This window comes from Phaenicophaeus curvirostris, unplaced genomic scaffold, assembly GCF_032191515.1.
Source record: "Phaenicophaeus curvirostris isolate KB17595 unplaced genomic scaffold, BPBGC_Pcur_1.0 scaffold_48, whole genome shotgun sequence".
Lineage (NCBI taxonomy): Eukaryota > Metazoa > Chordata > Aves > Cuculiformes > Cuculidae > Phaenicophaeus > Phaenicophaeus curvirostris.
In genome coordinates this window covers 1,215,391-1,287,479 of record NW_027206671.1, presented here as the reverse complement: position 1 = coordinate 1,287,479, position 72,089 = coordinate 1,215,391, and the positions used below count along the sequence as shown (strand labels likewise).

The following is a 72,089-nucleotide window of genomic DNA, read 5'->3' as shown; positions in this document are numbered from 1 at the left end:
ACCATTATTTACAAAGCCTGTGGCTATTGTGACATCATCGTCATTTACAATGCCTGTGCCTATCGCGACATCATCATCATTTACAATGAATGTGTTTTTTGTGCTTATTGTGACACTGTCAGTTACAATGCACGTGCCTGTTGTGACATCATCGTCATTTAAAATGCCTGTGCCTACTGTGACATCATCGTCTTTTACAATGTCTGTGGCTATTGTGACAACACCTTCATTTAACGTGCCTACGCCTTTTGTGACATCATCGTCATTTAAAAAGACTTTGTATATTGCGTAATCATCGTTATTTAGAATGTCTGTGCCAATTGTGACATCAACGTCATTTATAATGCCTGTCCCTATTGCGACATCGTTGACAATTACAATGAATTTATCGTCTCTTCCTATTGTGACATCTTCGTCTGTTACAATGCCTGTGTCTTCTGTGCCTGTTTTGACATCATAGTAAGTTACAATGCCTGTGCCTATTTTGACACCATCGTCATTTACAATGTCTGTGCCTACTATAACATCACCGTCATTTACAATGCCTTTACCTATTGTGACATCATTGTCATTTACAATGCCTGTGCCTATTGTGACATCAGCGTCATTTATAATGCCTGTCCCTATTGCGACATCGTCGACAATTACAATGAATTTATCGTCTCTGCTTATTGTGACATCATCGTCATTTATAATGCCTGTTCCTATAGTGACATCGTCGTCATTTACAATGCCTGTGCCTATTGTGACATCAACGTCATTTAAAATGCCTGTGCCTCCTTAGACATCATCATCATTTACAATACCGGTGCCTATTGTGACATCATCGTCATTTACAATGCTTTTGCTTTTTATGACATCTTCGTTATTTACGATGCCTGTGCTTATTGTGATATCATATTCATTTAAAAAGCCTGTGCCTATTATGACATCATATTCATTTACAATGCCTGTGCCTATTGTGAAATCATCGTCAGTTACAATGCCTGTGCCTATTAAGACACCATCCTCAGTTGCAATGACTGTGCCTATTGTGACATCATTGTCATTTAGAATATCTTTGCCTATTGTTACATCATCGTCATATACAATTCCTGTGCCTATTGTGACATCATCATTATTTACAACGCATGTGCATGTTGTGACATCATCGTCATTAACAATGCCTGTGCCTATTGTGACCTCAACATTATGCCTGTGCCCATAGTGACATCATCGTCTTTTAAATTGCCTCTGCCTGTTTTGACATCATAGTCAGTTATAGTGCCTGTGCCTATTGCGACATCATCGTCACGTACAATGCCTGTGCCTATTGTGACATCATCGTTATTTACATTTTCTCTGCCTATTGTGACATCCTCATCTTTTGTAATGTCTGTGTCTTCTGTGCCTATTGTGACATCATCGTCATTTGCAAAGCCTTTGTCGTCTGTGCCTATTTTGACATCATCGTCATTTACAATGCTAGTGCCTATTGTGACATCATTGTCATTTACAATTACTGTGCCACCTGTGCCTATTTTTACATCATCGTCATTTACAATGCCTTTGTTGTCTGTGCCTTTTGCGACATCATCGTAATTTGCATTGCGTGTGTCGTCTGCGCCTATTGTGACATCATCCTAATTTACTATGCTTTTGCGTATTGTGACATCATCGTCATTTAGAATGCCTGTCTTCTGTGCCTATTTTTGCATCATCGTCATTTACAATGCCTTTGTTTTCTGTGCCTTTTGCGACATCATTGTAATTTGCATTGCCTATGCCTATTGTGACATCATCGTCATTTACAATGCCTGTGCCTATTGTGACATCATTCTCATATACAATGCCTGTGTCTATATTGACATCATCTTCATTTACAAAGGCTACGCCTATTATGACATCATCGTAATTTAAAGTTCCTGTGCCGTGTGTGCCTATTGTGAAATCATCGTCTTTTACAATGCCTGTGCCTATTGTGACACAATCGTCACTTACAGTGCCTGTGTCGCCTGTGCATATTTTGACATCATCATCAATTACAATGCCAGTGTGTCCTTTCCCTACTGTGACTACATCGTCACATACAATGCCTTCTTCATCTGTGCCTATTGTGACATCATCATCATTTACAATGCCTGCGCCTAATGTGACATCATCGTCATTTACAATACCTGTGCTTATTGTGACATAATCTTCATTTCTAATTACTGTGTCGTCTGTGCGTATTTTGACATCATGGTCTTTTATAATGCCTTTGGGTATTTTGACATCATCGTCATTTAAAATGACTGTGTCGCCTGTCCCTATTGTGACATCATAGTCATATACAATGCCTGTGTCATGTGTGCCTCTTGTGACATCATCTTCATATACAAATCCTCTTTTGTCTGTGCCTATAGTGATATCATCGTTATTTAAAATGCCTGTGTCGTCTGTGCCTATTGTTACTTCATCGTCATTTACAATGCCTGTGTCATCTGTGCCAATTGTGACTTCATCGTCATTTACAATGCCTTGGCTCTTGTGACATCATCGTAATTTACAATGCCTGCGTCGTCTGTGCCTATTGTGACTTCATTGTCATTTACAATGCCTGTTTTTCATGTGCCTATTGTGACTTCATCGTCATTTAAAAAGCCTGTGGCTCTTGTGACATCATCGCCATTTACAATACCTCTGTCGCCTGTGCCTGTTTTGACTTCATCGTCATGTTCAATGCCTGTGTTGCCCGACACTTTTGTCACATAAACATCATTTACAATGACTGTGTAACCTGTCCCTATTGTGACATCATAGTCATATACAATGCCTGTGTCGTCTGTTCCTATTGTGACATCATCTTCATGTACAAAACCTCTTTTGTCTGTGCCTATTGTGATATCATTGTCATTTACAATGCCTGTGTCTCCTGTCCCTACTGTGACATCATCATCATGTACAATACCTGTATTTTCTACGCCTGTTGTGACATCATCATCATTTAAAATTCCTGTGTTATCTACGTCTATTGTGACATCATCATCATTTACAATGCCTGTGTAGTCTGTGCCTATTTTGACATCACCGTCATCTACAATGCCTGTGCCTATTGTGACATCATCATCATTTACAATGCCTGTTCCTATTGGGATGTCCTCGTCATTTACAATGCCTGTGCCTATTGTGGTATCATCGTCATTTACAATGCCTGTGCCTATTGAGACATCATAGTCACTTACAATGCCTGTTGCTATCATGACATCACCGTCATTTACAATGCCTGTGCCATCTGTGCCTAATGTGACCTCATCCTCCTTTACAATGCCTGTTCCCGTAGTAACATCATCATTATTTACAATGCCTGTCTCTACTGTGACTTCATCGTTATTTACAATTACTTTGACGTCTATGCCTATTGTGACACAATCGTCAATCAAAATGATTGTTTTCTGTGCTTATTGTGACATCATCCTCTTTTACGAAGTCTGTGCCTATTCTGACATCATCATCATTTACAATGCCTATGCCTATTTTCACATCAAAGTCATTTAAAATGCATGTCCTCTGTGCCTATTTTGACATCACTGTTATTTACAATGCCTGAGTCATCTTTGCCTGTTTTGACATCATCGTCATTTACAATGCCTTTTTCCTCTGTGCCTTTTGTGACACCATCGTCTTTTACAATGCCTGTGTCTTCTGGGCTTATAGTGACATCATCGTCATTTATAATGCCTGTCTTCTGTGCCTATTGTGACACCATCGTCATTTACTATTCCTATGCCTATAGTGGCATCAGTGTCATTTACAATGCCATTGTTGTCTGTTCCTTTTGTGACAACATCGTCATTTACAATGCCTGTGCCTATTGTGTCATCATCGTCATTTACAATGGTTATGCATATTTTGACATCATTGTCTTCTATAATGCCTGTGGCTATTCTGACATCATCGTCATTTACAATGCCTGTTCTTATTTTGACATCATCATCATTTGCAATCCCTGAGCCTATTTTAACATCATCATCATTTACAATGCCTGTGTCAACTGTACTAAACGTGACATCATCGTCATTTGCAATGCCTTTGTCTTCTGTGCCTATTTTGACATCATCATCATTTACAATGCCTGTGCCTATTTTGACTTCATCGTTATTTACAATACCTTTGTCATCTGTGCCTATTGTGACATCATCGTCAATTAAAATGACTGTGTTGTTTATGCCTATTTTGACTTCATCTTCATTTACAATGCCTTTGTCGCCTGTGCCCAATGTGAATTCATTGTCTTTTACAATGCCTGTGCCTATTAAATTCATTGTAATTTACAATGCCTGTACCGTCTGTGCCCCTTATGACATCATCCTTTTATACAATGCCTGTGTTGCCTGTGCCTCTTGTAACATCATCATTTACAATGCCTCTGTCCCCTGTCCCTATTGCGACATCATCATCATTTACTATGCCTCTGTTTTCTGTCCCTATAGTCACATCACTAGTATTTATAATACCTGTGTCGTCTGAGCCTACTGTGACATCATCATCTTTTACAATGCCTTTGTCGCCTGTGCCTATTGTGACATCATCGTAATTTAGAATGCCTGTGCCTATTGTTACATCATCATCATTTACAATTCCTGTCTTGTCTGTACCTACTGTGATATCATCGTCTTTTACAATGCATTTGCTCTCTGTTCCTGTTCTGAAATCATCGTTATTTACAATGCCTGTGCCTTTTGGGACATCATCGTCATTTGCCAAGCCTGTCGCTATTGTGACATCATCTTCATTTAGACTGCCTGTGCCTGTTGCGACATCATCGTCATTAAAAATCCCTGTGCCTATTGCGAAATCATCGAATTTACATTGCCTTTCTCTATTGTGACATCATCTGCATTTACAATGCCTGTACCTATTGTGACATCAGCGTCATTTACATTGCCTGTACCTATTGTGACATCAGCGTCATTTACATTGCCTGTGTCTATTGTGACATCATTGTCATTTACAATGCCTGTGCCTATTCTGATATCATGGTCATTTACAATGCCTGTGCCTATTGGGTCATCATCTACATTTACAATGACTGTGCCTATTGTGACATCATCGTCATTTACAATGCCTGTGCCTTTTGTGATATCATCTTCATTGACAAGGCCTGTGCCTATTGTGACACCATAGTTGTTTACATTGCCTGTGCCTATTGTGACATCATCATCATTTACAATGCCTGTGCCTATTCTGATATCATGGTTATTTACAATGCCTGTGCCTATTTTGTCATCATCTAGATTTACAATGCCTGTGCCTATTGTGACACCATCGTCATTTACATCACCTTTTTCTATTGTGACATCATCTACATTTACAATGCCTGTACCTATTGTGACATCAGCGTCATTTACATTGCCTGTGCCTATTGTGACATCATCGTCGTTTACAATTCCTTGCGTATTCTGATATCATGGTCATTTACAATAACTGTGCCTATTGTGACATCATCGTCAATTACAATTCTGGTGCTTATTGTGATATCATCGTCATTTAGGATGCCTGTGTCATCAGTGCCTTTTCTACGTCATCGTCATTTACAATGCCTGTGTCGTCTGTGCCTATTTTCACATCATCGTCATTTACAATCCCTGTTCATCTGTACCCATTGTGACATCATCGTCACGTACAATGCCTGTGTCGTCTTTGCCCTCTGTGATGTCATCATCATGTACAATGCCTGTGTCACCTCTGCCCATTTTGTCAGTATTGTCATTTACAATGATGCCTGTGCCGATTGTGACAATATCGTCATTTACAATGCCTGTGTCGTACATGCTTATTTTGACATTATCTTCATTTACAATACCTGTTTTGTTTGTGCCTCATGTGAAATCATCATCATTTACAATGCCTGTGCCAATTGTGACATCATCGTCAGTCACAATGCCTGTCTGTGCCTCTTGTGACATCATCATTTACAATGCCTGTTCCTATTCTGACATCAATGTCATTTACAATGCCTGTGCCTATTGTGACATCATCATCATTTACAATGCCTGTGCTTTTTGTGTCATCACCGTCATTTACAATACCTGTGCCTATTGTTTCATCATGTACATTTACAATTCCTGTGCCTATTATGTCATCATTTACATATACAATGCCAGTGCCTGTTATGACATCATTGTCATATACAATGCCTGTGCCTACTGTGACATCAACGCATTTAAAATGCCTGCCCCTATTGTGACATCATCGTCATTTACAATGCCTGTGCCTATTGTGACAACATTGTCATTTACAATGTCATTGCCTATTATTACATCATCGTCATACACAATGCCTGTGCCTATTGTGACATCCTCTTGATATACAATGCCTGTGCCTTATGGGTCATCACCTACATTTACAATACCTATGTCTATTGTGTCATCATCTACATTTATAATGCTTGTGCCCATTGTGACATCATCGGCATTTACAATGCATGTGCCTATTGTTAAAACATCGTCATTTGCAATGCCTTTGCCTATTGTGACATCATCATCATTTGCAATAACTGTTTAGTCTGTGCCCATTTTGACATCATCTTGATTTACAATGCCTGTGCCTATTGTGACATCATCGTCATATACAATGCCTGTTCCTATTGTGACATCATCGTCATTTACAATGCCTGTGCCTATTGTGACCTCATCGTCATTTACAATTCCTGTGCCTATTGTGACATCATCGTCATATACAATGCCTGTGTCTATTGTGACATCATCGTCATATACAATGCCTGGCCTATTGTGTAATCGACTACATTTATAATGCCTGTGCCTATTCTGACATCATCTACATATACAATGCCTGTGCCTATTGCTACATCATCTTCATTTACAATGCATTTGCCTATTGTGACATCATCGTCATTTGCAATGCAGTGCCTATAGCTACATCATCTTCATTTACAATGCCTGTGCCTATTGTGTCATCATAGTAATTTACAATGCCTGTACCTATTTTGACTTTATCATCATTTACAATGTCTGTGTCTATTATGACATCATCGTCATTTACAATGACTCTGTCATCTGTGCCTATTGTGACCTCATCATCATTTAAAATGTCTCTGCCCTCTGTGCCTATTGCAGCATCATCTTCATTTACAATGCCTGAACCTATTGTGACCTCATCGTCATTTACAGTGCCTGTGCCTATTCTGACATCATCTTCATTTACAATGCCTGTGTAGTCTGTGCCAATTCTGCCATTGTAGTCATTTACAATGCCTGTGTTTTCTTTGCCTATTTTGATGTCATCGTGATTTACAATGCAGGTGCCTATTGTGACATCATAGACATTTACAATGCCTGTGCCTATTGTGATATCATCGTCATTTACACTACCTGTGCCTGTTGTGACACGTCATAATGTAAATGCCTGTGCCTACTGTGACATCATATTCATTTACAATGCCTGTGCCTATTGTGCCATCAACTTCATTTACAATGTCTGCGCCTATTGTGACATTATCGTCAATTACAATGCCTGTGCCTATTGTGACATCATCATCCTTTAAAATGCCTTTGTCGTCTTTTCCTATTGTGACATCATCGTCATTTATAATACCTGTGCTGTCTGTGCTTATTGTGACATCATTGTCATATAAAATGCCTGTACCTACTCTGACTTCATCATCATTAAAAATGCCTGTGCCTATTGTGACATCATGGTTATATATATTCCTGTGACTTCTGTACCTATTGTGACAACATCGTTATTTACAATGCCTTTGTACTCTCTTTCTATTGTGACATCATCATCATATACAATGCATGTGCCTAATGTGACTTCATGGTCATTTACAATGCCTGTGCCTATTGTGACAACATCGTCATTTTCAATGACTCTGCCTATGTGACATCATCGTAATGGAGAATGCCTGTGTCGTCTGTGCCTATTTTGACATCATCGTCTTTTTCAATTCCTATTTCGTCTGTGCCTATTTTGACTTCATTTTGATATACAAAACCTCTTCTGTCTGTGTCTATTGTGATAACATCGTCATTTAAAATGCCTGTGTCATCTGTGCCTAATTTGACATCATCGTCATTTACAATACCTGTGCCTACTGTGACATCTTCGTTATTTACAATGTCTGTGCCTTCTGCCCCTATTATAACATCATCGTCGTTTAAAATCCCTGTGTATTCAGTGCCTTTTGTGACAACATCGTCATTTACAATGCCTGTGCCTAATGTGACATCATCGTCATTTACAATGCCTATGTCGCCTGTGTTATTTTGTCGTCATCATCATTTAAAATGCTTGTCTTTTTTGTCTATTGTGACATCATCTTCATCTACAATGCCTGTGCGTATTGTGACATCATCGTAATTTTGAATGCCTTTGTCGTCTGTTCCTATTGTGACATCATCGTCATTTACAATGCCTGTGCCCATTGTGAAATCATCGTCATTGACAATGCCTGTCGTCTGTGCCTATACTGACATCATCGTATTTTACAACGGCTATGCATATTTTGACATCATCGCCTTTTATAATGCCTTTGGCTATTTTGACATCATCATCATTTCCAATGCCTGTGTTGTCTGTCCCTTTTTTCACAACATCTTCATTTACAATGACTGTGCCTATTGTGACACCATTGTCATTAACAATGCCTGGGTTGTCTGTGCCTATTGTGAAATCTTCCTCTTTTACAATGCCTGTGTCCTCTATGCCTGTTATGACATCATCTTCATATATAAATCATGAATCGTCTGTGTATATTGTGATATCATCATCATTTAATATGCCTTTGTCTTTTGTGCCTATTTTGACATCATCGTCTTTTACAATACCTGTGCCTACTGTGACATATCCGTCTCTTACACTGCCTGTGTCGTCTGTCCGTATTGTAACATCATCGTCATTTACAATGTCTGTGTCGTCTGTGCCTATTGTAACTTCAACATCATTTACTATGCCTGTACCTATTGTGAAAACATCGTCACTTACAGTTCCTGTTTCTATTGTGACATCATCGTCATTTACAATGCCTGTCCCTATTGTAACATCATCATCATATACAATGCCTGTGCCTATTGTGACATGTTCGTCATTCATAATGCCTGTGCCAATTGTGACATCATCGTCATTTACAAAGCCTGTGCCTATTGTGAAATAATCTTCATTGAAAATGCCTGTGCCCATTATGGCATCATCGTCATTTACAATGCATGTCCCTATTGTAACATTATAATCATATACAATGCCTGTGCCTATTGTGACATCATCGTCATTTTTAATGCCTGTGCCTACTGTGTCATCATCTACATTTACAATGCCTGTGCCTATTGTGACATCATCGTCATTTACAACGCCTTTTCCAATTGTGTCAACACCTACATCTACAATGCCTGTGCCTATTGTGACATCATCGTCATTTTCAATTCCTGTGTTATCTGTTTCTATTGTGACATCATCCATATTTACCATGCCTGCGTCGTCTTTGCCTATTGTTATATCATCCTCATTTAAAATGCCTGTGTCCTCTGTGCGTATTTTTACATCATCGTCATTTACAATACCTGTGCCTACTGTGACATCGTCGTCATTTACAATGCCATTGTCGTCTGTCCCTATTGTAACATCATCGGCATTTACAATGCCTGTGTCTTCTGTGCCTATTGTGACATCATCGTCATTTACAATGCCTGTGCCGTCTGTGCTTTTGTGACATCATCGTCATTTACAATGCCCGTGCCTATCGTGACACATTTGTCACTTACAATGCCTGTCTCTCCTGTGCCATTTGTGACATCATCATCAATTACAATGCCAGTGTCTCCTGTCCCTACTGTGACTTCATCATCATGTACAATGCCTGCTTCTTCTGTGATTAATGTGACATCATCTTCAGTTACACTGCCTGTACTTGTTGTGACATCATCGTCATTTACAATGCTTGTGCCTATTGTGACATCATCGCCTTTTACAAAGCCTGGGCCTATTTTGACATCATCGTCATTTACAATGCCTGTGTAATCTGTTTCTATTTTGACATCATCGTAATTTAAAGTGCCTGTGCTGTCTGTGCCCATTGTGAAACCATCATCATTTACAATGCCTGTGCTGTCTGTGCCTTTTGTGACATCATCATCTATTACAACGCCAGTGCCTCTTTTTAATACTGTGACTTCATCGTCTTGTACAATGCCTGCGTCTTCTGTGATTAATGTGACATCATCGTCATTTACAGTACCTGTTCCTATTGTGACATCATCGTCATTTCCAATGCCTGTCTCGTCTGTGCCTAATGTGACATCATCGTCTTTTACAATGCCTGTGACTACCGTGACATCATCGTCATTTACTATTCCTGTGCCGTCTGTGCCTAATGTGACATCATCGTCATTTCCAATGCCTGTCTCGTCTGTGCCTAATGTGACATCATCGTCTTTTACAATGCCTGTGACTACCGTGACATCATCGTCATTTACTATTCCTGTGCCGTCTGTGCCTAATGTGACATCATCGTCATTTACAATGCTGTCTCGTCTGTGGATATTTTGACATCATCGTTATTTACGATGCCTGTGTCTTCTGTGCCTATTGTGACATCATCATCATTTACAATGCCTGCGCCTATTGTGACATCATCGTAATTTACAGTGCCTGTGCTGTCTGTTCCTATTGTGACGTTATCGTCAATTAAAATGACGGTGTTTTCTGTGCCAATTGTGACATCATCGTCATTTACAATGCCTGTGCCTATTGTGATATCATTGTCATTTACAATACCTTTGCCGTCTGTGCCTGTTGTGACATAATCGTAATTTACAATCCTTGTGTCACCTGTGCCTATTCTGACATCATCGTCATTTAAAATGCCTGTGTCCACTGTGCCTTTTGTGACATCATTGTCATTTACAATGCCTGTGTCTCCTTCCCCTACTGTGACATCATCATCATGTACAATGCCTGTATTTTCTATGCCTTTTGTGACATCATCATCATTTTCAATTCCTGTGTTATCTGTTTCTATTGTGACATCATCCATTTTTACAATGCCTGCGTCTTCTGTGCCTAATGTGGCATCATAGTCTTTTACAATGCCTGTGCCTTTTGTGACATCATTGTCATTTACAATGCCTGTGCCGTCTGTGCCTAATGTGACATCTTCGTCATTTAAAACGCCTGTCTTCTGTGCTTTTTTAACATCATTGTCATTTAAAATGCTTTTGTCTTTTGTGTCTATTTTGACATGATCGTCATTTACAATGCCTGTGTCGTCTGTGCCTATTGTGACATCATCCTAATTTACAATGCCTGTGTCGTCTGTGCGTATTTTGACATCATCATCATTCAAATGCCTGTGCCCGTTTTGACACCATTGTCATTTAAAATGCCTGTGTTGTCTGTGCCTATTTTGACATCATCGACATTTACAATGCCTATGCCTTTTGTGCCTAATGTGGCATCATCGTCATTTACAATGCCTGTGTCGCCTTTCCGTATAATGACATCATAGTCATTTACAATACCTGTGTCGTCTGTGCCTATTGTGACATCATCGTCACTTACAATACCTGTGTCGCCTGTTCCTATTTTGATATCATTGTCATTTACAATGCCTGTGCCTATTGCGACATCATCACCATTTACAATGCCTGTGCCTATTGTGATATCATCACCATTTACAAAGCCTGTGCTTATTGTGATATCATCGTCATTTAAAATGACTCTGTTTTCTGTGCCTAATTTGACATCATCGTCATTTACAATGCCTGCGCCTAATGTGACATCATCTTAATTTAAAACGTCTGTGTCTTTTGTGCCTATTTTGACATCATCGTCATTTACGATGCGTGTCTTTTGTGCCTATTGTGACATCATCATCATTTACAATGCCTGCGCATATTATGACATCATAGCAATCTACAGTGCCTGAGCTGTCTGTTCTTATTGTGACATCATCTTCATTTATAAAGCCTATGCCATCTGTGCCTATTGTGACATCATCTTAATTTACAATGCCTGTGCCTATTGTGATATCATCATTTACAACACCTTTGCCGTCTTTGCCTGTTGTGACATCAACGTCATTTACAATGCCGGTGCCTTTTGTGACATCATCGTGATTTACAATACCTGTGCCTATTTTGGCATCATTGTAATTTACAATAACTGAACTATTGTGGCATCATCGTTATTTACAATGCCTGTGCTGTCTGTGCCTAATGTGACATCATCGTCTTTCACAATGCCACTTCTGCAGTGACATTAACGTCACTTACAATGCCTGTGCCTATTGCATCATCATCATCATTTACAGAGCCTTTGCTGTCGGTTCCTATTATGACATCATCATCTTTTACAGTGCCTGTGCTGTCCGTGCCTATTGTGACATAATCATCACTTACAATGCTTGGTTCCCTGTGCCTATTTTGACATCAGTGTCATTTACAATATCTGTGTCTTCTGTGTCAATTTTGACATCATCGTCATTTACACTGCCTGTGGCTCTTGTGACATCATCGTCATTTGCATTGCCTGTGCCTATTGTGAAATCATCATGATTGACAATGCCTGTCGTCTGTTCCTATTGTGACATCATCGTCTTTTTCAATTCCTATGTCGTCTGTGCCTATTGTGAAATAATCGTCATTTACAATGCCTGTGCCTATTGTGACATCATAGTCATTTACAACGCCTGTTTCATCTGTGCCTATATTGACATCATCGTAATTTACAACGGGTATGAATATTTTGACGTCATTGCCTTTTATAATGCCTTTGTCTATTGTGACATCATTTTCATTTAAATTGCCAGTTTATTCTGTCCATTTTGTGACATCTTCGTCATTTACAATACCTGTGTCATCTGTTCCTATTTTGAGTTCATCGTCATATTCAATGCCTGTATTGCCCGTCCTTTTTGTCACATCATCGTCATTTACAATGACTGTGTCGCCTATCCCTGTTGTGACATCATCTTCCTATACAAAGTCTGTTTTGTCTGTGCTTATTGTGATATCATCGTCATTTAAAATGACTGTCTTCTGTGCTTATCTTGACATCATCATCATTTACAATACCTGTGCCTACTGTGACAACTTCGTCACTTACAATTCCTGGGCCATTTGTGTCAACACCGACATTTACAATTCCTGTGCATATTGTGTCATCATCTACATTTACAATACCTGTGCCTATTTTGTCATCTACATTTACAATGCCTGTTCCTATTGTGTGACATCATCATCATATACAATTCCTGTGCCTATTGTGACATCATTGTCATTTACAATGCCTGGGCCATTTGTGTCAACACCGACATTTACAATGCCTTTGCCTATTGTGACATCATCGTCATTTACAACCCCTTTGCCTATTGTGACAACATCATTTACAATGCCTTTGCCTATGGTGACATCATCATCATTTACAATGCTTGTGTCGTCTGTGCCTATTGTGACATCATCGTCATTTACAATGCCTGTGTCTTCTTGCCTATTGTCACATCATCGTCATTTACAATGCCTGTGTCCTCTGTGCATGTTATGACATCATCGACATTTTCAATGCCTGTACCTATTGTGACATCATCGTCATATACAATGATTGTGTCGTCTATGCCTTTTCTAACATCATCGTCATTTACAATGTCTGTGTTGTCTGTGCTTATTTTGACATCATCACTATTTACAATGCCTGTGTCGTCTGTGCTTATTGTGTCATCATCATTATTTACAATGCCTGTGTCATCAGTGCCTATTGTGACATCATCGTAATTTACGTTGTATTTGTGTTCTGTGCTTATTGTGACACCACCATAAATTACAAGGCCTGTGTCTTCTTGAATTTTTTGACATCGTCACTTGCAATGCCTGTGTTGTCTCTGCCTATTTTGACATCATCGTCTTTTGCAATGCCAGTTCCTATTGTGACATCATCATCATTTACAATGCCAGTGCCTATTGTGACATCATTGTAATTCACAATGCCTGTGCCTATTCTAACATCATCGTCATCTACAATGCCTGTGTCATCTGTGCCTATTTTGACCTCACTGTCGTTTGCAATGCCTGTACCTATACTGACATCACCGCCATTTGCAATGCCAGTTCCTGTTGTGACATCATCGACATCGACAGTGCCTGTGCCTAATGTGCTATCACAGTCATTTAAAATACCTGTGCCTATTGTGACATCATCGTCATGGACAACGGCAGTGCCTATTGTGACATCATCATCATTTACAATACCTGTGTCGCCTGTGCCTATTATAACATCATCGTCATTTACAATGTCTGTGACATCTGTGTATATTCTGACATCATCGTAATTTGCAATTTCTGTGCTTATTTTGACATCATCCAAGTTTACACAGCCTCTGCCTATTGTGACATCATAGTCATTTACAATGTCTGTGCCTATTGTGACATCATCGTCATTTACAATTATGCCTGTGCCAATTGTGACATCATTTTCATTTACAATTCCTGTGTCTATTGTGACATCATCGTCATTTACAATGACTGTGCTTATTGTGACATCATCGTCACATACAATGCCTTTGTTGTCTGTGCCTATTTTGATATCATCGTAATTCACAATGCTTATGTCCGCTGTGCATGTTATGACATCATTGACTTTTGCAATGCCTTTTGTCTGTGCCTATTGTGACATCCTAGTGGTTTACAATGCCTGTGCCTCTTGTGCCATCAATGCCTTTTAAAATGCCTGTGCCTATTGTGACATCATCGTCATTTACAGTGCCCGTGCATATTGTGACATCATCGTCATTTAAGATGCCTTTGCCTATTGTGACATCATCGTCATGTACAATGCCTGTGCCTATTGTGTCATCATTGTCATTTACAATGCCTGTACCTGGCACGACAACATCATCATTTACAATACCTGTGTCGCCTGTGCCTATTGTGACATCATCGTCATTTACAGTGCCTTTGTCGTCTGTGCCTATTGTGACATCATCGTCATTTACAATGCCTGTGCCTATTGTGACATCATCGTAATTTACATTGTATGTGTGTTCTGTGCTTATTGTGACATCACCATAAATTACAAGGCCTGTGACTTCTTTCCTTTTGAGACATCGTCATTTATAGCGCCTGAGTTTTCTCTGCCTGTTTTTACGTTATCTTCATTTGCAATGCCAGTTCGTATAGTGACATGGTTGTCATTTGCAATGCCTGTGCCTACTGTGACATCATCGTCATTTACAATGCCTGTGCCTATACTGACATCATCGTCATCTACAATGCCTGTGTCGTCTGTGCCTATTGTGACGTCACTGTCATTTTCAATGCCTTTACCTATACTGACATCATCGTCATTTACAATGCCAGTTCCTATTGTGACATCATCATCATTTACAATGCCTGTGCCTATTGTGACATCATTGTCATTGACAATGCCGGTGCCTATTGTGACATCATCATAATTTACAATACGTGTGTCAGCTCTTCCCATTATAACATCATCGTCATTTACACTGTCTGTGATGCCTGTGTCTATTATGACATCATCGTAATTTGCAATTCCTTTGCTTATTTTGACATAATCTTAATTTACAATGCCTGTGGCTATTGTTTCATCATCTACACTTACAATGCCTGTGCCTATTGTTTCATCATCTATATTTACAATGCCTGTGCCTATTGTGTCATCACCTACATTTACAATGCCTCTGCCTATTGTGGCATCATCATCTCTTAGAATGCCTGTGTCGTAGGTGCCTATTGTGACATCATCGTCATTTACAATGCCTGTGCCTGTTGTGACATCATCGTCATTTACAATACCTGTGCCTATTGTGACATCATCGTCATTTTCAATGCCTGTGTCGTCTGTTCCCTTTGTGACATTATCGTCATGTGCAATGCCTGTGTCGCCAGTACCACCAGTGACATCATCGTCATGTACAATGCCTGTGTCGTATTTGCCCATGGAGAAATCATCGTCATTTACAATTATGCCTGTGCCAATTGTGACATCAGCATCATTTACAGTGCCTGTGTCATCTGTGCCTATTGTGACGTCGTCTTCATTTATAATAACTGTGTCTTTTGTGCCTATTTTGACATCATCGTCATTTACAATGATGCCTGTGCCCATTGTGACATCATTGTCATTTACAATGCCTGTGCTTATTGTGACGTCATCGTCATTTACAATTCCGGTGTCGTCTGTGCCTACTTTGACATCATCGTCATTTACAATGTCTGTGTCATCTGTGCCTTTTGTCACATCAACGTCATTTACAATGCCTATGTCTTCTGTGCCTGTTATGACATCATTGTCATTTACAATGACTGTGCCTATTGTGACATCATCGTCACTTACAATGCCTTTGTTGTCTGTGCCTATTGTGATATCATCGTAATTTACAATGCCTATGTCCTCTGTGCATGTTATGACATCATTGACTTTTACAATTCCTTTCTTCTGTGCCTATTGTGACATCATCGTCATTTACAGTGCCCGTGCCTATTGTGTCATCATCGTCATTTATAATGCCTGTGCCTATTGTGACATCATCGTCATTCACAATGCCTGTGCCTGTTGTGACATCACCGTCATTTAAAATGCCTATGGGTATTGTGACATCATCGTCATATACAATGCCAGTGCCTATTCAGCTTCATTTAATATTCCTCTACGTATTGTGACATCATCTTCATTTGCATTGCCTGTGCATATTGTGACATCATCGTCATTTACAATGCCTGTGATTTTTGTGACATCATTGTCCATTACAATGCCTGGGCATATTGTGACATCATCGACATTCACAATTCCTCTGTTGTTTCTGCCTATTGTTAAATCAGCCTCATTAACAATGCCTGTGGCGTATGTGCTTATTGTGACATCATCATCATTTGCATTCCTTGTGACTATTGTGACATCATCGTCATTTACAATGCCTGCATGTTCTGTTCATATTGTGACATCGTGATTTACTATCCCTGTGTTTTCTCTGCCTATTGCGACATCATAGTCTTTTACAATGCCTGTGCCTATTGTGACATCACCATCATTTGCAATGCCTTGGCCTATAGTGATATCATCATCATTTACCATGCCTGAGGAATTCACAATTCCTCTGTCTTCTCTGCTTATTTTGAAATCAGCCTCATTAACAATGCCTGTGGTGTATGGGCTTTTTGTGACATCATCTTCATTTGCATTCCTTGTGCCTATTGTGACATCATCGTGATTTACAATGCCTCTGTCATCTGTGCCTATTTTAACATCATCGATTTTTGCAATGCCTCTACGTATTGTGACATCATCGTCTTTTCCAATGCCTGTGTTGTCAGTGCCTAATGTGACATCATGGTCATTTACAATGCCTGTGCCTATTGTGACATCATCGTGATTTACAATGCCTGTGTCGTCATTGCCTTTTCTTCATCATCGTCATTTACAATGCCTGTGTCATCTGTTCCCATTGTGGCATCATTGTCATGTACAATGCTTGTGTCATCTGTGCCCTCTGTGACGTCATCGTCATGTAGACTGCCTGTGTCTTACAATGCCTGTACCTATTGTGACATCATCGTTATTGACAATGCCTGTGCAGATTTTGACATCATCATTATTTACAATACCTCTGTTTTCTGTGTTTATTAAGATATCAGCGTCAGTAACAATGCCTGTGTCGTCTGTTCCTATTGTGACATTTTCGTCATTTGCAATCCTTGTGCGTGCCTATTGTGACATCATCGTGATTTACAATACCGTTGTCGCCTGAGCCTATTGTGACATCATCTTCATTTACAAGGCCTGTGCCGTCTGCGCCTATTTTAACAACATCATTTTTTGCAATGCCTGTGCCTATTGTGACACCATCGTCATTTCCAATGCCTGTGTTGTCAGTGCTTAATGTGACATCATCGTCATTTGCAATGCCTGTGCCTATTCTGACATCATCGTCATTTGCAATTTTTATGCCTATTGTGACATCAATGTCATATACAATGCCTGCATCTTCTGTGCAAATAGTTACTTCACAATTTACAATGCCTGGTCCTATTGTGATATCATCGTTATTTACAATGTCTGTGCCTATTGTGACATCATCCTCATTTACAATGTCTGTGATGTCTGTGCCTATTGTGACATCATCGTCATTTGCCATTCCTGTGCCTTATGTGACATCATCATCATTTACAATGCCTGTGCCTAATGTTATATCATAGCAATTTGCAATGCCTGTGCGTATAGTGACATCATCTTCATTTAAAATGCCTGTGCCTATTGTGACATCGTCATCGTTTACAATTCCTGTGTCTATTGTGACATCATTGTCTTTTACAATGCCTTTTCGTATTGTGACATCATCGTCATTTACAATGCCTGTGCCTATTGTCGCATCATCGACATTTACAATGCCTGTGCCTATTATGACATCATCGCCATTTACAATACCTGTGCCTTTTATGACATCATCGTCATTCACAATGCCTCTATTCTCTGTGCTTATTGTGAAATCAGTGTCATTAACAATTCCTGTGTCGTATGTGCCTACTGTTATATCATTGTCATTTGCAATTCCTGTGCCTCTTGTGACATCATCGTCATTTACAATACCTGTGTCGCCTGTACATATTGTGACATCATCGTCATTTACAATGCCTGTGTCGTCTGTGCCCATTGTGACCACATCGTCATCTACAATGCCTGTGCCTATTGTGACACCATCGTCATTTACAATGGCTGTGTCTTCTGTGCCTATTTTGACATCATCGTAAATTACGATGTCTGTGTCCTCTGTGCTATTATGACATCATCATAAATTAGAAGGCCTGTGACTTCTTGCCTTTTGAGACATCGTCATTTACAGTGCCTGAGTTGGCTGTTCCTGTTTTGACATCATCGTCATTTAAAATGGCTGTGCCTCTTGTGACATGATCGTAATTTACAATGCCTTTGGCTATTGTGACATCATCGTCATTTACAATGCCTGTGCCTACCGTGACATCACCATCATTTAAAATGCCTGTGCCTATTGTGACATCACCATCATTTACAATACCTGTGCCTTCTCTGACATCAGCATCATTTACACTATCTGTCTCGCCTGTGCCTATTGTGACATCATCGTCATTTACAATGTCTGTGACGTCAGTACCTATTGTGACATCACCGTCATTTGCAATTCCGGTGCCTATGGTGATATCATTGTCATTTACAATGCCTTTGTCTTATGTGCTTATTGTGATATCATCCTCTTTTACAATGCCTGTTCCGTCTGTGCTTATTGTGATATCATCCTCATTTACAATGCCTGTTTCATCTGTGCCTATTGTGACAACATATTCATTTCCAATGAGAGTAGCTATTGTGACATCATGTTTATTTACAATGACTGTTGGTTATTGTGACATCATCATCATTTACAATGCCTGTGCCTATTTTGACATCATAGAGATCTACAATGCTTGTGTCTCTTCTGTAATCATCGTCATTTACAATGCATTTGTCTTCTGTGCCTTTTGTGACAACATCATCGTCTTTTAAAATGCCTTTGTCATCTGTGCCTATAGTGAAATCATAGGCATTTTCAATGCCTGCGTCGTCTGTGCCTTTTGTCACGTCATCGTCAGTTAAAATGCCTGGGGCTATTTTGACATCACCGTCATTTACAATGCCTTTACCTTTTGTTACATCATCATCATTTACAATGCCTTTGCTTACCGTGACATTGTCATTTACAATTCCTTTGACTATTGTGACAAAAACGTCATTTACAGTGCCTGTGCCTATTGAGATATCATCGTAATTTACAATGCCTCTGCCTATTCTGACATCATCGTCATTTATAATGCCTGTGTCCTCTTTGCCTATTTTGATATCATCGTAATTTACAATGCCTTTGCCTATAATGACATCATCATCATTTAGAAAGCCAGTGTCGCCTAGGACTATTGTGACATCATCGTCATTTACAATGCTTGTGCCTATTGTGACATAGTCATTATTTACAATGCCAGTGCCTATTGTGACATAATCATCATTTACAATGCCAGTGCCTATTGTGACATCATCATCATTAGCAATGTCTGTGTAATCTCTGCCTCTTTTGACATCATCGTCATTTACAATGCCTGTGTCTTCTGTGCCTATTGCGACATCATCGTCATTTCCAATGCCTGTGTTGTCTGTGCCTATTGTGATATCATTGTAAATTACAATGCCTGTGTTACCTGTGCCTATTGTGACATCATCATAATTTACCATGCCTGTGCCTATTGTGACATCATCGTCATTTACAATGCCTGTGCCTATTGTGACATCATCATCTTTTATAATGCATGTGCATATTGTGACATCATCGTCATTTACAATGCCTTTGTCGCCTGTGCCTACTCTGACATCATCGTCAATTGCAATAACTTTGTTGCCTGTCCCTATTTTGACATCTTCGTCATTTACAATTCCTCTGTCGTCTGTGCCTATTTGACATCATAGTAATATACAATGCCTGTGTTTATTGTGACATCATCATCATTTATAATGCCTGTGTCTCCTATGCCTATTGTGACATCATTTTCATTTAATATAAATGTGTAGTCTGTGCCTGTTGTGACATCATCGTCATTTACAATGCCTGAGCCTATAGTGACATCATCGTCTTTTACAAAGACTGCGTCTAGTGTGTCATCATCGTGATTTAGGATGCGTGTTGTCTGTGCCTATTGTGAAATCATCGTCATATACAATGCCTCTGATGTATGTGCCTATTTTGACATCATCGTCGGTTACAATGCCTGTGCCTATTATGACATGATCGTCACTTACAATGCCTGTGCCTACTGTGACATCATCGCCATTTACAATGCCTGTGCTGATTGTGACATCATCGTAATTTACAAAGCCTTTGCCTATTGCTATATCATCGTTATATACAATGCCTGTTCCTATTGTTACTTCATCGTCATTTGCACTGCCTTTTTAGTCTGTGCCGATTGTGCCATCATCGTCATTTACAATGCCTTTGTCTTATGTGCCTATTGTGATATCATCGTCTTTTACAATGCCTGTGGCTATTGTGACATCATCGTCATTTACAACGCCTGTGTTGTCTTTGCCTATTTTGACATCATAGTCATTTACAATACTTCTGCCTACTGTGACTTCATAGACATTTACAATGCCTGTGCCTATTGTGATATCAACGTCATTTACAGTGCCTGTGTCATCTATGAGTTTTGTGACATCATTGTCCTTTACAATAATAGTGTCGCCTGTCGCTATTGTTACATCATCATCATTTACAATGCCTGTGTCATCTGTGCCTATTCTGACATCCTCGTCATTTCAATGCCTGTGACGCCTGTGCCTATTGGGACATCATAGTCTTTTACAATGACTGTGCCTACTGTGAAATGATCGTCGTTTAGAATGTGTGTCATTTGTGCCCATTGTGATATCTTCATCATTTACAATGCCTGAGTCATCTGTGCCTATTGTGACATCATCGTCGTTTACAATGCCTATGATGTATTTCCCTACTGCGACATCATGGTAATTTAGAATGCCTGTGCCTATTGTGTCATCATCGTCATTTACAATGACTCTGCCGATTGTGACATCATCGTCACTTAGAATGATTGTGCCTATTGAGACATCATCGTCCTTTACAATGCCTCTGCTTATTGTGACATACTCGTCAGTTATAAGGCCTGTGTGTATTGTGACATCAACTTCATTTACAAAGACTCTGCCTGTTGTGTCAACTTCACCATTTAGAATGCCTGTGTAGTCTGCGCAAACTGTGACGTCATCGTCATTTAATATGCCTTTGTCTTCTGTGCCTATTGTGACATCATAATCTTTTACAAAGTCTGTGTCGTCTGTCCCTATTCTGACATCATCTTCATTTGCAATGCCTGTTCCTATTTCGACATCATCGTCATTTGCAGTGCCTGTGCCTATTGTGACATTATCATCATTTGCAACGCCTCTGTTGCCTGTGCCTATTGTGTTATCATCGTCATTTACAATGCCTGTACCTATTGTGACATAATCCTCATTTAAAATGCCTGTGTCTTCTGTGGCTATTGTGACATCATTTTCATTTACAATGCCTGTGCCTATTGTGACATCATCGTCACTTACAATGCCTATGTAGCTGGTGCCGATTATGCCATCATCGTCATTTTCAATGCCTGTGTCATCTGTGCATTTTGTAACATCATCTTCATTTACAGTGGCTGCGTTTTCTCTTCCTATTGTGACATCATCGTCGTTAACAATGTTTGTGCCTATTGTCACATCATCGTCATTTACAATGCCTGTGCGTATTGTGACATCATCGTCATTACACAATGCCTGTGCCTCTTGTGTCATCATCGTCATTCACAATGCCTGTGTCGTCTGTGCCTATTATGACATCATCATCATATAAAATGCCTTTGTCATCTGTGTCTATTTTGACATCATCGTCATTTACAATGCCTGCGCCTCTTGTGACATCATTGTCATTTACAATGCCTGTCATCTGTGCCTATTGTGAAATCACCCTCATTTATAATGCCAGTGTCATCTGTGCCTTTTTTGACATCTTCTTAATTTACAATAACTGTGTCCCTGTCCCTATTGTGACATCATTGTTATTTAAAATGCCTGTGACATCTGTGCCTATTTTGACATCATCGTCATTTACAATGACTGTGCCTATTGTGACAGCATCGTAATTTAGAATGCGTGTCGTCTGTGCCTATTGTAAAATCATCGTCATTTACAGTGCCTATGACATCTTTTCCTATTGTGACAGGAAATTTACAATGTGACAGGCATTTACAATACCTGGGCCTATTGTGACATGATCGTCATTAGCAATGCCTGTGCCTACGATGTCATCATCGTCATTTACAATGCCTGTGGCTATAGTGACATCATCGTCATTTACAAAACCTTTATCATCTGTGCTTATTTTGACATCATCGTCATTTACAATGCCTATGACTTCTTTTCATATTCTGACAGGAAATTTACGATATGACAGGTTTTACAATGCCTGTGCCTATTGTGACATCATCGTCTTTTTCAATGCCTGTGCCTGTTTTGACATCTTTGTCATGTACAATGCCTGAGCCTATTGTGACATCATCGTCATTTACAATCCCTTTGCCTATTGTGACATCATCGTCATTTACAATGACTGTGCCTATTGTGATATCATCGTAATTTAGAATGCGTGTCATCTGTGCCTATTGTAAAATCATCATCATTTACAATGTCTGATTCGTCTGTGCATATTGTGACATCTTCGTCATTTACAATGCCCATGACATCTTTTCCTATTGTGACAGGAAATTTACAATGTGACAGGTTTTACAATGCCTTTGCCTATTGTGACATCATCGTCTTTTTCAATGCCTGTGCCTGTTTTGACATCTTTGTCATGTACAATTTATAATGCCTGTGTCCTTTGTGCCTATTGTGACATCATCGTCATATACAATGCCTATGTCTTCTGTTACTATTGTGACATCATTGTCATTTACTATGCATGTGCTTACTGTGACATCAACGTCATTTAGAATTCCTGTGGCTATTGTGACAATATCGTCATTTACAATGCCTGTGAGTATTGTGACGTGATCATCATTTAAAATGCCTGTGCCTATTATGACATAATCATCATCTACAACGCCTATATCTATTGTGACAACATCATCATTATCAATGTCTGTATAGTCTGTGCCTCTTTTGACATCATCGTCATTTCCAATGCCTGTGTTTTCTTTGCCTATTGTGACATCATCGTAATTTACAATGCCTGTTTTGTCTGTGCCTACTTTGATATCATTGTAAATTACAATGCCTGTGTTAACTGTGCCTATTGTGACATCATCGTCATGTACAATGCCTGTGCCTATTTTGACATCATCCACTCTTACAATGCCTGTGCCTATTGTGATATCATAGACATTTACAATTCCTGTGCTTATTGTGACATCAGCGTCATTTACAATGCCAGTGTCATCAGTGCCTTTTGTGACACAATTTTCATTTAGAATAAGTGTTTCACCTTTAACCTATTGTGAAATCATGGTCATTTACAATGCCTGTTTCATCTGTGCCTATTGTGACGTCATCGTAATTTCAATGCCTGTGCAGCGTGTGCCTGTTGTGACATCATCGTCATTTACAATGCCTGTGCCTATTGTGACATCTTCGTCATTTACAAAGACTGCGCCTATTGTGTCATCATCATTATTTAGAACACATGTCTGTACCTATTGTGAAATCATGGTCATTTACAATGCCTGTTTCATCTGTGCCTATTGTGACGTCATCGTAATTTCAATGCCTGTGCAGCGTCTGCCTATTGTGACATCATCATCATTGACAATGCCTGTGTCTATAGTGACATCATCGTCATTTACAATGCCTGTGCCTATTGTGACATCATCGTCATTTACAATGCAAGTGCCTATTGTGACATCATGGACATTTACAATTCCTTTGCCTATTGTGACAACAGTGTCATTTACAATGCCTGTACCTACTGTGACATCATTGTCATTTACAATGCCTTTGTCATCTTTGCCTATTCTGACATCATCGTCATTGACAATTTCTGTGCCTATTGTCACATCATCGTCTTTTACAATGCCTTTGTCCCCTGTGCCTATATTTACATCATCGTAATTTAAATTTCCTCTGCCTATAGTGACATCATTGTCATTTACAATGCTTGAGGGTATTGCGACATCACCGTCATTTATGACTTTTCCAGTTGTGGCATCATCTTCAGTTACAATAACTGTGCCTATTGCGACATCGTCGTCTGTTCCAAGGCCTTTGTCGTCTGTACCGACTGTGATATCCTCGTCATTTAAAATTCCTTTTTCTTCTGTGACTACTCTGTCATCATCATCGTCATTGACAGTGCCTGTTTCTCTTGTGACATTATCTTCATGTACAATGCCTGTGACTATTGTAACATCATCGACAGTTACAATGCCTGGAGTATTGTGACATCACCTTCATTTACAATCCCTGTGCCTAATGTGACATCATCGTCATTTACAATGCCTATGCCTAAGGTGACATCATCGTCATTTAAAATGCCTGTGCCACCTGTGCCTATTGTGACATCAACGTCATTTACAATGACTGTGCTTATTTTGACATCATAATCATTTACAAAGAGTGAGCCTATTGTATCATCATCATGATTTAGAATGCGTGTCGTCTGTGCCTCATGTGACGTCATCGTCGTTTACAGTGCCTGCACCTATTGTGACTACATAGGCACTTACAATGCCTATGCCTTCTCTGCCTGTTGTGACATGATCGTCATTTAAAATTCCTGTGCTTAGTGTGACATTATCCTCATTTCAAATTCCTCTGGCTATTGTGACATCATCGCCATTTAAAATGCCTGTGTCTATTGTGAAATCATCGTCATATAGGATGACTTATCCTATTGTGACATCATTGTCAATTACAATGCCAGTGTCTTCTGTGCCTTTTGTGATTTCACCGTCATTTACAATAACAGTGTCGCCTTTCCCTATTGTGACATCATCATCATTTAAAATGCCTATATCTTCTGTGCCTATTTTGAAGTCATAGTCATTTACAAATCCTGTGTCGTCTGTGCCTATACTGACATCATCGTCATTTACAATGCCTGTGCATAATGTGACATCATCATCATTTACAATGTCTGCGTTGCCTGTGCCTATTAAGACATTATAGTCATTTACAATGCCTATGCCTTCTTTGCATATTGTGACATGATCGTCATTTACAATGCCTGTGCCTACTGTGACATCACCGTCATTTACAATGACAGTGCCTATTGTTACATTATCGTCATTTACAATGCCTGTGCCTATTGTGACGTCATCATCCTTTAAAATGCCTTTGTCGTCTTTTCCTATTGTGACATCATCGTCATTTATAATGCCTGTGCTGTCTGTGCCTATTGTGACATCATTGTCATATAAAATGCCTGTACCTACTCTGACCTCATCGTCATTAAAAATGCCTGTGCCTATTGTGACATCATGGTTATATATATTCCTGTGACTTCTGTACCTATTGTGACAACATCGTTATTTACAATGCCTTTGTACTCTCTTCCTATTGTGACATCATCATCATATACAATGCCTGTGCCTATTGCGACAACATCGTCATTTTCAATGACTGTGCCTATGTGACATCATCGTAATTGAGAATGCCTGTGTCGTCTGTGCCTATTGTGACATCATCGTCATTGACAACGCATTTCGTTTGTGCCTATTTTGACATCATCGTCTTTTTCAATTCCTGTTTCGTCTGTGCCTATTTTGACATCATTTTCATATACAAAACCTCTTTTGTCTGTGCCTATTGTGATATCATCGTCATTTATAATGCCTGTGTCATCTGTGCCTATTTTGACATCACCGTCATTTACAATACCTGTGCCTACTGTGACATCTTCGTTATTTACAATGTCTGTGCCTTCTGCCCCTATTGTAACATCATCGTCATTTAAAATCCCTGTGTATTCTGTGCCTTTTGTGACAACATCGTCATTTACAATGCCTGTGCTTAATGTGACATCATCGTCATTTACAATGCCTGTGCCTAATGTGACATCATCGTCATTTACAATGCCTATGTCGCCTGTGTTATTTTGTCGTCATCATCATTTAAAATGCTTGTCTTTTTTGTCTATTGTGACATCATCTTCATTTACAATGCCTGTGCGTATTGTGACATCATCGTAATTTTGAATGCCTTTGTCATTGACAATGCCTGTCGTCTGTGCCTATAGTGACATCATAAGGCCTGTTCTCCAGCCCCTTCACCAGCTTTTTTGCTCTTCTCTGGACTCGCTCCAGAGCCTCAACATCCTTCTTGTGGTGAGGGGCCCAGAACTGAACACAGTATTCGAGGAGCGGTCTCACCAGTGCCGAGTCCAGAGGGAGGATAACCTCCCTGGACCTGCTGGTCACGCCGTTTCTGATACAAGCCAAGATGCCATTGGCCTTCTTGGCCACCTGGGCACACTGCTGGCTCATATTCAGTCGGTTGTCAACCAACACACCCAGGTCCCTCTCCTCCAGGCAGCTTTCTAGACAGACTTCTCCTAGTCTGTAGCACTGCATAGGGTTGTTGTGCCCCAAGTGCAGGACCCGGCATTTGGCCTTGGTAAACCTCATGCCATTGGACTCAGCCCAGCGGTCCAGCCTGTTCAGATCCCTTTGCAGAGCCTCCCTACCCTCCAGCAGATCCACACTTCCACCCAGCTTAGTGTCGTCCGCAAAATTGCTAAGGGTGCACTCGATGCCTTCATCCAGATCATTGATGAAGACTTTGAACAGGGCTGGACCCAGCACTGAGCCCTGGGGAACCCCACTTGTCACTGGCCTCCAGCTGGATTTCACACCATTTACCACCACTCTCTGGGCCCGGCCATCCAACCAGTTTTCCACCCAGGAGAGTGTGCGCCTGTCCAGGCCAGAGGCTGACAGTTTCTCAAGCAGAACGTTTGAGAAATGCAAACAACGCAGAAACGCTTGAGAAATGCAAACAACGCAGTAATCAGAAATGCTTGAGAATGACATCATCGTCATTTACAATGCCTTTGTCGCCTGTGCCTACTCTGACATCATCGTCAATTGCAATAACTGTGTTGTCTGTCCCTATTTTGACATCTTCGTCATTTACAATGCCTGTGTTTCTTGTGACATCATTTTCACTTAAAATAAATGTGTAGTCTGTGCCTATTGTGAAATCATCGTCATATACAATGCCTGGTATGTATGTGCCTATTTTGACGTCATCATCAGTTTCAATGCCTGCACCTATTGTGACATCATAGTCAATTACAATGCCTATGCTGTCTTTGCCTATTTTAACATGATCGTCATTTACAATGCCTGTGCCTATTGTGACATGATCGTCACTTACAAAGCCTGTGCCTACTGTGACATCATCGCCATTTACAATGGCTGTGCCTATTGTGACATCAGCATCATTTACAATTCCTGTGCCTATTGTGACATCATCGTCATTTATAATACCTGTGTCGTTTGTGATTATTGTAACATCATCGTCATGTACAATGCCAGTGCCTATTGTGACACCACCGTCATTTGCAATGCCTGTGCCTGTTACGAATTCATCGTAATTTATAATACCTGTGACTACTGTGACATCATCTTCATTTACAATGCCTGTGGCTATTGTGACATCACCGTCATTTACAATGCTCTGTGTCATCTGTGCCTATTGTGACATCATTATCATTTAAAATGCCTTGTCGTCTGGGCTTATTTTGACATCGTCGTCATTTACAATAACTGTGTCGCCTCTCCCTATTGTGACATCATCGTCATATACAATGCCTCTGTCATCTGAGCGTTTTGTTACATATTCATCATTTACAATTCCTGTGCCGCCTGTGCCTATTGTGACATCATCGTCATTTACAATGCCTGCGCCTATTGTGCTGTCATCATTATTTACAATTCCCGTGCCAATTGTAACATCATCGTCATATAAAATGCCAGTGTCACCAGTGCCTTTTGTGACATCATCGTCATTTACATTAACTGGCTCCTGTCCCTATTGTGACATCATCGTCATTTCAATGCCTGTGCTGCCTCTGCCTATTGTGACATCATCGTCATTTACAATCCCTGTACCTATTATGACATCATCATCATTTACAAAGACTGCTCCTATATTGTCATCATCGTGATTTAGAATGTGTGTCGTCTGTGCCTATTTTTAAATAATTTTCATTTACAATGCCTGTGTCGTCTGTGCCTATAATGACATCATCGTCATTTACAATGCCTGCACCTTTTTTGATATCATATTCATTTATAATGCCTATGCCGTCTTTGCCTATTGTGAGATGATCATCATTTACAATGCCTGTGTGCTCTTTGCCTATTTTGATATCATCGTCATTTACAATGCCTTTGTCTTCTGTGCCTATTTTGACATCATCGTCATTTACAATGCCTGTGCCTATTGTGACATCATCGTAATTTACAATGCCTGTCCTCTTGTGAAATAATCGTCATTTACAATGCATGTGTCGTCTGTGGCTATCGTGACATCATCGTCATATACAATGCCTGTGCCTATTGTGACATCATCATCATTTATAATGCCTGTGCCTATGGTTACATCAACGTCATTTACTATGCCTGTGCCTATTTTGACATCATCGTCATTTACAATGCCTGTGTCCTCCGTGCCTGGTTTGACATCATCGTCTTCTACAATGCCTGTGGCTATTGTGACACCATCGTCTTTTACAATGCCTGTGTTTTCTTTGCCTATTTTGACATCGTAGTCATTTACAATGCCTGTGCTTATTGTGACTTCATAGACATGTAAAATGCCTATGCCTATTGTGATATTGTCGTGATTTACACTGCCTGTGCCTTTTGTGACATCATCGTCATTTACAATGCCTATACCTATTGTGACATCATCCTCATTTAAAATGGCTGTGTCTTCTGTGGCTATTTTGACATCATTTTCATTTACAATGCCTTTGCCGTCTGTGCATATTATGACATAATCATCATTTACAATGTCAGTGTCATCATTTACAGTGCCTGTGCCTATTGTGACACCATCGTCATTTACAATGCCTGTGCTTTTTGCGATAACATCATCATTTAGGATACCTGTGTCATCAGTGTCTTTTCTACATCATCATCATTTACAATGCCTGTGTCTTCTGTGTCTATTATCATATCATCTTCATTTACAATGCCTGTTCTTCTGTACCCGTTGTGACATCATCGTCATGTACAATGCCTGTGCCATCTCTGCCCATTGTGACAGCATCGTCATTTACAATGATGCCTGTGCCAAATGTGACAATATCGTCATTTACAATGCCTGTGTCTTCTGAGCCCATTTTGACTTCATCTTCATGTACACTGCCTGTTTCGTCTGTGCCTATTGTGATATCATAGTGATTTACCATGTGCCTACTCTGACATCTTCGTCATTTACAATGCCTGTGCCTATTGTGACATCATTGTCATTTACAATGCCTGTGCCTATTGTGACATCATCGTCATTTAAAATGTTTGTGCCTAATGTGACATCGTCCTTATTTACAATACCTGTAGCTTTTTCGACTTATTTTCATTTACAATTCCTGTATCTATTGTGACATCATCATCATTAAAAATCCCTCTGCCTATTGTGACATCATCATTATTTACAATGCCTATGCCTCTTTTGTAATCATAGTCATTTACAAAGTCTGTGCCTATTGTGACATCATCGTCATTTACAATGCCTTTGCTTATTGTGACATCACTGTCTTTTCCAAGACCTGTTCTTATTGTGACATCATCATCATTTACAAAGCCTGTGTCCTATTGAGTCATCATCTACATTTGCAATACCTGTGCCTATTGCGACATCATCGTAGTTTACATTGCTTGTGCCTATTGTGACATCATCATCATACACAATGTCTTTTCTTGTTGTTATATCATCATCATTTAAAATGGCTGTGTCGTCTGTGCCCATTGTGACATCATAGTCATGTAAAATGCCGATACCTATTGTGACATCATCATCATTTACAATGCCTTTGCTTATTGTGACATCATCGTCATTTACAAAGACTGTGTTCTTTTGAGTCATCATCTACATTTACAATACTTGTGCCTATTGTGACATCATCGTCATATACAATGCCTGTCCTTATTGTGACGTCATCTACATTTATAATGCCTGTGCCTATTGTGACATAATCGTCAGTTACAATGCCTGTGCCTATAGTGGCATCGTCATTTCCAATGCCTGTGCCTGTTGTGACACCATCGTCATTTACAAAGCCTGTGCCTATTGCAAAATGATCAATATTTACAATTCCTGTGCCTATTGTGACATCATCGTCATATACAATGACTGTCTCGCCTATACCTTTTGTGACATCATCGTCCTTTACAATGCCTATGTCATTTCTCCCTATTGTGACATCATAGTCATGTACAATCCCTTTTCTTCCTGTGAAATCAACGTCATTCACAATTCCTGTGTCAACTGTGCCTATTTTGACATCACCGTCATTTACATTGACTATGCCTATTGTGACATCAATTCATATACAGTGCCTGTGCCTATTGTTACATCATCGTCATTTACAATGCCTGTACCTATTGTGACATCATCATCATTTACAAAGCCTGTTCCTAGTGTGACATGATCGTCATTTAAAATGCATGTGCCTATTGTGAAATCATCGTAATTTAAAAAGCCGGTGCCTATTGTGACATCACCATCATTTACAATGCCTGTGCCTATTGTGACATCATCGTCGTTTACAATGCCAGTTCCTCTTGTGAAATCATCATCATTCACAATGTCTGTGTCGTCTGTGCCTATTGTGACATCACCATCATTTACAATGCCTGTGCCTATTGTGACATCAACTCATTTACAGTGCCTGTGCCTATTGTGACATGATCGTCTCTTAAAATGCATGTGCCTATTGTGAAAACTTTGTTATTTACAAAGCCGTTGCCTATTGAGATATCATCGTCATTTACAATGCCTGTGTCTTCTTTGCCTATTGTGACATCATCTTCATTTACAATACCTGTTTCGTTTGTGCCTATTGTGACATCATCTTCATTTAGAATGCCTCTGTCATCTGTGCCTCGTGACATCAACATCATTTAAAATGCCCTTGCCTATTGTGAAATCATCGTCATATACAACGCCAGTGATATCTGTGCCTCTTTTGAAATCATCGTCTTTTATAATGCATGTGCCTATGGTGACATCATCTTCATTTACAATGCCTGTGCCTATGGTGACATCATCATAATTTACAATGCCTGTTCCTACTGTGACATCATCGTCATTTCCAATGCCTGTCTCTATTGTCTCAACATCTCGATCTACAATGCCTTTTCCTATTGTGACATCATAGTCATTTACAATGACTCTGTCATATGTGCCTATTTTGACCTCATCGTCATTTACAATGCCTGTGCTTTCTGTGCCTACTGTGACATCATCGTCATTTAAATTGTCTGTGCCCTCTCTGCCTATTGCGACATAATCTTCATTTACAATGCCTGGGACTATTGTGACACCGTCGTCATTTAAAATGCCTGTTCCTTTTGTGACATCATCGTCATTTACAAAGCCTATGCCTATTGTGACATGATCGTATTTTACAATGCCTGTGCCTGTTGTGACATCATCATTTACAAAACCTGTGCTTATTGTGAAATCCTCATCATTTACAATGCATGTGCCTATTGTGACATCATCGTCATTTACAATGACTGTCTCGCCTGTGCCTACTGTGACACCATCGTTATTTAAAATTCCTCTACATATTGTGATAGAATTGTCATTAACAATGCCTGTGTCCTCTGTGCCTATTGTGACAACACCGTCATTTACTATGCCTGTGCCTATTGTGACATCCTCGTCATTTACAATACCTGTGGCTATTGTGACATCATCGTCATTTACAAAACCTGTATCGTCTGTGCCTATTGTGACATCATCGTCATTTACAATGCCTATGACGTCTTTTCCTATTGTGACAGGAAATTTACAAAGTGACAGGTTTTACAATGCCTGTTCCTATTGTGACATCATCGTCCTTTACAATGCTTGTGCTTATTGTGACATCTTTGTCATTTACAATGCCTGTTTCCATTTTGACATCATCATCATTTACAATGCCTATGCCTCTTGTGTCATCATAGTCATTTACAAAGTCTGTGCCTATTGTGACATCATCGTCATTTACAATGCCTGAGTTGTCTGTGCCTATTGTGACATCATCGTCATTTACAATGCTTTTGCCTATCGTGACATCATCATCATTTACAATGCCTGTGCTTACTGTTACATCATCATCATTTACAATTCCTCTGTCTATTGTGACATCATCGTCATTTACAATGCCTGTGCTTACTGTTACATCATTGTCATTTACAATTCCTCTGTCTATTGTGACATCATCGTCATTTACAATGCCTGTGGCTATTGTGACATCATCATCATTTTAAATGGCGGTGCCAATTGTTACATCATTGTCATTTAGAAATACTGTGCCTATTGTGTCATCATCATGATTTAGAATGCGTGTCGTTTGTTGCCATTGTGAAATCATTTTCGTTTACAATGCCTGTGTCGTCTGTGCCTATTCTGACATTATTGATATTTACAATGCCTGTGCCTATTGTGACATCATCGTCATTTACAATGCCTGCCATATGTGCCTATTTTGACATTATCATCATTTACAATGCCTGTGTCGTCTGTGCCTATTGTGACATCATCGTCATTTACAATGTCAGTGCCTGTTGTGACATCATCCTCATTTTCAATGCCTGTGCCTATTGTGACATCATCGTCTTTTACAATGCCAGTGTCTTCTGTCCCTATTGTGACATCATTGACATTTACAATGCCTTTGCCTATACCGACATCATCGTCATTTAAAATGCCTGTGCCTATTGTGGTATCATAGACATTTACAATGCCTTTGCCAATAGTGACATCATCAATATTTACAATGCCTGTGCCTATTGTGACGTCCTCATCATTTACAATGCCTGTGCCTATTGTGACATCATCGTCACTTACAATCCTTGTTACTATCATGACATCACTGTCATTTACAATGCCTGTGCCGTCTGTGCCTAATGTGACCTCATCCTCCTTTACAACGTCTGTTCCCGTAGTGACATCATCGTCATTTACAATGCCTGTCTCTATTGTGAATTCATCTTTATTTACAATAACTTTGACGTCTGTGCCTATTCTGACACAATCGTCAACTAAAATGGCTCTTTTCTGTGCCTATTATTATATCATCGTCTTTTACAAAGTCTGTGCCTATTGCGACATCATCGTGATCTACAATGTCTGTGCCTATTTTAACATCATCATCATTTATGATGCCTGTGCCTATTTTAACATCATCGTCATTTATAATGCCAGTGTCTTCTGTCCCTATTGTGACATCATTGACATTTACAATGCCTTTGCGTATACTGACATCGTCATTTAAAATGCCTGTGCCTATTGTGATATCATAGACATTTACAATGCCTTTGCCAATACTGACATCATCAACATTTACAATGCCAGTGCCTGTTGTGACATCATCGTCGTGTATAATGCCTTTGCCTATTGTGACATCATCGACAGTTACAACGCCTGTGCCTATTGTGAAATCATCGTCAGTTACAAAGCCCGTGTCGCCTCTCCGTATTTTGACATCATCGTCATTTACAATGCCATTGTCATTTGTGCCTATTTTGACATCATTTTAATGTAATTTTCCTGTCTCTTCTATGGCTATTGTGACATCATCGTCATTAACAATGCCTGTACCTATTGTGTCATCATCGTAATTTACAATGCCTGTGTAGTCTGTTCCGATTGTGCCATCATCGTCATTTACAATGCCTGTGCCCTCTGTGACAATTGTCTCATCTTCGTCTTTTACAACGCCTGTGGCTATTGCGATATCTTCATCATTTACAATGCCTGTGTTGTCTATGCCTATTGTGATATCATTGTCATTTACAATGCCTGTGTCGTCTGTGCCTATTGTGACATCATCGTCATTTACAATGCCTGTGCCTAGTGTGACATCATCGTCATATACAATGCCTATGCCTATTGTGAAGTCATCGTCATTTACAATGCCTATTTGTATTGTGAAGTCATCGTCATTTACAATGGCTGTGCCTTTTGTGACATCATCGTCATTTACAATGCCTGTACCTATTGTGACATCATCGTCACTTAAAATTCCTGTGACTATCGTGACATCACCGTTATTTACAATGCCTATGCCGTCTGTGCCTGATGATGACCTCATCTTCCTTTACAATGCCTCTTCCCGTAGTGACATCATAATCATTTACAGTGCATGTGATGTCTGTGCGTATTCTGACATTATTGTCTTTTTCAATACTCTGCTGTCTGTGCGTATTGTGACATCATCGTCACTTACAATGCTTTGTTGCCTGTGCCTATATTGATATCATCATCATTTACAATATCTGTCTCTTCTGAGTCTATTGTGACATCATAGTCATTTACAATGCCTGTGCCTGTTGTTACATCATCTTCTTTTACAAATCTTGTGTCGTTTGTACATCTTGTGACATCATCTACATTTACAATGCCTGTGCCTATTTTGACATCATCCTCATTTACAATGCCTGTGGGTATTGTGACATCATCGTCATTTAACATACCTGTGCATATTGTGACATCGTCGCCAGTTACAATGCCTGTGCCTGTTGGGACATCATCATCATTTACAAAGCCTGAGCCTATTAAGACATCATCGTCATTTAAAATGCCTGTTCCTATTCTGACATCATCGTAATTTACTATGTCTATGCCTACTGTGAGACAATCATCTTTTACAATGCCTGTGTCATCTGTCCTTTTTGTGACTTCACTGTCATTTAGAATGCCTGTTTCATCTGTGCCTTTTGTGACATCATCGTCATTTACAAATCTTGTGTCGTCTATGCCTATTGTGACATCATTGTCATTTCTAATGCCTCTGGCTATTGTGTCATCATCTATATTTACAATGCCTGTGCCTATTGTGACATCATCTTCATTTAGAATGCCTGTGCCTATATTGACACCATCGTCATATACAATGCCTGTGCCTATTTTGACGTCATTGTCATTTACAATGCCTGTGCCTATTGTGATATCACCGTCATTTACAATACCATTGTCTTCTGTGCCTATTTTAGTATCATCGTCATTTCCAATGCCTGTGCATTCAGTGCCTATTGTGACGTAATTTTCATTTACAATGTCTGTGTCGTCTGTGCCTATTGTGACATCACCATCATTTACAATGCCTGTGCCTATTGTGACATCAACTCATTTACAGTGCCTGTGCCTATTGTGACATGATCGTCTCTTAAAATGCATGTGCCTATTGTGAAAACTTTGTTATTTACAAAGCCGTTGCCTATTGAGATATCATCGTCATTTACAATGCCTGTGTCTTCTTTGCCTATTGTGACATCATCTTCATTTACAATACCTGTTTCGTTTGTGCCTATTGTGACATCATCTTCATTTAGAATGCCTCTGTCATCTGTGCCTCGTGACATCAACATCATTTAAAATGCCCTTGCCTATTGTGAAATCATCGTCATATACAACGCCAGTGATATCTGTGCCTCTTTTGAAATCATCGTCTTTTATAATGCATGTGCCTATGGTGACATCATCTTCATTTACAATGCCTGTGCCTATGGTGACATCATCATAATTTACAATGCCTGTTCCTACTGTGACATCATCGTCATTTCCAATGCCTGTCTCTATTGTCTCAACATCTCGATCTACAATGCCTTTTCCTATTGTGACATCATAGTCATTTACAATGACTCTGTCATATGTGCCTATTTTGACCTCATCGTCATTTACAATGCCTGTGCTTTCTGTGCCTACTGTGACATCATCGTCATTTAAATTGTCTGTGCCCTCTCTGCCTATTGCGACATAATCTTCATTTACAATGCCTGGGACTATTGTGACACCGTCGTCATTTAAAATGCCTGTTCCTTTTGTGACATCATCGTCATTTACAAAGCCTATGCCTATTGTGACATGATCGTATTTTACAATGCCTGTGCCTGTTGTGACATCATCATTTACAAAACCTGTGCTTATTGTGAAATCCTCATCATTTACAATGCATGTGCCTATTGTGACATCATCGTCATTTACAATGACTGTCTCGCCTGTGCCTACTGTGACACCATCGTTATTTAAAATTCCTCTACATATTGTGATAGAATTGTCATTAACAATGCCTGTGTCCTCTGTGCCTATTGTGACAACACCGTCATTTACTATGCCTGTGCCTATTGTGACATCCTCGTCATTTACAATACCTGTGGCTATTGTGACATCATCGTCATTTACAAAACCTGTATCGTCTGTGCCTATTGTGACATCATCGTCATTTACAATGCCTATGACGTCTTTTCCTATTGTGACAGGAAATTTACAAAGTGACAGGTTTTACAATGCCTGTTCCTATTGTGACATCATCGTCCTTTACAATGCTTGTGCTTATTGTGACATCTTTGTCATTTACAATGCCTGTTTCCATTTTGACATCATCATCATTTACAATGCCTATGCCTCTTGTGTCATCATAGTCATTTACAAAGTCTGTGCCTATTGTGACATCATCGTCATTTACAATGCCTGAGTTGTCTGTGCCTATTGTGACATCATCGTCATTTACAATGCTTTTGCCTATCGTGACATCATCATCATTTACAATGCCTGTGCTTACTGTTACATCATCATCATTTACAATTCCTCTGTCTATTGTGACATCATCGTCATTTACAATGCCTGTGCTTACTGTTACATCATTGTCATTTACAATTCCTCTGTCTATTGTGACATCATCGTCATTTACAATGCCTGTGGCTATTGTGACATCATCATCATTTTAAATGGCGGTGCCAATTGTTACATCATTGTCATTTAGAAATACTGTGCCTATTGTGTCATCATCATGATTTAGAATGCGTGTCGTTTGTTGCCATTGTGAAATCATTTTCGTTTACAATGCCTGTGTCGTCTGTGCCTATTCTGACATTATTGATATTTACAATGCCTGTGCCTATTGTGACATCATCGTCATTTACAATGCCTGCCATATGTGCCTATTTTGACATTATCATCATTTACAATGCCTGTGTCGTCTGTGCCTATTGTGACATCATCGTCATTTACAATGTCAGTGCCTGTTGTGACATCATCCTCATTTTCAATGCCTGTGCCTATTGTGACATCATCGTCTTTTACAATGCCAGTGTCTTCTGTCCCTATTGTGACATCATTGACATTTACAATGCCTTTGCCTATACCGACATCATCGTCATTTAAAATGCCTGTGCCTATTGTGGTATCATAGACATTTACAATGCCTTTGCCAATAGTGACATCATCAATATTTACAATGCCTGTGCCTATTGTGACGTCCTCACCATTTACAATGCCTGTGCCTATTGTGACATCATCGTCACTTACAATCCTTGTTACTATCATGACATCACTGTCATTTACAATGCCTGTGCCGTCTGTGCCTAATGTGACCTCATCCTCCTTTACAACGTCTGTTCCCGTAGTGACATCATCGTCATTTACAATGCCTGTCTCTATTGTGAATTCATCTTTATTTACAATAACTTTGACGTCTGTGCCTATTCTGACACAATCGTCAACTAAAATGGCTCTTTTCTGTGCCTATTATTATATCATCGTCTTTTACAAAGTCTGTGCCTATTGCGACATCATCGTGATCTACAATGTCTGTGCCTATTTTAACATCATCATCATTTATGATGCCTGTGCCTATTTTAACATCATCGTCATTTATAATGCCAGTGTCTTCTGTCCCTATTGTGACATCATTGACATTTACAATGCCTTTGCGTATACTGACATCGTCATTTAAAATGCCTGTGCCTATTGTGATATCATAGACATTTACAATGCCTTTGCCAATACTGACATCATCAACATTTACAATGCCAGTGCCTGTTGTGACATCATCGTCGTGTATAATGCCTTTGCCTATTGTGACATCATCGACAGTTACAACGCCTGTGCCTATTGTGAAATCATCGTCAGTTACAAAGCCCGTGTCGCCTCTCCGTATTTTGACATCATCGTCATTTACAATGCCATTGTCATTTGTGCCTATTTTGACATCATTTTAATGTAATTTTCCTGTCTCTTCTATGGCTATTGTGACATCATCGTCATTAACAATGCCTGTACCTATTGTGTCATCATCGTAATTTACAATGCCTGTGTAGTCTGTTCCGATTGTGCCATCATCGTCATTTACAATGCCTGTGCCCTCTGTGACAATTGTCTCATCTTCGTCTTTTACAACGCCTGTGGCTATTGCGATATCTTCATCATTTACAATGCCTGTGTTGTCTATGCCTATTGTGATATCATTGTCATTTACAATGCCTGTGTCGTCTGTGCCTATTGTGACATCATCGTCATTTACAATGCCTGTGCCTAGTGTGACATCATCGTCATATACAATGCCTATGCCTATTGTGATATCATCATCATTTACAATGTCTGTGCCTTTTGCGACATCATCGTCATTTACGATGCCTGTTCTTATTGTGAAGTCATCGTCATTTACAATGCCTATTTGTATTGTGAAGTCATCGTCATTTACAATGGCTGTGCCTTTTGTGACATCATCGTCATTTACAATGCCTGTACCTATTGTGACATCATCGTCACTTAAAATTCCTGTGACTATCGTGACATCACCGTTATTTACAATGCCTATGCCGTCTGTGCCTGATGATGACCTCATCTTCCTTTACAATGCCTCTTCCCGTAGTGACATCATAATCATTTACAGTGCATGTGATGTCTGTGCGTATTCTGACATTATTGTCTTTTTCAATACTCTGCTGTCTGTGCGTATTGTGACATCATCGTCACTTACAATGCTTTGTTGCCTGTGCCTATATTGATATCATCATCATTTACAATATCTGTCTCTTCTGAGTCTATTGTGACATCATAGTCATTTACAATGCCTGTGCCTGTTGTTACATCATCTTCTTTTACAAATCTTGTGTCGTTTGTACATCTTGTGACATCATCTACATTTACAATGCCTGTGCCTATTTTGACATCATCCTCATTTACAATGCCTGTGGGTATTGTGACATCATCGTCATTTAACATACCTGTGCATATTGTGACATCGTCGCCAGTTACAATGCCTGTGCCTGTTGGGACATCATCATCATTTACAAAGCCGGAGCCTATTAAGACATCATCGTCATTTAAAATGCCTGTTCCTATTCTGACATCATCGTAATTTACTATGTCTATGCCTACTGTGAGACAATCATCTTTTACAATGCCTGTGTCATCTGTCCTTTTTGTGACTTCACTGTCATTTAGAATGCCTGTTTCATCTGTGCCTTTTGTGACATCATCGTCATTTACAAATCTTGTGTCGTCTATGCCTATTGTGACATCATTGTCATTTCTAATGCCTCTGGCTATTGTGTCATCATCTATATTTACAATGCCTGTGCCTATTGTGACATCATCTTCATTTAGAATGCCTGTGCCTATATTGACACCATCGTCATATACAATGCCTGTGCCTATTTTGACGTCATTGTCATTTACAATGCCTGTGCCTATTGTGATATCACCGTCATTTACAATACCATTGTCTTCTGTGCCTATTTTAGTATCATCGTCATTTCCAATGCCTGTGCATTCAGTGCCTATTGTGACGTAATTTTCATTTACAATGTCTGTATCTCCTGTGCCTATTGTGACATCATCCTCATTTACAATGCCTGTTCATATTCTGACATCATCTTCATTTAAAATGGCTACGCCTACTGTTACATCATTGTCATTTACGATGCCTGTCCATATTTTGATATCATCGTCATTTACAAACATGTGTCATCTGCGCCTATCGTAACGTCATCAGCATTTGCAATGCCACTGCCTGTTGTGACATCATCGTCATTTACAACGCCTGCGTCGTAGGTGGCAATTGTGACATCATCATCATTTTTAATGCCTGTGCCTACTGTGTAATCATCTACAGTTACAACGCCTGTGCCTATTGTTACATCATCATTATTTACAATGCCTCTGCCTATTCTGTCATCATCTACATTTACAATGCCAGTGTCGTCTTTGCCTATGCTGACATCATCCTCATTTCCAATGCCGGTGCCTATTTTGTCATCATCTACATTTACAATGCCAGTGCCTATTGTCACATCATCGTCAAATACAATGCCTGTGCCTATTGTGACATCATCGTCATTTACAATGCCTGTGCCTATTGTGACAACACTGTAATTTACAGTACCTGTGTCGCCTGTGCATATTTGGACATCATCATTATTTACTATGCCTGTGACGTCTGTGCTTATTGTGACATCATCATCATTTGCAATTCCAGTTCCTATTGTGACATTATCGTCATTTACAATACCTGTGCCTATTGTGACATCATCATCATTTACAATGCCTGTGCCAATTGTGCCAACACCTATATTTTCAATTCCTTTACCTATTGTGACATCATTGTTATTCACAATGCCTGTGTCTATTTGTGACATCATCATCATTTAAAATGCCTGTGTGGTCTGTGGCTATTGTGACATCATCGTCATTTACAATGCCTGTGCCCTCTGTTCCTATGGTGACACCGTCGTCCTTTACAATGCCTCTACATATTGTGTTATCTTGTCATTTACAATGCCTGTGTCATTTGTGCCTATTGTGACTTCATCGTCATATACAATGCATGTGTTTTCTGTTCCTATTGAGACATCATCGTCATTTACAAAGCCTGTGTCATCTATATCTATTGTGACATCGTCGTCATTTACAATACCTGTTCCTCTTGTGAGATCATCGTCATTTACAATGACTCTCTTACCTGTGCCAATTCCGACATCATTGTCATTTAAAATACCTGTGTGGTCTGTGGCTATTGTGACATCATCGTCATTTACAATGACTGCGCCTATTGTGACATCATCGTCATTTACAATGCCTGTTCTTCTTGTGAAACCATCATCATTCACAATGTCTGTGTTGTCTGTGCCTATTGTGACATCACCGTCATTTACAATGCCTGTGCCTATTGTGACATCAATTCATTTACAGTGCCAGGGTGTATTGTGACATCATCGTCATTTACAATGCCTGTGCCTATTGTGACATCATCGTCATTTACAATGCCAATGTCCTTGTGCCTATTGTGACATCATCGTCATTCACAATGCCTGTGTCATCTGTGGCTATTGTGACATCATCATCATTTACAATGCCTGTGCCATCTGTGACTATTGTGACACCATCATCATTTACAATGCCTCTACATATTGTGATATCATTGTCATTTACAATGCCTGTGTTGTCTTTGCCTATTGTGACATCATCGTCATTTTCAATGCCTGTGTCATCTTTCTCTATTGTGACATCATCGTCATTTACAATGCCTGTTCCTCTTGTGAGATCATCGTCATTCACAATGCCAATTTCCTTGTGCCTATTGTGACATCATCGTCATTTACAATGCCTGTGCCTATTATGACATCATCGTCATTTACAATGCCTATGCTGTCTTTGCCTATTTTAACATGATCGTCATTTACATTGCCTGTCTTATGTGCTTCTTTTGACATCATAGTCATTTACAATACCTGTGTCTTCTGTGCATATTCTCATATCATCGTCTTTTACAATGCCTATGCCTATTGTGAAATCATCGTCAATTGCTATTCCTGTGCCTGTTGTGACATCGTCGTCATTTACAATGCTTGTGCCTGTTGTGACCTCATCGTCGTTTACAATGCCTTTGAATATTGTGACATCATCGTCATTTACAATGCCTGTGCCTATTTTGACATCATCATCATTTAAAATGCCTGTGTGGTCTGTGCCTATTTTGACATCATGATCTTTTACAATGCCTGTGCGTATTGCGACATTATCGTCCTTTACAATGCCTGTGCTTTTTGTGATATCATCGTCATTTAGGATGCCTGTGTCATCAGTGCCTTTTCTACATCATTGCCATTTACAATGCCTGTGCCTATTGTGACATCATCGTCATTTACAATGCCTGTGCTTATTGTGGCATCATCGTCAGTTACAATGCCTGTGCCTGTTGTGACATCATCGTCATCTCTCATGCCTGTGTCGTCTGTTCGCTTTTTGAAATCACCGTCATGTACAATCCCTGTGTCGTCTGTGCCCATTATGAAATTAGCATCATGTACAATACCTGTGTCGTCTGCGCCAGTTGCAACATCATCGTCATGTAAAATACCTGTGTCATCTGTGCCCGTTCTGATATCATTGTCTTTTACAATTATGCCTGCGCCAATTGTTACATCATCGTCACTTACAATAACTGGGTCGTCCATGCCTATTATGACATTGTCATCATTTACAATGATGTCTGTGGGCATTGTGACACAAACATCATTTACAATGCCTGTGCGTATTGTCACATCATCGTCATTTACAATGACTCTGTCATCTGTGCCTATTGTGATATCCTCGTCTTTTACAATGCCTGTGTGCTCTGTGGCAATTTTGACATCATCGTCATTTACAATGTCTGTGCCTATTTGGACATCATTCTCATTTACAATGCCTGTGCCTATTCTGACATTATCGTAATTTACAATTCCTGTGACGTCCGTGACTATTGTGACAACATCGTCATGTATAATGCCTGTGTATTCTGTGCCCATTTTGACATCGTTGTCATGTACAATGGCTTAGTGGTGTGTTCCCATTGTGACATCATCGTCATTTACAATGATATCTGTAGCCATTGTGACAATAATGTCATTTACAATGACTCTGTCATCTGTCCCTATTGTGGCATCATCGTCATTTACAATTCTTGTGCCTATTCTGACAAAATCATCATTTACAATGCCTGTGCCTTTTCTGTCATCATTGTCACTTATAATGCCTGTCCCTTTTGTGGCAACATTTAGATTTAAAATGCCTGTGCCTATTGTGTCATCATCTACATTTACAATTCCTGTCCCTATTGTGTCATCATCTACATTTACAATGCTGTGCTTATTGTGACATCATCGTCATTTTCAATGCCTGCGCCTATTTGTGACATTATTGTCTTTTACAATGCCTGTGCCTATTATGACATCATCATTATTTATTATGCCTGTCCCTTTTGTGCCAACATTTACGTTTAAAATGCCTGTGCCTATTGTGTTATCATCTATATTTACAATGCCTGTGCATAATTTGACATCATCGCCATTTAAAATGCATGCGCCAGTTGTGACATCATCGTCACATACGATGCCTGTGTCGTCTTTGCTTATTGTCATATCATCTTCAATCACAATGGATGTGTAGTATGTGCTTATTTTAACATCATCTTCATTTACAATACCTGTTTCGTCCGTGCTTTTGCGACATCATCATCATTTATAGTGCCTGTGCCTATTTTGACATCTTCGTCATTTACAATGCCTGTGCCAATTGTGACGTCATTGTCATATACAATGTCTGTGCCTATGGTGACATCATCACCATTTACAATGCCTACCACTATTGTGACATCGTCACTTACAATGCCTGTGACTTTTGTGACGTCATCGTCATTTACAATGCCATTGCCTATTATTACATCAACGTCATATACAATACCTGTGCCTATTGTGACATCATCTTGATTTACAATGCCTGTGCATATTGAGACATCATCGTCATTTACAACGACTGTATGCCTGTGCCTATTGTGTCATCATCTACATTTATAATGGCAGTGCCCATCGTGACATCATCGTCATTTACAATGCCTTTGCCTATTGTGACATCAAAATCATTTGCATTACCTGTTTAGTCTCTGCCCATTTTGACATCATCTTGATTTAAAATGCCTGTGCCTATTGATACATCATCGTAATTTACAATGTCTGTGCCTATTGTGTCATAATCATCATTTCCAATGCCAGTGCCGATTGTGACATTATCGTCATATACAATGACTGTCTCGCCTATGCCTATTGTGACACTATCGTCATTTACAATGCCTGTGTCTTTTCTCCCTATTGTGACATCATCGTCATTTACAATGTCTTTTCTTCCTGTGGAGTCAACGCCATTCACAATGCCTGTGTCATCTGTGCCTATTTTGACATCACCGTCGTTTACAATAACTATGCCTATTGTGACATCAATTCATTTACAGTGCCAGTGACATAATCGTCATTTACAATGCCTGTGCCTATTGTGAAATTATCGTCATTTAAAAATCCAGTGCCTATTGTGATACCATCGTTATTTACAATGTCTGTGCCTAATGTGACATCATCGTCATTTACAATGCCTGTGATTATTGTGACATAATCGTCATTTACAATACCTGTGTCGCCTGTGCCTATTGTGACATCATCGTCATTTACAATGCCTGTGGCTATTGTGACATCATCGTCATTTACAATGCCTTTGTCGTCTTTGCCTATTTTGACATCATCTTCATTTACAATACCTGTCTCATCTGTGCCTATTGCGACATCATCATCATTTACAGTGCCTGAGTCGTCTGTGCGTATACTGACATCTTCGTCATTTACAATGCCTGTGCCTCTTGTGACATCCTTGTCATTTACAATGCCTGTGCCTATTGTGAAATCATCATCATTTACAATTCCTGTGCCTATTGTGACATCATCGTCATATACAATGCCTGTGTCCACTGTGCCTCTTTTGAAATCATCGTCATTTACAATGTGTTTGCGTATTCTGACATCTTTCTGGTAAATGGTGTGAAATCCAGCTGGAGGCCAGTAACAAGTGGGGTTCCCCAGGGCTCAGTGCTGGGTCCAGCCCTGTTCAATGTCTTCATCAATGATCTGGATGAAGGCATCGAGTGCACCCTTAGCAATTTTGCGGACGACACTAAGCTGGGTGGAAGTGTGGATCTGCTGGAGGGTAGGGAGGCTCTGCAAAGGGATCTGAACAGGCTGGACCGCTGGGCTGAGTCCAATGGCATGAGGTTTAACAAGGCCAAATGCCGGGTCCTGCACTTGGGGCACAACAACCCTATGCAGTGCTACAGACTAGGAGAAGTCTGTCTAGAAAGCTGCCTGGAGGAGAGGGACCTGGGTGTGTTGGTTGACAACCGACTGAAAATGAGCCAGCAGTGGCCCAGGTGGCCAAGAAGGCCAATGGCATCTTGGCTTGTATCAGAAACGGCATGACCAGCAGGTCCAGGGAGGTTATCCTCCCTCTGGACTCGGCACTGGTGAGACTGCTCCTCGAATACTGTGTTCAGTTCTGGGCCCCTCACCACAAGAAGGATGTTGAGGCTCTGGAGCGAGTCCAAAGAAGAGCAACAAAGCTGGTGAAGGGGCTGGAGAACAGGCCTTATGAGGAGCGGCTGAGAGAGCTGGGGTTGTTTAGCCTGGAGAAGAGGAGGCTGAGGGGTGACCTCATTGCTCTCTACAACTACCTGAAAGGAGGTTGTGGAGAGGAGGGTGCTGGCCTCTTCTCCCAAGTGACAGGGGACAGGACAAGAGGGAATGGCCTCAAGCTCCGCCAGGGGAGGTTTAGGCTAGACGTTAGGAAAAAATTCTTTACAGAAAGGGTCATTGGGCACTGGAACAGGCTGCCCATGGAGGTGGTTGAGTCACCTTCCGAGGAGGTGTTTAAGGCACGGGTGGATGAGGTGGTGAGGGATATGGTTTAGTGTTTGATGGGAACGGTTGGACTCGATGATCCGGTGGGTCTCTTCCAACCTGGATATTCTGTGATTCTGTCATCTTTGTCATTTAAAATGACTGTCTCGCATATGCCTATTGTGACACCATCGCCATTTACAATGCCTCTACATATTTTGATATCATCGTCATATACAATGCCTGTGTCTTCTGTGCCTATTGTGACATCATTGTCATTCACAATGCCTGTGTGGTCTGTGCCTATTGTGACATCATCCTCATTTACAATTCCTGTTCCTCTTATGAAATCATCGTCATTCACAATGCCTGTGTCATCTGTGCCTATTGTGACATCATCGTCATTTACAATTCCTGTGCCTATTGTGACATCAACCTCATATACGATGCCTTTATCGTCTGTGCCTCTTTTGAAATCCTCGTCATTTACAATGAGTTTGCTTATTCTGACATCTTCGTCATTTACAATGACTGTCTCGCATATGCCTGTTGTGACACCATCGTCATTTACAATGCTTGTGCCTGTTGTGACATCATTGTCTTTCACAATGCCTGTGTCGTCTGTGCCTATTCAGACATCATCGTCATTTACATTGCCTCTGACTATTATGAAATCATTGCCATTTACAATGCTAATGTCCTTGAGACTATTGTGACATAATCATCTTTTACAATGCCTGTGCCTATTGTAACATCATGGTCATTTACAATGCCTGTCCCTATTATGACATCATCGTCATTTACAATGACTCTGTCATCTGTGCCTATTGTGACCTCATCGTCTTTTAAAATGCCTGTGGCCTCTGTGCCTATTGCATCATCATCTTCATTTACAATGCCTGGGCCTATTGAGGCATAATCATCATTTACAATGCCTGTGCCTATTGTGACATCATCGTCATATACAATGCCTGTGTCTTCTGTGCCTCTTTTGAAATCATCGTCATTTACAATGCCTGTGTCATCTCACTCTATTGTGACATCATCGCCTTTTACAATGCCATTTCCTCTTGTGAAATCATCGTCATCCACAATGCCTGTGTCATCTGTGCCTATTGTGACATCATCGTCATTTACAATGCCTGTGTTGTCTGTGCCTATTGTGACATCATCGTCATTTACAGTGCCTGTATCGTCTTTGCCCATTGTGACATTATCGTCATTTAAATTCCTGTCTCGTATGTGCATAGTTTCACATCATCTTCATTTACAATACCAGTTTCTTCTGTGCCTATTTTAACATATTCCACTTTTACAGCGCCTGTATCGTCTGTGCCTATTCTGATATCATCGTCATTTACAATTCCTGTGCCCATTGTGACATCATCGTCATTTACAATGCCTGTGCATTTTGTGACATCATCTTCATTTACAATGTCTGTACCTATTGGGTCATCATCTATATTTACAATGCCTCTGCCTACTACGACATCATCGTCATATACAATGCCTTTGCCTATTGTGACATCTTTGTCATTTACAATGCCTGTGCCTATTGTGACATCATCGTCATTTACAAAGCCTGTGCCTATTTTGAAACCATCATCATTTACAATTCCTTTGCCTATTGTGACATCATCGTCATATACAATGCCTGTGTCGTCTGTGCTTTTTATGAAATCGTCATTTACAGTGCGTATTCCTATTGTGACACCATCGTCACTTACAATGCGTTTTTCTATTGTGACACCATCGTCATTTACAATGCCTCTACATATTCTGATATCATCGTCATTTACAATGCCTATGTCATCTGTGCCTCTTCTGACATCATCGTCATTTAAAATGCCTGTGGCAAGTGTGACATCATAGTCATTTACAATGCCTGTGGCTATTGTGACATTATCGTCATTTAAAAAGCCTCTGCCTATTGTGACATGATCGTCATTTACAATGACTCTGTCATCTGTGCTTATTGTGACCTCATCATCATTTAAAATGCCTGTGCCGCCTGTGCCCTCTGTGCCTATTGCAGCATCATCTTCATTTACAATGCCTGAACCTATTGTGACATCATCGTCATATACAATGCCTGTGCCTATTGTGACATAATCGTCATTTAAAAAGCCTGTGCCTATTGTGACATGATCGTCATTTACAAGGCCTGTGCCTATGGTGACATCATCGTCATTAACAATGCCTCTACCTGTTGTGACATTATCGTCATTTACAATGTCTGTGCGTATTATGACATCATCGTCATCTACAATGACAGTCATCTGTGCCTATTGTGACCTCATCCTCATTTACAATGCCTTTGTTGTCTGTGCCTACTGTGACATCATCGTAATTTACAATGCCTGTGCTATCTGTGCCTGTTTCGACATCAACTTCATTTACAATGCCTGGGCCTATTGTGACATCATCGTCATTTACAATGCCAGTGCCTATTGTGTCTTAATCGTCATTTACATTGCCAGTGCTCATTGTGACATCATCGTCATTTACATTGCCTCTGCCTATTGTGAAATCATTGCCATTTACAATGCTAATGTCCTTGAGACTATTGTGACATCATCATCATTTACAATGCCTGTGCCTATTGTAACATCATGGTTATTTACAATGCCTGTGCCTATTGGGTCATCATCTACATTTACAATGCCTGTGCCTATTGTGACATCATGGTTATTTACAATGCCTGTGCCTATTGGGTCATCATCTACATTTACAATGCCTGTGCCCATTGTGACATCATCATCATTTACAATGTTGGTTAATCTTGTGAAATCATCATAATTTTAAATGCCTCTTTGGTCGGTGCCTTTTGTGACAGCATCGTCATTTACAATGCCTGTGCCTATTGTGACATCAATTCATTTACAATGCCTGTCCTAATTGTGACATCATCGTCATTTACAGTGCCTGTGTCTTCTTTGCCCATTGTGACGTTATCGTCATATAAATTCCTGTGTTGTATGTGCCTATTTTCACATCATCTTCATTTACGATACCAGTTTCTTGTGTGCCTATTGTAACATAATCCACTTTTACACTGCCTCTATCGTCTCTGCCTATTCTGATATCATCGTCATTTACAATTCCTGTCCCCATTGTGACATCTTTGTCATTTACAATGCCTCTGCCTATAGTGACATCATTGTAATTTACAATGCCTGTGCCTACTGTGACATCATCTTCATTCACAATGCCTGTGTTGTCTGTGCCTATTGTGACATCACCGTCATTTACAGTGCCTGTGCCTATTGTTACATCATTTCATTTACAGTGCCTGTGCTTATTATTACATCATCGTCATTTACAATGCCTCTGCCTATTATGACATCATCGTCATTTACAATGACTCGGTTATCTGTGCCCATTGCGACATCATCGTCATTTACAATGCCTGTTTCATCTCTGCATATTGCGACATCATCATCATTTAGAGTGCCTGAGTCGTCTGTGCCTATTCTGATATCTTCGTCATTTTCAATACCTGTCCCTCTTGTGACATCATTGTCATTTACAATGCCTGTGCCTTTTGTGTCATCATCTACATTTACAATGCCTGTGCCTATTGTGGCATCACCTACATTTACAATGCCTGTGCCTATTGTGACATCATGGTCATTTACTATGCCTGTGCCTATTTTGACATCATCGTCATTTACAATGCCTGTGCCTATTGTGACATCATTGTCATTTACAATGCCTGTGTGGTCTGTGGCTATTGTGACACCATCATCATCATTTACAATGCCTGTGCCCTCTGTGCCTATTCAGACATCATCGTCATTTACAATGCCTGGGCCTATTGTGACATCATCTTCATTTAGAATGCCTGTGCCTATTTTGAAATCATCGTCATTTAGAATGCCTGTGCCTATTGTGACATCATCGTCATTTAAAACTCCGGTGTCTATTGTGACATCATCATCCTTTACATTGCCTCTACCTATTGTGACTTTATCGTCATTTACAATGTCTGTCCCTATTATGACATCATCGTCATTTACAATGACTTTGTCATCTGTGCGTATTGTGACCTCATCGTCTTTTAAAATGCCTGTGGCCTCTGTGCCTATTGCATCATCATCTTCATTTACAATGCCTGGGCCTATTGAGACATAATCATCATTTACAATGCCTGTGCTTATTGTGACATCATCGTCATATACAATTCCTGTGTCTTCTGTGCCTCTTTTGAAATCATCGTCATTTACAATGCCTGTGTCATCTCACTCTATTGTGACATCATCGCCTTTTACAATGCCATTTCCTCTTGTGAAATCATCGTCATCCACAATGCCTGTGTCGTCTGTGCCTATTGTGACATCATCGTCATTTACAATGCCTGTGTTGTCTGTGCCTATTGTGACATCATCGTCATTTACAGTGCCTGTATCGTCTTTGCCCATTGTGACATTATCGTCATTTAAATTCCTGTCTCGTATGTGCATAGTTTCACATCATCTTCATTTACAATACCAGTTTCTTCTGTGCCTATTTTAACATATTCCGCTTTTACAGTGCCTGTATCGTCTGTGCCTATTCTGATATCATCGTCATTTACAATTCCTGTGCCCATTGTGACATCATCGTCATTTACAATGCTTGTGCCTATTGTGACATGATCATCATTTAAAATGCATGTGCCTATTGTGAAATCATCGTAATTTACAAGGCCGGTGCCTACTGTGACATCATCGTCATTTAAAATCCCTGTGTCTATTGAGACATCATCATCATTTACAATACCTGTTTCGTCTGTGTGTATTGTGGCATCATCATCATTTACATTGCCTTAGTCGTCTGTACCTATTGTAACATAATCCACTTTTACAGTACCTGTATCTTCTGTGCCTATTCCGACATCTTCGTCATTTACAATGCTTGTGCCTATTATGACATCATCGTCATATACAATGCCTGTGCATTTTGTGACATCATCTTCATTTACAATGTCTGTACCTATTGGGTCATCATCTATATTTACAATGCCTCTGCCTACTACGACATCATCGTCATACACAATGCCTTTGCCTATTGTGACATCTTTGTCATTTACAATGCCTGTGCCTATTGTGACATCATCGTCATTTACAAAGCCTGTGCCTATTTTGAAACCATCATCATTTACAATTCCTTTGCCTATTGTGACATAATCGTCATTTAAAAAGCCTGTGCCTATTGTGACATGATCGTCATTTACAAGGTCTGTGCCTATTGTGACATCATCGTCATTAACAATGCCTCTACCTGTTGTGACATTATCGTCATTTACAATGTCTGTGCGTATTATGACATCATCGTCATCTACAATGACAGTCATCTGTGCCTATTGTGACCTCATCCTCATTTACAATGCCTTTGTTGTCTGTGCCTACTGTGACATCATCGTAATTTACAATGCCTGTGCTATCTGTGCCTGTTTCGACATCAACTTCATTTACAATGCCTGCGCCTATTGTGACATCATCGTCATTTACAATGCCAGTGCCTATTGTGTCTTAATCGTCATTTACATTGCCAGTGCTCATTGTGACATCATCGTCATTTACATTGCCTCTGCCTATTGTGACATCATTGTCATTTACAATGCCATTGCCTATCGTGACGTCAGCGTCATTTAGAATACCTATGCGTATTGTGACATCAGCTACATTTACAATGCCTTTCCCTATTGTGTCAAAATCTCGATTAACAATGCCTGTGCCTATTTTGACATCATCGTCCTTTACAACGCCTGTGTCTATTGTGTCATCACCGTAATTTACAACGCCTGTGCCTACTGTGACATCATCGTCGTATACAATGCCTGTGCCTATTTTGACATAATCATTTACAATTCTGACTTTGTCAATTGTGACATCATTGTTATTTACATTTTTGTTTCATCAGTGCCTATTTTGTCATCATCTTCTTTTACAATGCCTGTGCTTACTGTGACATTATCTTCATTTACAATGCCTCTATCTATTGTGGCATCATCGTAATTTGCAATGCCTGTTCCTTTTTTAACATCAACGTCATTTACAATGACTCTGTCATAGGTGCCTATTGTTAACTCATCGTCATTTAAAATGAGTGTGTCGTCTGTGCCTATTTTGACATCATCATCATTTACAATGCCTGTGCCTATAGTGACATCTTCATCATTTACAATCCTTGTGCCTATTCTGACATGATTGTCATTTACAATGTCTTTTCCTATTATGACATCATCGTCATTTACAATCCTTTTGCCTATTGTGACATCATCGTCATTTACAACGCCTCTGTCTTCTGTGGCTATTGTTACATCATCGTCATTTACATTACCTTTGTCATCTGTACCTGTTGTGACATCATCTTAATTTACAATGCCTGTGCCTATTGCGACATCATCGTCATTCACAATGCCATTGTCTTCTGTGGCTATTGTGACATCATCGCCATTTACTATGCCTGTGCCTATAGTGACATCATCGTCGTTTACAATGCCTGAGCCTATTGTGACATCATCGTCATTTACAATGCCTGTGCCTATTGTGACATCATCTTCATTTACAATGTCTACTTCTGTATTGACATCTTCGTCATTTTCAATACCTGTTTCTTCTGTGCTTATTGTGACATCATCGTCATTTACAGTGCCTTTCGTCTGTGCGTTTTCTGACATCATCGTCATTTACAATGCCTGTGCCTATTTTGAAATCATCATCTTTTACAATGCCTTTGCCTATTTTGACATCATTGTCAATTACAATTCCTGTGTCATCTGTGGATATTTTGACATCATAGTCATTTACAATGCCTGTGTCGTCTGTGCCTATTGTGACATCATCGTCATTTAAAATGCCTGTGCCTATTGTGACATCATCGTCATTTACAATGCCTGGGTCGTCTGTGCCCATTGTGACATCATCGTAACGTACAATGCCGTTTGTTTTCTCTGCCCATTGTGACATCATCATCATTTCCAGTGTCTGAGCCTGTGTTGACATCATCGTCATTTACAATGCCTGTGCGTATTTTGATATCATCTTCATTTTCACTGCCTTTTCCTATTGTGACATCATCTTCATTTACAATGCCTGCTTCTGTATTGACCTCTTCATTATTTTCAATACCTGTTTCTTCAGCGGTTATTGTTACGTCATCGTCATTTACAATACCTTTGTCGTCAGTGCGTATTCTGACATCATCATCATTTACAAAGCATGTGCCAATTGTGACATCATAGTCATTTACAGTTCCTGTGTCGTCTGTGCCTATTGTGACATCATCGTCATTTACAATGCCTGCCATATGTGCCTATTTTGACATCATCATCATTTACAATACCTGTGTCGCCTGTTCCTATTGTGACATCTCTGTCATTTACAATACCTGTGCCTATTGTGACACCATTGTAATGTACAATGCCTGGGTCATCTGAGCCTAGTGTAACATCATCGTCATTTACAATGCCTGTATCTTCTCTGCCTATTATGACATCATCGTCATTTACAATGCCTTTGTCCTCTGTGCCTATTCTGACATCATCATCATTTACAAGGCATGTGCCAATTGTGACATCATAGTCATTTACAGTTCCTGTGTCGTCTGTGCCTATTGTGACATCATCGTCATTTACAATGCCTGCCATATGTGCCTATTTTGACATCATCATCATTTACAATACCTGTGTCGCCTGTTCCTATTGTGACATCTCTGTCATTTACAATACCTGTGCCTATTGTGACACCATTGTAATGTACAATGCCTGGGTCATCTGAGCCTGGTGTAACATCATCGTCATTTACAATGCCTGTGCCTATTGAGACATCGAAGCCATTTACAATGCATATGCCTATTGTGACATCAACGTCATTTACAATGCCTGTGCCTATTGTGACATCAACGCCATTTACAATGCCTTTGCCTATTGTGACATCATAGTCATTTTTAATGTCTGTGCCTATTGTGACATCATCGTCATTAATAATGCCTGTGCCTATTGTGACATCTTCGTCATTAACAATGCCTGTTCCTATTGTGACATCGTCATCATTTACAATGCCTGTGCCTAATAGACATCATCGTCATTTACAACGCCTGTATCGTCTCTGCCTATTGTTACATCATCGTCATTTACAATACCTTTGTCATCAGTGCATATTCTGACATCATCATCATTTACAAGGCATGTGCCAATTGTGACATCATAGTCATTTACAGTTCCTGTGTCGTCTGTGCCTATTGTGACATCATCGTCATTTACAATGCCTGCCATATGTGCCTATTTTGACATCATCATCATTTACAATACCTGTGTCGCCTGTTCCTATTGTGACATCTCTGTCATTTACAATACCTGTGCCTATTTAGACATCGAAGTCATTTACAATGCATATGCCTATTGTGACATCAACGCCATTACAATGCCTCTGCCTATTGTGTCATCATGTACATTTACAATACCTATGCCTATTGTGACATCATCGTCATTTACAATGCCTCTGCCTATTGTAACATTATCGTTATTTACAAAGACTGTATACCTGTGCCTATTGTGTCATCATCTACATTTATAATGCCTGTACCCATCCTGACATCATCATCATATACAATGCATGTGCCTATTGTAACATCATCGTCATTTGCAAGGCTTGTGGCTATTGGGTCACCATCATCATTTACAATGCCTGTGCCTATTGTGACATCATCGTCATTCACAATGCCTGTGCGTATTGTGACATCATCGTCATTTACAATGCTTTTGCATATTGTGACATCTTCATTTAAAATGCTGGTTCATACTGTGACATCATCATCATTTACAATGCCTCTGCCTATTGTGACATCATCGACACTTAAACTCCTGTGTTATATACCTATTGTGACATCGTTGTCTTTTTCAATACCTGTGTCATCTCTGCATTTTGTGACATCCTCTTCATTTATAATGCCTGTGTCATCTGTGCCTCCTGAGAGATAATCTTCATTCACTATGCCTGAGTCGTCTGTGCCTATTGAGATATCATTGTCTTTTACAATGCCTGTGTCGTCTGTGCCCTCTGTGACATCATCGCACGTGCAATGCCTGTGTTGTCTGTTCACCTAGTGATATAATCGTCTTGAACAATCCCTGTGTAGTCGGTTCCCTTTATGTCATTATCGTCATGTACAATGCCTATACAGTCTGTGCCATTTGTGACAGCTTCGTCATTTACAGTGTCTGTGTTGCCTGTGCCTATAGAGACATCATCTTCATTTACAAAGCATGTGTCGTCCGTGCATATTGTGAACTCATCGTCATTAACAATGATTCCTGTGCCCATAGTGACATTATCGTCATCTACAATGCCTGTGCCCATTGTGACATCGTCGTCATTTACAATGCCTGTGCATATTGTGATATCAACGTCATTTAAAATGACTGTGCCTATTGTGACATCATAGTTATTTACATTGCATGTGCCTATTGTGATATCATCTTCATTTACAATGCCTTTGTCGTCTGTGCCCATTGTGACATCATCGTGACGTACAATGCCTTTTTTTTTCTGTGCCTATTGTGACATAATCGTCATTTACACGGCCTGTACCTCTTGTGACATCACCGTCATTTACAATTCCTGTGTCTTCTGTTGCTATTTTGACATCAACGCCACTTACAATTCCTGTACCATCTGTGCCAATTGTGACATCGTCATTGTTTAAAATGCCTGTGCCTATTGTGACATCTTCGTCATTTACAATGCCTGTGCCTATTGTGAGTTCATCGTCATATACAATACCTGTATGGTCTGTGCCTATTCTGATATCATAGTAATTTACAATGCCTGTGCCGTCTGTGCCTAAAGTGACATCATCGTCATTTACAATGCCTTTGCCTATTGTGACATCATAGTCATTTTTAATGCGTGTGCCTATTGTGACATCATCATCATTAATAATGCCTGTGCCTATTGTGACATCTTCGTCATTAACAATGCCTGTGCCTATTGTGACATCGTCATCATTTACAATGCCTGTGCCTAATAGACATCATCGTCATTTACAACGCCTGTATCGTCTCTGCCTATTATGACATCATCGTCATTTACAATGCCTTTGTCCTCTGTGCCTATTGTGCAATCACCATAATTTAATATGTCAGTGTCTTCTCTGCGAATTTGACATAATCGTCACTTACAATGTGACGATTGTGACGTCATTTGAAATGCCTGTTCCTATATTGATATCATCGTCTTTCACAATGCCTGTGTCGTCCGTGCCTATTGTAATATCATCGTCACCTACTAGACCTGTGACTATTTTGACATCATCGTCATTTATAATTCCTGTGTCGTCTGTTCCTATTATGACATCATTGTCATTTAAAACGCCTTTGTTTTCTGTGCCTATTGTGACATCACCGTCATTTACAAAACCTGTACCTATTGTGACATCATCGTCATTTACAATGCCTGTGCCTATTATGACATCATCTTCATTTAGACTGCCTGTGCCTATAGTGTCAGCATCTCTATTTACAATGCCTGTGCCTATTGTGACATCATCGTCATTTACAATGACTCTGTAATCTGTGCCTATTGTGACCTCAACGTCATTTAAAATTCCTGTGCCCTCTCTGCCTAGTGCGACATCATCTTCATTTACAATGCTTGTGCCTATTGTGACATCATCGTCATTTACAATGTCTGTCCCTATTATGACATCATCGTCATTTACAATGACTCTGCCATCTGTGCCTATTGTGACCTCATCTTCATTTACAATGCCTGTGTCGTCTGTGTCTATTGTGAAATCATCCTCATATACAATGTCTGTGTCATCTGTGCCTATTCTGACATCATTGTCGTTGACAATGCCTGTGTCGTCTGTGCCTCTTTTGAAATCATCATCATTTACAAAGCCTGTGCCTATTGTGAAATCATTGTCATTTGCAAAGACGGTGCCTATTGTGACATCATCGTCACTTACAATGCCTGTGCCTATTGTGACATCATCGCCATTTACAATGCCTATATCCTCTGTACCCATTTTGACATCATCGTCACGTAAAATGCCTTTTGTTTTCTGTGGCTATTGTGACTTCATCGTCACTTACATTGCCTGTGTCTTATGTGGCTATGATGACATCATTGCCATTTACAATTCCTGTGCTGTCTGCGGCTATTGTGACACCATCATCGTTTAAAATGCCTGTGCCTATTGGGACATCAATGTCATTTACAATTCCTGTGCCTATTGTGTCATCATTGTCATTCACAATGACTGTGTCGTCTTTGCCTATTTTGAAATCTTTGTCATTTACAGTGCCTTTGTCTTCTGTACCTAAAGTGACATCATCGTCATTTACAATGATTCCTGTTCCCATTGTGACATCATTGTCATTTACAATGCCTGTGCCTATTGTGACATCATCATCATTTAAAATGCCTGTGTCGTCTGTGCTCATTGTAACATCATCGTCACGAACAATGTCTTTAATTTTCTGTGCCTACTGTGACATCATTGTCATTTACAACGCCTGTGCCTATTGAGACATCATCCTCATTTACAGTGCCTGTTCCTATTGTGACATCATCGTCATTTACAAAGCCTTTGCCTATTGCGACATCATCGTCATTTACAGCGCCTGTGCCTATTGAGACATCATTGTCATTTACAATGCCTGTGTATTCTGTGGCTATTTTGACATAATTGTCATTTACAATACCTGTCTCGTCTGTGCCTAATGTCATTATCGTCTTTTAACATGCCTTTGCCAATTGTGACCTCATCATGATTTACAATGCTTGTGTCTTTTGTGACATCATCATCATTTACAATGCCTCTGTCTATTGTGACATCATCGTAATTTACAATGCCTGTGCCTATTGTGACATCACCGTCATATACAATGGCTGTGCCTATTGTGACATCATCGTCATATACACTGCCTGTGCCTATTGTGACATCATCTTCATTTATACTCCCTGTGTCTATTGTGACATCATCGTTATTTACAATGCCTGTGATTCTTGTGACATAATCTTTATTAAGAATGCCTGTGCCTATTGTGACATCATCATCATTTACAATGCCATTGCCAATTGTGACATCATCGTCATTTACAATGCCTGTGTCGTCTTTGCCTATTGTGACATCATTTTCATTTACAATACCTGTTTCATCTGTACCTATTGCAATGTCATCATAATTTACAGTGCCTGTGTCCTTTGTTTCTGTTGTGCCATCATCATCATTTAAAGTGCCGGTGTCTTCTCTGCGTATTCTGACATAATCGTCACTTACAATGCCTATCCCTATTGTGACATCATCATCATTTACAATACCTGTGCCTCTTGTGACATCATCGTAATTTACAATACCTGTCATATGTGCCTATTTTGACATCATCGTCTTTTACAATACGTGTGTCACCTGTTCCTATTGTGACATCTTCGTCATTTACAATCCCTGTGCCTATTGTGACACCATTGTCATGTACAATGCCTGGGTCATCTGAGCCTAGTTTGACATCATCTTCATTTACAATGCCTGTGCCTATTGTGACATCATCATCATTTACAATGCCTGTGCCTATTGTGACATCATCGTCATTTAAAATTACTGTGTCATCTGTGCTTATTTTGACATCATTGTCACTTACATTTTCTGTGCCTATAGTGACATCATTGTCATTTGCAATGTCTGTGTCATCTGTGCATATTCTGACATCTTCGTCACGTACAATGCCTTTTGGTTTTGGTTCCTCGTGTGACATCATCGTCATTTACAATCCCTGTGCCTATTCTAACATCATTTTCAATTACAATGCCTGTGCCTATTGTGACATAATCATCATATACAATGCCTGTGTTGTCTTTGCCTATTGTGACTTCATCGGCATATACAATGCCTGTGCCATCTGTGCCTAAGTTGACATCATATTCACTTATAATGCCTGTGCCTATTGTGACATCATCGTCATTAACAATGCCTGTGCCTATTGTGAAATCTTCATCATTAACAATGCATGTGCCTATTGTGATATCTTTGTCATTTACAATGCCTGTGCCTATTGTTACATTATCGTCATTTACAATGCCTGTATCGTCTCTGCCTATTATGACATCATCGTCATTTACAACGCCTGTGTCCTCTGTGCTTATTGTGCCATCTTCATCATTTAAAATCCCTGTATCTTCTCTGCGTATTCTGACATAATCGTCACTTACAATGCCTATGCCTAATGTGAAAACAACGGTATTTGCAATGCCTGTTCCTATATTGACATAAACGTCATTAAAAATGCCTGTGTCGTCCGTCCATATTGTGACATCATCGTCACCTATTATATTTGCGCCTATTGTGACATCATTGTCATTTACAATTCCTGTGTTGTCTGTTCCTATTATGACATCATTGTCATTTACATTGCCCGTGTTGTCTGTGCCTATTGTGACATCATCGCCATTTACAATGCCTGTGCCTATTGTGACATCATCGTCATTTACAATGCCTGTGTCATCTGTGCCTATTTTGACATCATCGTCATTAAAGATGAATATGCCTATTGTGACATCACCGTCATTTAAAATTCCTGTGTTGTCTGTGCCTGTTGTGACATCATCGGCATTTACAATGCCAGTCATGTGTGCCTATTGTGACATCATTGTCATTTACAATGCCTGGGTCGTCTATGCCTTTTGTAACATCATCATCATTTACGATGACTGAGCCGTCTGTGCCTATTTTGACATCATCGTCATTTACAATGCCTGTCTTGCCTATGCCTATTGTGACACCTTCTTCTTTAAAGATGCATATGCCTACTGTGACATCATCATCATTTAAACCTATTGTGTCGTCTGTGCCTATTGTGACATCATCGGCATTTACAATGCCTGTCATATGTGCCTATTGTGACATCATCGTCATTTACAATGCCTGTGTCATCTCTGCCTATTTTGACATCATCGTCATTTACAACGCCTGTGCTGTCTGTGCCTATTGTGACATCATCATCTTTTACAATGCCTGTGTAGTCTTTGCCTATTGTAACATCATCGTCATTTAAATTCCTTTGTCATATGTGCCTATTTTGACATCATCTTCATTTTCAACAGCAGTTTCTTCTGTGCCTATTGTGACATCATACTCTTTTTACAATGGCTGTGTCATCTGCGATTATTCTGACATCAACGTCATTTACAATGCCTATGACTATTTAGACATCATCATCATTTATAATGCCTATGCCTGTTGTGACATCACTGTCATTTACAATGCCTGTGCGTTTTGCGACATCATCCTCTTTATACAGTGGCTGTGTCGTCTGGCCTATTCTTACATCATTATCATTTACAGTACCTTTCCCTATTGTAACATCATCTCCCTGTACACTGCTTGGGTCGTCTGTGCCTATTGTGACATTATCGTCATTAAAATTCCTGTGTCATATGTGCCTATTTTGACATCATCTTCATTTACAACACTCAATTTTTCTGTGCCTATTGTGACATCATAATCACTTAAAATGCCTGTGTCATCTGTTCCTCTTTTGACATCATCGTCATTTACAATGCCTGTGTTGTCTATGCCTATTGTGACATCATCGTCATTTACAATGCCTGTGCTGACTGTGGCTATTGTGATATCATCTTCATTTACAATACCTGTGCCTATTGTTTCATCATCGTCATTTACAATGACTGTTTCGCCTATGCCTATTGTGACATAATCGTCATTTACAATGCCAGTGCCTATTTTTACATCATCGTCATTTACAATGCCTGTGCCTATTGTGACATCACCTTCGTTAACAATGCCTGAGCCTACTGTGATATCAATTTCATTTACAAAACCTGTGTTTATTGTGACATCATCGTCACTTACAAAACCTCTGCCTATTGTGACATCATCGTCATTTACAATGCCTGTGCCTAATATGATGTCATCATAAATAAAAATAACTGTTCCTCTTGTGACATCATCATCATTTACAGTGCCTGTGCCGATTGTGACATCATCATCATGTAAAATGCCTGTGTCATCTGAGCCTGTTGTGACATCACTGTCATTTCAAATGCCTGTGTCATCTGTGCCTATTGTGACATCACCGTCATATACAATACCTGTATCTTCTGTACTTCTTTTGAAATCATTGTCATTTACAATGCGTTTTCCTGTCATTTACAATGCCTGTGTCGTACATTCCTATTGTGACATCATCGTCATTTAACATTCCTTTGGCTATTGCGACATCATCTTCATTTACAATGCCTGTGCCTATTATGAAATAATCGTCATTTAGAATGCCTGTGCCTATTGTGACATCATCGTCATTTACAATGTCTGTGCCTATTGTGACATCATCGTCACTTACAATATCTGTGCCTATTTTGACATCATCGTCACTTACAATGCTTGTGTAGTCTGTGCACATTGTGACATCATCGTCATTTACAATTATGCCTGTGCCAATTGTGACATCATAATCATTTACAACGATGCTTTTGGCATTGTGACAACAACGTCATTTACAATGCCTATGCGTATTGTCACATCATCGTCTTTCAAAATTCCTGTGCCTATTGTGACTCCATCGTCTTATACAATGCCTGTGCCTATTGTGACATCATCTTCATTTAGAATGCCTGTGCCTACTGTGACATCATCGTCATTTACAATGCCTGTGCCTATTTTGTCATCATCGTCATTTAAAATGCCTGTCCCTATTGTGGCAACATCTAGATTTAAAATACCTGTGCCTATTGTGACATCATCATCATATAAAATGCCTGTGCCTATAGTGACATCATCGTCATTTACAATGCCTGTGCTTACTGTGACATCATCGTCATTTACAATATCTCTACCTATTGTGACATTATCGTAATTTACAATGCCTCTTCCTATTGTCACATCAGCATCATTTACAATGCCTATGCCTATTTTGACATCATCGTCCTTTACAATGCCTTTTCCTACTTTGACATTATCATCATTTACAACATCTGTGATGTCTTTGCCTATTGTGACATCATCATTTACAGTGCCTGTATCGTCTGTGCCTATTCTGACATCATCGTCATTTACAATGCCTGTGCCCACTGTGACATCATTGTCATTTACAATGCCTTTGTCTATAGTGACATCATTGTAATATACAATGCCTGTGCCTATTATGACATCATCCTTATTTACAGTTCCTGGGCCTATTGTGACATTACCGTCATTTGCAATGCCAGTGCCGATCGTGACATCATCGTCATTTACACAGCCTGTGCCTATTTTGAAATCATCATCATTTACAATTCCTGTGCCTTTTGTGATATCATCGTCATTTACAATGCCTGTGCCATCTCCCCCTATTGTGACATCATCGTCTTTTACAATGCCTGTTCCTCTTGTGAAATCATCGTCATATACAATGCCTGTGTCATCTGTGCCTATTTTGACATCATTATCATTTATAATGCCTGTGTCCTCTCCCTACTGTGACATCATCGTCATTCAGAATGCCTGTGTCGTCTGTGCCTATTGTGACATCACCGTAATTTACAAAGCCAGTTAATCTTGTGAAATCATCATAATTTAAAATGCCTCTGTCGTCGGTGCCTATTGTGACAACATCGTCATTTACAATGCCTGTGCCTATAGTGACATTAATTCATTTACAATGCCTTTTCCTACTTTGACATTATCATCATTTACAACATCTGTGATGTCTGTGCCTATTGTGACATCATCGTCATTTACAGTGCCTATGTCTTCTTTGCCCATTGTGACATTATTGTCATTTAAATTCCTGTGTCGTATGTGCCTAGTTTCACATCATCTTCGTTTACAATACCAGTTTCTTCTGTGCCTATTTTAACATAATCCACTTTTACACTGCCTGTAACGTCTTTGCCTATTGTGACATCATCGTCATTTACAATGCTTGTGCCTAATGTGACATCATCCTCATTTAAAATGCCTGTGTCGTCTGTTACTATTGTGACATCATCGTCATGTGCAACGCCTGTCGTCTGTGCCCATAGTGACATCATCGTCATCTACAATGCCTGTGTCGTCTGTGCCCATAGTGACATCATCGTCATTTACAATGCCTGTGTCGCCTGTGCCCATTGTGACATCATCGTCATTTTCAGTGCCTGTGTAGCCCTTGCCTAATGTGACAACATCTTCATTTACAATACATGTATCGTCCATGCCTATTGTGACATCATTGTCATTTCCAATGATGCCTGTGGCCATTGTGATAATGTCATTTACAATGCCTGTCTGTATAGTGACATCATCGTCATTTACAATGCCTGTGCCTATAGTGACATCAGTGTCATTTACAATGACTCTGTCATCTGTGCCTATTGCGACATAATAATCATTTACAATGCCTGTGTGGTCTGTGGCTATTGTGATATCATCATCATTTACAATGCCTGTGTAGTCTGTGCCTATTGTAACATCATCGCCAATTAAAATGCCTGTGCCCTCTGTGCCTATTTAGACATCATCGTCATTTACAATGCCTGGGCCTATTGTGACATCATCATCATTTACAATGCATGTGCCTATTGTGACATCATCGTCAAATACAATGCCTGGGCCTATTGTGACATCATCGTCTTTTACAATGCCTGTGCCTACTGTGACATCATTGTCATTTACAATGCCTGTCCCTATTGTGTCAACATCTCAATTTAAAATGCCTGTGCCTATTGTGACATCATCGTCATTTACAATGTCTGTGCCTATTATGATATTATGCTCATTTACAATGATTCTTTTATCTGTGCCTATTGAGACCTCATCGTCATTTACAATGCCTGTGTAGTCTGTGCCTACTGTGACGTCATCGTCATTTAGAATGCGTGTGCTCTCTGTGCCTATTGCGACATCATCTTCATTTACAATGCCTGTGCCTATTGTTACATAGTCGTCATATACAATGCTAGTGCCGATTGTGACATCATCGTCATTTACACAGCCTGTGCCTATTTTGAAATCATCATCATTTACAATTCCTTTGCCTACTGTGATATCATCGTCATGTACAATGCCTGTGTCATCTCTCCCTATTGTTATATCATCGTACTTTAAAATGCATGTTCCTCTTTTGAAATCGTCATTCACAATGCCTATTTCGTCTTTGCCTATTGTGACATCACTGTCATTTCCAGTGCCTGTGCCTATTGTGACATCATCGTCATTTAGAATTCCAAAGTCCTTGTGCCTATTGCGACATAATCGTCATTTAGAATGCCTGTGTGGTCTGTGGCTATTGTGACATCATCGTCATTTACAATGCCTGGGCCTATTGTGACATCATTTTCATTTACAAAGCCGGTGCCTACTGTGAGATCATCTTGTTTTAGAATGCCTGTGCCTATTGTGACATCATTGTCATTTACAATGCCTGTGCCTAATGTGACATTGTCATATACAATGCCTGAGCCTATTGTGAAATCATCATTATTTACAATGCCTGTCCCTGTTGTGTCAACATCTCGATTTACAATCCCTGGGCCTATTGTGACACCATCGTCATTTACAAAGCCTGTGCCTATTGTGACATCAGCATCATTTACTATGCCTGTGCCTAATGTGACATCATCGTCATATACAATGCCTGAGCCTATTGTGAAATCATCATCATTTACAATGCCTGTCCCTGTTGTGTCAACATCTCGATTTTCAATGCCTGGGCCTATTGTGACATCATCGTCATTTACAATGCCTGTGCTTACTGTGACATTATCGTCATATACAATGCCTATGTCTATTGTGACATCATCGTCATTTACAATCATGCCTTTTCCAATTGTGACATCATTGTTATTTACATCTTATTTGTGGTCAGTGCCTACTTGTGGTCTTCCATAACTGTTGTGACATCATCATCATTTACAATTCCTGTGCTTTTTGTGAAATCATCGTCATTTGCAATGCCTCTACCTATTGTGACATCATCGTCATTTACAATGCTTTTGCCTTTTATGACATCATCGTCATTTACGATGACTCTGCCATCTGTGCCTATTGTGACCTCATAGTCATTTACAATGCCTGTGCCTATTGTGATATCATCGTCTTTTGCAAAGCCGGTGCCTACTGTGACATCATCGTCACTTACAATGCCTGTACCTATTGTGACATCATCGCCATTTACAGTAGCTTTGTCGTCTGTACCTGTTGTGACATCATCGTCATTTACAATCCTCGTGCCTATTGCGATATCATCGCCATTTACAATGCCTATATCCTCTGTACCCATTTTGACATCATCGTCACGTAAAATGCCTTACATTGCCTGTGTCTTCTGTGGCTATGATGACATCATTGCCATTTACAATTCCTGTGCCGTCTGCGGCTATTGTGACACCATCATCGTTTAAACGATGATCAACGTCATTTACAATTCCTGTGCCTATTGTGTCATCATTGTCATTCACAATGACTGTGTCGTCTTTGCCTATTTTGATATCCTCGTCAGTTACAGTCCCTTTGTCTTCTGTACATAATGTGACATCATCGTCATTTGCAATGATTCCTGTTCCCATTGTGACATTATTGTCATTTACAATGCCTGTGCCTATTGTGACATCATCATCACTTAAAATGCCTGTGTCGTCTGTGCCCATTGTAACATCATCGTCACAATCAATGTCTTTAATTTTCTGTGCCTACTGTGACATCTTCGTCATTTACAACGCCTATGCCTATTGAGACATCATCCTCATTTACAGTGCCTGAGCCTATTGTGACATCTTCATTTACAGTGTCTTCTTCTGTATTGACATCATCGTCATTTTCAATACCTGTTTCTTCTGTGCCTATTGTGACATCATCGTCATTTACAGCGCCTGTCGTCTGTGCCTATTCTGACATTTTCATTTACAATGCCTGTGCCTATTGTGACATCATTTTCATTTAAAATGCCTGTCTTCTTTGCCTATTGTGACATCATCGTCATTTACAATTCATATCATCTCTGCTATTTTGACATCGACATCGTTATCATTTACAATGCCTGTTATATTTGACTATTTTGACATCAACATCATTTACAGAGCCTGTGTCGTCTGTGCCTGTTCTGACATCTTCGTCATTTAAAATGTCTGTTCCTATATTGACATCATCGTCTTTTAATATACCTGTGCCTATTGTGACATCGTCATTTACAATACCTGTGTTGTCTGTTCCTAATGTGACATCATCGTCATTTACAATGCCTTTGTTTTCTGTGACTATTGTTACATCATATTCATTTCTATTTCCTCTGCCTATTGCGCCTTATCATCTTTTAAAATAACTGTGCCTATTGTGACATCATTGTCCTTTACAATGCCTGTGCATATTGTGAAACCATTGTCATTGAAAAAGCCAGGGTTGTCTGTGGCTATTGTGACATCATCTTCATTTACAACGCCTGTCGCTATTGTAACACCATCATCATTTACAATTCCTGCGCGTATTTTGACATCTTCGTCGTTTACAATACCTGTGCCTATTGTGACATCTTCGTCATTTACAATGCCTGTGCCTATTGTGACATCATCCTCATTTACAATTCCTGTTCCTATTGTGACATCCTCGTCATTTACAATGCCTGGGTCGTCTCTGCCCATTGTGACATCATCGTCATGTACAATGCCTTTTGTTTTCTGTGCGTATTATGACATCATCGTCATTTACATTGCCTGTTCCTATTGTGTCATCATCATCATTTACAATGACTGTGTCTTCTGTGGCTATTTTGACATCATCATCATTTACAATGCCTGTGCCTATTGTGACATCATCGTCATTTATAATTCCCAGTTGTGACATTGACATCATTTAAACGCCTGTGTTGACTGTGCCTATTTTGTCATCATTGGTATTTAAAATACCTGCCTCGTCTGTGCCTATTTTGACATCTTCATCATTTACACTGACTGTGCGTATAGTTACATCATCGTCAGTTACAATTCCTCTGTCATCTGTGCCTTTTGCGCCATCGTCTTTTACAATGCCGGTGTTGTCTGTGCCTATTGTGACATCATATTCTTTTACAATGCCTGTGGATATAGTGACATCTTCGTCATTTAAAATGCCTGCATTTTCTTTGCCTATTATGACATCATCTTCATATACAATGCCTGTGCCTATTGTGATGTCATCGTCATTTACATTTCCTATGCCTATTGTGACATCAACGTCATATACAAAGCCTGTGCCTATTGTGACATCATCGTTATTTACAATTCCTGTGCCTATTTTGACATCATCGTCATTTACAATGCCTGTGGCTATTATGACACCATCTTCATAAACATGCCTTTTGCTGTTGTGGCATCATTGTCATTTACAATGCCTGTGAATATTGTGACATAATTTTCATTTTCAAGGCCTGTGCCCACTGTGACATCATCGTCATTTACAAGGCCTGAGCCTATTATGACATCATCGTCACTTACAATGCCTGTGTATTCTGTGTCTATTTTGACATAATTGTCATTTACAATACCTGTCTCGTCTGTGCCTAATGTCCGTTATCGTCTTTTAACATGCCTGTGCCAATTGTGACGTCATCATGATTTACAATGCCTGTGTCTATTGTGACATCATCGTCATTTACAATGCCTGTGCCTATTGTGACATCATCGTCATATACAATGCCTGTGCCTATTGTGACATCATCGTCATTTAGATTGCCTGTGCCTATTGTGACATCATCGTCATTTACAATGCCTGTGTCTATTGTGACATCATCGTCATTTACAATGCCTGTGCCTATTGTGATATCATCTTCATCTACAATACCTGTTTCATCTGTACCTATTGCGACATCATCATAATTTACAGTCCCTGAGTCGTCTGTGCCTATTCTGACATCTTCGTCTTTTACAATGCCTGTGCCTCTTGTGACATCATCTTCATTTAAAAAGCCTATGCATATTATTACATCATAGAAATTTACAATGCCTGTGCCTATTGTGACATCATCGTCATTTACAATGCCTGTGCCTATTGCGAAATCATCATTATTTACAATGCCAGTGTCTTCTGTGACTTTTGTGACATCATCGCTATTTACAATGCCTATATCGTCTGTGCCCATTGTGACATAATCGTCACGTAGAATGCCTTTTGTATTGTCGGTATTGTGAATTCTTCATCATTTACATTTCCTATGCCTATTGTGACATCATCGTCATTTATGTTGCCTGAGCCTATTGTGACATCATCATCTTTTAAAATGCCTGTGCCAATTGTGACATCAACGTCATTTACAATTCCAGTTCCTATACTGACATCATCGTCATTTACAGTGCCTATGCCTATTGTGACATCATTGTCAATTACATTTCCTGTGTCGTCTGTGCCTCTTTTAAAATCATCATCATTTACAATGCCTGTGCCTATTGTGACATCATTGTCATTTACAGTGCCAATGTCCTTGTGCCTATTGTGACATCATCATCATTTACAATGACTGTGCCTTTTGTGACATCATCGTCATTTAGAATTCCTGTGCCTACTGCGACATCATCTGCACTTACAATGCCTGCGCCTTTTGCGACATCATCTTCATTTACAATACCTGTGCCTATTGTGACATAGTCGTCATTTAAAATGCCAGTGCCGATTGTGACATCATCGTCATTTACACAGCCTGTGCCTATTTTGAAATCATCAAAATTACAATTCCTGTGCCTATTGTGATATCATCGTCACATACAATGCCTGTGTCATCTGTGCCTATTGTGACATCATCGTCATTTACAATGCCTGTGCCCTCTCTCCCTATTGTGACATCATCATTTACAATGCCTGTTCCTCATGTGAAATCATCATCATTCACAATGCCTGTCGTGTTTCCCTATTGTGACATCATCGCCATTTACATTACCTTTGTCGTCTGTACCTGTTGTGACATCATTCTCATTTACAATCCTTTTGACTATTGCAACATCATCGTCATTTACAATGCCTGTGATATCTGTGCCTATTGTGACATCATCGTCATTTCAATGCCTCTTCTGGCTGTCCCTATTCTGACATCACCTTCATTTACCATGCATATGTTGTCTGTGCCTATTTTGATATAATTGCCATTTACAATTTCTGTGTCATCTGTGCCTATTGTGACATCATCGTCATTTACAATGCCTGTGCCTATTGTGAAATCATCATTGTTTACAATGGTAGTGCCTACTGTAACATCATCATCATTTTCAATGCTTGTGCCTATTGTGACATCAACGTCTTTTACAATGCCTGTGCCTATTGTGACATCATCATTAGTTATTATGCCTCTGCCTACTGTGACATCATCTTCATTTACAATGCCTGTGTCCTCTGTGCTTATTTTGACATAATCTTCATTTACAATGCCTGTGCCTATATTGACAACATCATCATCAACAATGCCTTTGTTGTCTGTGCCTATTGTGACATCATCGTCACTTACAAAGAATGTGTCTTCTATGCATATTGTGACATCACCTTCATTTACAACGCCTGTGCCTTTTCTGAAATCATCGACTTTTACAATGCCTGTGCCTATGGTGATATCATCGCCTTTTTCAATACCTGTGCCTATTGTGACATCATCGTCATTTATATTGCCTGTGTCGTACGTGCCTCTTGTGACATCATCGTAGTTTACAATGCCTGTGTTGTTTTTGCCTATTGCGACATCATCGTCGTTTACAATGCCTGTGCCTATTATGACATCATCGACATTTACAATGCCTGTGGCAATTGTGACATCATTGTCATTTACTATGATGCCTATTCCGATTGTGACATCATCGTCATTTACAATGCCTGTGCCTATTGTGCCATCATCGTCATTTAGAATACCTGTGCCTACTGTGACATCATCTTCATTTACAATGTCTGAACCTATTGTGTCAACATCTCAATTTAAAATACCTGTGTCTATTGTGACATCATCGTCTTTTACAGTGTCTGTCCCTATTATGACATCATCGTCATTTACAATGATTCTGTAATCTGTGCCTATTTTGACCTCATCGTCATTTACAATGGCTGTGTAGTCTGTGCCTACTATGACGTCACTGTGATTTAAAATGTGTGTGCCCTCTGTGGCTATTGCGACATCATCTTCATTTACAATGCCTGTGCCTATTGTTACATCATCGTCATTTACAATGCCTGTGCCTTTTGTGACGTCATCGTCATTTAGAATTCCTGTGCCTATTGCGACATCATCTGCACTTACAATGCCTGCGCCTTTTGCGACATCATCTTCATTTACAATACCTGTGCCTATTGTGACATAGTCGTCATTTACAATGCCAGTGACGATTGTGACATCATCGTCATTTACACAGCCTGTGCCTATTGTGAAATCATAATCATTTACAATTCCTGTGCCTATTGTGATATCATATTCATATACAATGCATGTGTAATCTCTCCCTATTGTGACATCATCGTAATTTACAATGCATGTTCCCCTTGTGAAATCATCGTCATTCACAATGCCTGCGTCTTCTTTGCCTATTGTGACATTACCTTCATTTACAATGCCTGTGTCTATTGTGACATCATCGTCATTTATAATGCCAATGTCCTTGTGCCTATAATGACATCGTCGTCATTTACAATGACTCTGGTATCTGTGGCTATTGCGACATCTTCATCATTTACAATGCCTGTGTGGTCTGTGGCTATTGTGACAGCATCGTCATTTACATTGCCTGTGTCCTCTCTTCCTATTGTGACATCATCGTCATTTACAATGCCGGGGCCTACTGTGACATCATCATCATTTACAATGACTCTGTCATCTGTGCCTATTGTGACCTCATCACCATTTACAATTCCTGTGTTGTCTGTGCCTGCTGTGACGTCATCGTCATTTTAAATGCCTATGCCCTCTGTGCCTTTTGCAACATCATCTTCATTTACAATACCTGTGCTTTTGTGACATAGTCGTCATTTACTATGCTAATGCAGATTGTTACATCATCGTCATTTACAAAGCCTGTGCCTATTGTGACATGATCATCATTTACAATGCTTGTGCCATCTCTCCCTATCGTGACATCATTGTCATTTACAATGTCTGTTCCTCTTGTGAAATCATCGTCATTCACAAAGCCTGTGTCGTGTTTCCCTGTTGTGACATCACCGTCATTTACAATGCCTGTGCCTACTGTGACATCATCTTCATTTACAATGCCTGTGCCTATTGTTAAATCATCGTTATTTACAATGCCAATGTCCTTGTGCCTATTGCGACATCATCGTCATTTACAATGCCTGTGCCCTCTATTCCTATTTTGACATCATCGTAATTTACAATGCCTTTTCCTATTGTGACATCATCGTCATTTACACAGCCTGTGCCTATTTTGAAATCATCATCATTTACAATTCTTGTGCCTATTGTGATATCATCGTCACATACAATGCCTGTGCCTATTGTGACATCATCATCACTTACAAAGCCGGTGCCGACTGTGACATCATCGTCATTTACAATGCCTGTGCCTACTGTGACATCATCGTCATTTACAATGCCTGTTCCTATTGTGACATCATTGCCAGTTAGAGTGCCTTTGTCATCTGTACCTGTTGTGACATCATTGTCATTTACAATCCTTGTGCCTATTGCAACATCATCGTCATTTACAATGCCAGTGTCTTCTGTGGCTATTGTGACATTATCGTCATTGAGAATTCCTTTGTCATCTGTGCTATTGTGACATCGTCATCATTTACAATGCCTGTTATATTTGACTATTTTGACATCAACATCATTTACAGAGCCTGTGTCGTCTGTACCTGTTCTGACATCTTCGTCATTTAAAATGTCTGTTCCTATATTGACATCATCGTCTTTTAATATACCTGTGCCTATTGTGA

At 39.7% G+C, this 72,089-nt stretch overlaps 1 protein-coding gene across 1 annotated transcript; it reads right to left on the bottom strand.

The window, feature by feature from the left end:
• Positions 1-28,248: 28,248 nt before the first annotated feature.
• LOC138733936 (perilipin-4-like) lies at positions 28,249-41,174 on the bottom strand. Its single transcript, XM_069881456.1, has 12 exons — positions 41,048-41,174; positions 40,499-40,930; positions 39,762-40,154; positions 38,019-38,234; positions 36,258-36,608; positions 34,982-35,192; positions 33,534-33,778; positions 31,797-32,147; positions 30,910-31,071; positions 29,752-29,925; positions 29,140-29,363; positions 28,249-28,566 (listed from the first exon to the last, which is right to left on the bottom strand). The coding sequence occupies exons 1-12, from the start codon at positions 41,172-41,174 to the stop codon at positions 28,249-28,251; spliced, it is 3,204 nt and encodes a 1,067-aa protein (XP_069737557.1).
• Between the last annotated feature and the right edge of the window lie 30,915 nt (positions 41,175-72,089).

Excerpts from the sequence above, each read along its gene's own strand:
- LOC138733936 (XM_069881456.1), bottom strand. The coding sequence starts at position 41,174 with ATGTCACAAATAGACACAGGCATTGTGAATAACAATGATGTCACAATA. Across the intron at positions 32,148-33,533 it reads GGACGTCACAATAGGCACAG|GCATAGGCTTTGTAAATGAC; the intron begins GCATTGTAAATA and ends ATGTCACAATAG. Across the intron at positions 29,926-30,909 it reads GGACGATGATGTCACAAAAG|GCACAGACGAAACAGGCAGT; the intron begins GTATAGGCGAGA and ends ATATCACAATAG.